The following is a 69,392-nucleotide window of genomic DNA, read 5'->3' as shown; positions in this document are numbered from 1 at the left end:
TCTGGTTACCACATCTCAAAAAAGATACTGTGGAATTAGAAAAGGTACAGAGAAGGGAGACCAAAATGATAAAAAGGATGAGGAAAGGCTAAAGAGCTCAGGGCTCATCAGCTTGGAGAACAGATGAGTGAGAGGGAATATGCTTGAGGTCTATAAAAAAAATGAGTGAATGGGTAAATGTGAATCAGTTGTTTACTCTTTCAAAAAGTACAAAGACTAGGGGACATTCAATGAAGTTACTAGGTGATACATTTAACACAAATAGGAGAAAATACTGTTTTACTCAACGCATAATTAAACTCTAGGATTCGTTGCCAGAGGATGTGGTAAAAACTTTTAGTGTAGCTTTTAGTGTAGCAGGGTTTAAAAAAGACTTGGACACATTTCTGGGAGAAAAGTCCATAAACAATTATTAAGGTGGACTTGGAGAAATCCACTGCTTGTCCCTGGGATAAGCAGCATAGGAATCCTGCCAGGCACTAGTGTATTGGCCACTGTTGTAAACAGGATTCTAGGCTTGATGGTCCTTTCGTCTGACCCAGCATGGCAAAACTTATGACCTTAAAGGCAAATTTTAAAAGCCATACGCTCGCTGAAGACGGGAGATATGTGCAGAAGTTGGAATGATGCACGCCACATGGATTTTAAAAAGTGCACGAGTATGTACATATCTCTCGGCACACACACAAACATTTATTTACAAAAAAGGGGCAGGGTGTGTGGGGTGTGGTCTGGGCAGGGCATGGGAATTCCTAGATTTCTCAAGGAAATCTGTGTGTAAGTATTTATGTGCACAAGCCCACGCCGGGATCCCCTACCATATAACTTTATTTCTGCTATGGCTGGTGTGTAACTAATAAAACAAACAAAAAAAAAGAGACAAGTTAGTGATGTTTTAAGGGTTGGGGGTAAAAGGGAGGCTTGTTAACTAGGGGGGGGGGGGTAGGAAGTCCTATCTTTTAACTGGGTGAACTGGGAGCAGACTGGGGAAACTGATAATTGTATTGGCATGTGTTTGTACCCAAATCCCCCCACTTATGCAGTAGAGGTGGCATTTGGGCACTTATGCTCATGTCCATACAAAATTGCACGCACATGTACACGTGTACAGCCTATTTTATATCATGCACGCATATAAGCGCATATGTTATAAAACGGCCGTGGTACAATCATAAATTGGAGTTTACAAATAAATCCTAATAACATTCATAGTTGTACCTATTTATAGGATTTATAACTATAAAATGGCCGCATCCATTAGCGTGAGCCAGCATATGTACGTACACGTGTACCCGTTGTGGCTGTCTAAAAGTTTCTGTCCCCTGTTCTTAATGTTGATCTCGTTATAGATGGAATCTCTGAAGTGCTATTTGTTTGTAATAAGGACTTGAGAGTTTGTCTTTTGTATTGTCCCCCTGGAATCCTTTCCTCAATTACTGTAACTGAATGTTTAATAGAAATGTGAGCTGTTCTTGCTGACTTTAATTTGTACTTTATGAATCCTCTCTTCCAACTGCTTGTGCTGACTTTTTGCCAGTTGTGTGGGCACTTGGCTGGGATCAATATGTATCCGGAGCAACACATCATTGTGGTCACATGCTTGATTTGATTTTCTTAAGCAAAAACAATTCACCTGAGTTGTTCCCCTAAAAAGTCAGATTTGGGAGGTTCCCTGGAGTGACCACAGGCTGGTAATGTTGGGGGCAGTTTGTTTTTTTCCTTTCAGAATCAATAGCTTCTAAAGTGAGTTCACATAGATCCTGATCTCCTTGGTGAGAACTGGCTTATTTGGCTGGATTAGTTGATTTAAATATCACTGAAGCCATGAATCTATGGATTTCATCATTATCTGACACTGTTGACTAAATTGCCTCATTGGGTTCTATTAAAGTTAAAAGAGGAAATAGAGTTCCTTGTTTCTCCGCTGAGATACAGTCTTCTAAAGATCAGGTTCACCAGTTGGACTGCAGCCAATGAGTCCTTGGCAGATAATGATGCCACCCTTAATCAATACAAACTGAAAGTTAACAAGGTCAAAAGGGTCTGCATTTATAAAAGGATTCAAGATGCAGGAAACAGTTCCTGTGTAGTTTCTCATCTGACAGGTTCCGTTGTTGTAGTTCCTAGATCCAGGGATCCTTCAGTATCACTGCACCCCTAATGCCTTTACTATTTTTTTTTAAGTTGCTGACATGGCTCTTAATTTAAAACCTACCCTCATTGTTGCAGCCCACAGAATGTTTCATGTGATGTTAGATAGGAGGAATCTGAACAGGTATCGAAGAAGGAAATCTTAGATTCTGTTAAAGTTTTTAACCCTGCTAATTGCTCATTGAATCTGTGTGATACCAACTTATTGAAATTCCTGATGCATAACTTTCCTCCCCTTTGGTCTTTCTGGTCAGTGCAACCTTATGGGAAGATTTTTTATTGAGTTGTTTAAAAAAGGTTTCACTCTGTCCACTTCTGAAAAAAAAAAACCTCAACTTGACTGTTCTGAACCAATAACTACTGGCTGATTTCATTCATCTCTTTTGTGGCCAAAGATAGACATGTCAGTGTTCAAACAACACTGGCACAAGAAAATTATTCAAGTGAGAAAAGGTAAATAACAAAATGAAAATTTTCACTCAGGAGTCAAAAATGAAGTGTATATTAAATATCATTCTATATAATCTTCATCATTTGGACTCAAGCCAAGTGTCTAAATGCTTTAATCATCAGTAATAGGAACCCGCATGTTATCTTAATTTTTAGAGACATGTATAAAAGCAAATAAAAACACTTATCTGTGAAAAGAAAATTATCTGTTGGTCTGCTGTAATGCTATATGTTCAGTCTGATGCTCTTGGGAAATTGAGGTTTTAAAGAACACCCAATAATCTTCTCAAAGAATAGAAGTTAAAGTCCTTTAAACATCTCCCAAGATTAAACCTCCAATCATGATTATACGTAATAGTTCAGCTGTGCTTTAAAACCAACGGGTGGTGTATGTAATACAATTCACATCATTAGAGCTCAAATAAAGATTAAGACCGGGCAAGCTCCTAAGAGATTCTTAGTTTGATGCAGTCAAGTCTTCAAACAACTCCATGATTTCTTAGAATAATTCAGCTTTTATCCCACATACAGCAGTGAATCTCTATTAATCTCTTCAATGTGGATTTGAAGGTAACATTGAATTTATTTTAGTCCTACTTGACATATCAGCAGCCTTCGATACTCTTGATCTCAACAGTCTTTTGATACGGGATTGGTGATATGATTTTAATGTGGTTTAGGTCATATTTATCCTACTGCTCTCAACAGGTATCGTACAACTCATTGACATCTGATTGGTTCCTGCTTTCTAATAGGGTGTCTTAGGGCTCAACACTTTCAGCTACCCTTTTTAATCTGCAGATTATTGACTGGTCTTGGCCTACAATATAGGATATATGCAGATATCTATTTTTTTTTTGTTTGTTTTTACCAATTTCTACTAACATAAGAACCACTTTAGGACTAATCTTGATCTACCTTTATGCCAACAAAGCCTGGTTAGTTATTAAGTAAATGAGATGTCTGTTCAAGATGGAGTTGGTCTTCACATAGGATAAGCTGTTACTGATGAGGCACCAAATGCTCTTCAGCCACTGTTACAAGCCCCGGAATCCAAGAAACCTAGCTGGGGAACGGCAAGGGACTATAAGGCAGACTCGGAGCAAGACAAGGGCTGGTCCTCTGCCTAGCCAACTCCCTCCCTTGCAGGTTGAGCCCTTGTGTTCTGGGAGCCAGTAGGTCTCTGTGGCAGCAGTACATCATAGTGGTGAATCCTCACAAGCAAGGCTTTGACAAGGCAGGCTGGAGACAAGCTTGGATGAAGGGAAGCAGGACAAGACCTGTCACTAGACAAGACAAAGGTGAGACAAGGCAAGGGCAGAACTCTAGTACAGGCAGGACTGGATACTGGAACAGACATGACAAGACCAAGAAGGCAGACTAGGGCAGGAGTTAGACAAAGCAGACAAGGGAAATGCCAAACAAAGAACACAGAAGCTGGAAGGCAGCAAGACATGAAACAGACAGATTAGGTCCAAAGGCCTCAAGGCAGGAGAGAATAGGCCAGATGCCTTAAGACAGGGAACAAGGCAAGACAGGCCCATAGGCCAAAAGGCAAGGCAAGGCAGAATGCCTCTAGGCCACAAGACAAGGCAAGGCAAGACAGAAAGCCTGTAGGCCACAAGGCAAGGCAAGAACAGGGCAGAAGATCCATAGGCCACAAGTAAGATGAGAACAAGGCAGAAAACCCGTAGGCCACAAGACAAAGCAAGAACAAGATTCAGGTCATAGAACCAGAAGTGACACCTTGAGAAATCAAGGAGCTTCTGGCAAGGCAGGGTTGCATAGGGCTGAGACTTGGGCATGGAAAGGGAAGTGAGGAAGAACTTGATAAGACTAATGATGAGGCACACAGAGGGCCTCTGCTGGTAGGGAGGTGTCATGAAGATAGGATAAAGCTGCATAGCAGGCGAAATCCTAACAGTCATTAGGTGTTTAATATTATTCTGTGATTCATGGAAGCCAGGACACAATTATTTTTCTGAATCAGTTTTTGTAAATTTTGACTCCATCACCTGAGAAGCTTGGAGTAGTGGCAGCAGCAGCAGTGGTGCTGGTAATTAAAAACAGAAACAATAGGAGGTCAACGCAGCAAGAAGAGTAGCTGAAAACCTTCCAAGGTGTATCACGAGAACTGAGAAGGGAGGAATAATGGCATCAAAAGCCCAAGGCACCAGAAGGGGCAAATTGATAACAGGAGTGGCATGAAGGGGCTGAAGAGAGGTGCAGCAAGTGTGCAAAGTAGCAGATGGTCAGGTGAAGACCTAGAGTTGGCAAGTACCATAGGAGAAAAGGATTTGGAAAGATTCTCAAAGACAGCCAGAGCAGAAGCAACCTATGACGGTAACTAATACTGGCGTGTGAGTGCACATGTATGCACGACTGCCAGCATGCATATGGATGCTTCTCTGTGTTTGACCGAGGTGAGGTATTCTGCTACCATATAATTTAACTGTATAGCAGTCTGATTTATTCTGTTTTCCTAAAAGAAAATATATTGATGTTCTAGGGCCTGGTGTAATATGTACAGTGTTACCTTTTCATAGAAAAGGTTGTTACTGTTTGAGTGCTGGCAGTTAGGGTTGTTTTGCTATGGGAGGTTTACTATATTGTAATGGTAATTCCGTTTATTCATGGCTTTCTGAGGGTCAAGCCCACACCCAGCATGCATTACAAAAAGTCTAATTCCATAGGTGTTCCAAGTGTCTTTTTTTGCAGGATTTTCGGGCTGGCACCACAGTAGTGCATATAAATATAGGGGCAGATTTAAAAAACCCTTTGTGCATAAATCCAGCTGGATTTACACCTGTAGGAGGTTACGCATGCCAAACCTATTTTGCATAGGCCCGACGATGCAAGCAAGCCCCGGGATGCGTGTATGTCCCAGGGCTTTGTAAAAGGGGTGGGGCAGGGGCGGGACTGAGGCCTTTGGCACAGTGGCTGTGTCGGGGGATCGCGCGCCGGCACTTGGCCGGCACAACTTATGGAGCAAAAGGTTAAGGGGGGGGGTTAGGTAGGGTTGGGGGGGGGGCAGAAATCGGAGCAGCCTCGGAGGGAAAGGAAAAGCCATCGGGGCTCCCCTAGGGCTTGGCGCGCGCAAGGGGGTAGATTTACAAACTCGGCGCGTTCGTGTACTTTTGTTGGCGCTCCAGGCGCAAACAAAAGTATGCGGGATTTTAGTAGATACGTGCGTAGCCGCGCGTATCCGCTAAAATCCGGGATCAGCGCGTGCAAGGCTATCGATTCCGTATAGCCGGCGCGCGCTGAGCCGCGCAGCCTACCTCCGTTCCCTCCCCTCACCTTCCCCTCCCTTCCCCTACCTAACCCACCCGCCCGGCCCTGTCTAAACCTCCCCCTTACCTTTGTTGGGGGATTTACGCCTCCCGGAGGGAGACGTAAATCCCCGCGCGCCAGCGGGCCGCTAGCGCGCCGGGACGTGACCTGGGGGCGGGTCCCGAGGGCGCAGCCATGCCCCCAGACCGCCCTGGGCCGTAACCACGCCCCCGGGCCCGCCCCCGAAACGCTACGGCCCGCCCCCTCGACACGCCCTCGACACGCCCCCCTCGGAAAACCCCGGGACTTACGCGAGACCCGGGGTCTGCGCGCGCCGGTAGGCCTATTGAACATAGGCGCACCGGCGCGCAGGGCCCTGCTCGCCTAAATCCGCCCGGATTTAGGCGGATTTAGGCGAGCAGGGCTCTGAAAATCCGCCCCAAGGTGCACAAGTGTGCGCGCTCATGTTATAAAATCGGACGTAGATTTGTGCGCGCCGATTTGCGCGCACAAATCTACGCCCGCGCATAGGTATTAAAATCCGGCCCATAATATGCATTTTGTAAGTGATACGTTTGCCTCAAGAGCCTGTACTTTTGAATGTTCTTTCATATATAAAATCTGTTATAAATGCATAATTGAATTGTGTGTGTGCGTCTGTAGAGGGTGTGAGTGTGTGTGCAAGGCTGTAAGGTTTGCTTAGGATACCTAACACCCTTCCCTTCACCATGGGTTCCGTTTGGGGGGGGGGGTCAGTTTTAAAAAGATATAGATTGCTGGAAGGAGATGGACTTGTTTTGATGGTCCTGGGACCGAGACTGAATGAATCGGAGGCGGGGGAGGGGGGGGGAGCAGCACAATAATTGTTCACACAGGGCAGCAAAAAACCTAGCACCATCCCCGCTTTAAGTGTAATACATTAAATGAAATAAAGTAATGCAACTCTTGCCTTCTATTAACAAACATTTAAGCGTGTTGCTAGACTGCAGTTAGGGACACCACATTGATTCTGCAGTCACCTTGGGACCCCTCTTTGCAACATACGCAGAACCGAACTGACTCACTCCTTGTACAAATCAGCAATGGGTCTTCGTCCATGCCGGACTGTGTGTGGACTCAAGCTGGACTCTCCCGCTGCTCCTCTGCACAAGCCTTGAGTTCATATTTGACTGAGAGTAAGATAAGCAAGCTTGCCGGTCTGACTGTATGCAACATGAGTGTCAGTGAGAGGGTAGGGGTGAAACTTTTGAGATAGCAAAAATAAATTTAAAAGTTTAAACTAAACTATAAAGTGTAGGAAAACAGAAGGGGTGTGTGTGTATATGCATTGTGTTTCTTATGACATATGTATGAGTACCTGAGACGGTGCAAGACTGTATGTCAATGTGTACATGATGATACCTGACAGTGTAAGGTTCTGTGTGTTTGTGACTTTTGGAAATATAATTAAATACAAATTTAGAGATCGTGGAAGTGAATGCTTGTGTATGTGTACTGGAAGATTTTCCTCTATTATTTCTCAGCAGTTCAAGATGAAATGATTGTTTACTGTAGACCTAACAGTAAAGCCAGATTGTGACAGTCATTGCTCAGTTTGTTTTTGGAAAGAAGAGTTTTTCTCTGGAAATGAGTCACAATTAAGAGAACAATTCATCAAATTAAAGGATTCATTTACTAAGCATTTTTCCCATACAGAATGAGAGAGAAAAGCTTTAGTAAATCAAGCCCTAAATCCCCTGCTTCCAAAACCAATGATGGAGACCATTTTCAGTCAGATAGCATCATAGACTTATGTGCAACGGCAAATCTCACATATTTTCATCATCTCCCCCACCTACTCCCAAGTCCCACCAGTTGTGTTAAGGTCAATAGATGGGGCAGTGCCCTTCTTAGCACTGAAAGCAGATCTTGTTCAGGGCATCCAGATAGCTCTGGCATTATGCAGACAGGCATTAGGTTGAACAGCTTGGGTTGCTTTCCTCTAATTGAAAACCTTATCCCTGTGTTGTAGCGCCAGTTGCTATAAACACTCAAGTCATTTGCATAAACATGTGACATTGTAAAAGTGCCTGAAAGATCTTATCAGCGCTGTGCTGGCAGGGAGCCCTATATTCATTCAGAGAGCAATACTAGGTAGAAAGGTGTGTGTGTGTATTAGTGTGTGTTTATTTTATTAAACTTCCTAATGCCTGTCAGAGTGGAAAAGGGGGGGGGGGGGGGGGGGGTGTGTGGTTAATAAAGCATTGATGAGTCTCCAGGCAAGTGAAGTGTACAGTTCTATTTCAGAACATTCCAGGCTGAGTAGTGGAAACACTTCATCAGTCAGGGCCCAGGGGTTTGGCAGTTGTGTTTCTAAGTGATGTCTAGTTAGTTTATTAAAAAAAACAAAAAAAAAAAAACAAATAAATGCCCATGCAGGTGGCATCTCTAGACAGAAGTATTTTGGGGTAGGGGACCCACAGAGGAGCGAGTTATTAATGGAAGAGGGGCCAAGTCAAAGTAACATTTCCACAGAGTGCATCCCACCCCTGCCTCTAAATTGCCTAGAAAAGAAATTACAAGGAAAAGTTCCAAATGCCTTTTATCTAATGTAAAAAAAAAACCTGGCCAGTATAAACCACCCAGGAAAGCTACATTTATAATTAATCAATAGTGTCATTCCACTAATTCTTCAATATAGGAGTAACTTCTGCAGGCTGTACAGGATGGGACAGAAGCTCAATGTAAACCCTGCACCTCCAGTTCTGTAACACATGCTCCGTATCTACAGAATTTTCTCCAACAACGGGTGCAAAGCAGAGCGACGACACTTCCCCTTACAATTAACAATACAAAAAATATATATATCTATTCAAATGTTGGTGTCACCACAGGGTCAGCAACAGAAACCCCATGCGCTGCCACTTTGTGAAGTAACACAAAACCTTCCAGAAAGGACAGTCCAGAAATAAAACCTATGTAGCAAATCTGCCATACCACAACGGCATTAATTCCTAGGACTCAAACAGCCACAGTCCTGCCTAGGAAAAGGCAGCAATGTAAATATTACACTGGGCCCTAAACACTTTTGGGAAAACAGACCAAACCAGAAATGTATAGATCCCTGCACAGAAACTAAACACCAGTAAACTACCTCACTTTGGTCAAACATGCAAAACATAACTTCTGTCTTTTATTTTAATTTATTTGGCTTCTCAACCCTTTTCATGTTATCTATCTATTTATTGATTTATTTTACACCTCCCTCGTGGTGCCTCTGTCACCCGGCCCCTTTAAGGGGTCGCAGGATGATTATGTCATCGCGCCAGGCCTCTGGGCCCAGCAGAAGCCTGTTCGCCACGATGGGAGCTTTCCACAGCTTCCCTGCCACTTGTTCCTGCTGCCTCACTGTTTATGGCCCACACAGCACTAAAGCAGCACAGGAGCCCTTCTTCATCTGCCAGCCTTGCTCTTCCCTGCTGCGGCGGAGCAGAGCCACAGCAGCAGCAGCAGCAGCAGCACCACTTGTTTCAGGCCACCTCCCTCCCTCTCACCCCCCCCCCGAGGATACTGATAGAGCTGCGGGAGGTAAAGGGAGATTCCCTGGCGACTGCCGGTACCTCCTTCCCTCTACCGCAGATGAGGGCAAGAGCAGTTATCTCCTCCTTTGACCATCCCTTCCCCCTCAGGGACCGAGGGAGGTAAAGGGAAACCCCCTCGTGGCAGCTAGACCCGATTCTCATCCTGGGAGCCCTGCCACTCTGCCAGGGGCATGAATGCCACCCCCCCCCCCCCCCCCCCAAGGTAAACTTTACTTTTTTAACCTATTCCTATATAGAGCTTTACACTATACATATTTTCGTGGCCTAGACAGGCCACGAAAACATAATTCTTTCCCTTACATTGTTAATAGCCTAGGTGTTTTTGTACAAAGTATAGCAAAAATGCCTTAGACACAGCTTGTGTCCATCCGTCTGTCTGTGACCTTGTGTCCATCCGTCTGTCTAGTGTCACAGGTGACACTACAGCAGCCACATCTTTGAAAGACTGAAACTATACAGTGTAGTAGTGCCAGATCCTGATTTTCAATGTCACCTTCCCATGTCTGACAAGCCGAAGCAGGAAGATGCAGAGTTAGTGGCAAATGACAGCAATAGGAGCCAGGATTGCACAGCAGAGAAGAGAGACCGGTGCTAGGACACCGCAGGAGGTGACATCACTGCGGCAGACACGCTGCCGTCCCGAGAAAGCGAGGTGCTGCTCTGATAACACCAATTAGGCATAAGGTACACTCACAGAGAAGTGTTGATAGCAGCAGAGGGATAGATGGTGTTCGCAGTCCTCATTTCAGATGGATAAAAATGCCAAAAGTACAAGAACATTTCTTGTTCATGATGAACTGGTATTACCCTCGCTCAAATTTCTGGTTCAGATTTCCAAGTTATCTGTCAAGTTACCTTTCTCCATCACTAACCCAGTTCAAATTGAAATCCCAATTTTTACAGCCAACCTGACTTGTTATATCCTATTTGATTCAAATCAGTCCATATTTTATGTGAATCAGCTTGCAATTTAATTCATTTTAATGAAAGATGGTTCAAATCTTCAAATCACACTGGCTCATATTCACCAAATATACGAGATAGGAGGTTGTGGATCCCCTACCTAACTTATATAGCTTTCATCTGTAAACGTATAACAGTTAGCCATGGAACAATTATCAAAATAACTTTCTATTCCTTTCACATGCTGAAGCCAGTGGCATAGTTAGAACTGATATTTTAGCAGGGCCCAAGGTTAACATAGATAGGCACTAGGCCTAGAGGTGTGAGCATGCTAGTTATATTGTTATCAACAAACTTCTCCCCCCACAACAGTCTCTGTCTCCATGTCCCCTTCTCCCTATGATATGAGAGACTGCTGCAGATGAGGAATTGGAAGAGAGACTGCTGGGGACATGTTGGGTTGATGAGATCAGAACCATTGCCGGCCAATTTGGCGCCCATGGACAAATGACAAACTGCGCCCTCACCCATTGCACACAACAGGACCCCACGAGTTGGGAGACTCTAGTAAATGTTTGTATAGCAATGTCCAAAGCCAGAGCAAGGGTATTTTGTGGCCTAGAGTAGCCCTTCAGTCTTGTGCCCCCACTCCCATTATGCTCTCCCCACACACAAAAATTATGCATTTATAATAGATTTTACATGAAAAAGTGTATTTAAAGTATAGACTTTGAGGGAAAAATATCATTTACAATAAGAATATTGTATTTATATGCACTGCTGGGGTGTCAACCAGAAAACCCTGCAAAAAAGGAAACACTTGGAACCCATATGGTATTATTCCTACTTTAATGTGTTCTAGGCGTGGGCTTGGCCCTCAGAAAGCCGCAAGAAACAGAGTCACAATACAATGAGAGCATAAGAACATAAGACTTGCCATACTGGGTTAACAAAAGGTCCTTCAAGTCCAGTATCCTGTTTCCAACAGTGGCCAATCCAGGTAAAAAAGTACCAAGGAATAGACAGATTCCAAGCTGCTTATTCCAAGAGTAAGCCATGGATTTCTGCAACTCTACCTTATTAATGGTTTTATGGACCTTTCCTCCAGAAAGGTCTCCTGGTTGCATTGCATCACCCTGGTGTAGCTGGAAGTGATCCTGTAGCAAGGACTTGCTCTCCTGGTGTCACTTCAGTAACAGCAACACAAACTTTCTCCACTGTCAGGCACATTGTGAAATAATACAAAACCATCACTCAGAACCTATAGAGCAAACCTACCATCAGCAGCACTAACTCCCAGAACTCACACAGCAAGGACCTAAGGCCAGTACTATCTATTTTGCTGACTGGTGCAAACTATTGCAAGGTTTGCCCCCCATCTTCAACTCTGGTTTGAAGCTTCTGAGTGTCTGGACAGTAAGGCTACCCGATTTCTGATGGTCAAATCTGGGGCATCTCTTTCCTTTAGTGACAGGGGTCAGCAAGCAGTTCATTTGGAGAGTGGAGACGGAGGAGAGAGTTGTACAGTGGACTGCTCCCCCCCACCCCAAGAAAAATTGCAGTAATCTACCCTCTAAATATGCTTAAAAACACATTCTTTCAATTTTGTTACCACAAAATATTTCAAACCAAAAACAAAGCATTAGACCTGGAGGGTATGCCCTGCACACAAAAGAAATAATGCTGTGGTGGAACTCTGATTGCCTAATCCTTGACAGCAAGACTAGTTAAAAGAGGACAGGAAAAACAAACCAGCTTTTGCACCAGCCATACTGGGGCACAGTACAAGAATGGTAACCAAGGCAAAAAGGTGTTGACAGCAACTCCACAGTGACTAGTTAGTTCACATGTATTCTACCACCAAACCTTTTGCCCAGGAATTTGGTGGATTATGTGCATAATAGTTTATATGTCTTTATAGGTATATCATCCATTGATTACACGCTTTGCAGGCACAAGAGCTGAATCAACAGTAGTTACTCTCATAGAAACCACAAAATAACACAGTATTTGTCCTAAGTCATTTAGCCTTTAATGTAAAAGTTCAGTTAGCTCTCATGTTACAGCTAAATAACACCAGCATTCAGTACTGTAACATATATCTAAATTGTTGTAATTATTGTGTTAAACACGAACTTGCCACCTACACATTCTTCCACATCCCTGTCTAAAGTTACCTAGTAAGTGCTGTATCCAGTTCCATGCTTAGCTCTATAATAGCTTACAATTCATACTTTACCAAGCAGAACTGGGAGGGAATGTGGTTTGGTGGTTAAAGCTTTGAACAAGCCAGAACGGAATCATGGATTATGAGTTCAAGAGACCCATCTGGCTTGGACTCTTGGCGCAAACTTAGGGAAGTCAACTTGATCACAACCTCATCTCCCCACCTCAGTTTGTGCTGGGTGGTAATAGAGTAGTAGCCATTCATGTGATTCCTAAGTTGGAAGACTTCCATCTTGTTATTGCTGCCTCTAGAAATATTTCGGACAGTGAAATGAATCTGGCAAGTTCTGTGATCCAGGAGCCTCAAAACTACTATATGCACATAATATAGATCATAGAGTCCACATTCATAAAAATCACATTAAAAATCTTGAAACAAATAAGAAAGGAGAACATAGTGACAGCAGCATTAGGTTCACAGAGAGCTCTCTGACCACTGCCTATGACTAGCCTGACAGTTGGAGACTTTAGCCAAAAGATGTATAGTTCTGGAGAATGCTCTCCTTGATCCTAGCTAGGCTCTTTATAGAACATGGTAAATTAACACCAGGGATGTGTGTGAAAATATTTCATTTCATGTCACTGCGCTTTTGCCATTTTGTTCGAGTCATTGTCTTCATGTTTGGTTTCCTGTCGTTTGTGTCATTGTCTCCCTCCCACCCACTACCATAAAGAAAATCCCCTGTCTGGTCTGGCCCAACAACCAATGTGTGTCGAGTAAACCTTAGGTTGAATTCAAACAGCTCAGGAAAGCACTTAAAAAAGGTAATCTTCATAGGGGTATCCAACTTCAGTCTTTGAGGGCCACACACCAGCCAGGTTTTCAAGATCCCCCTAATGAATATGCATGGATATATTTGCATACAGTGAAGGCAATGTATGTAAATATATCTCATGTGTATTCAGATTGATTTGTGGCCTTGAGAACTGGAGTTGGACACTCCTAGACCATAATAATGACGAAGACATTTTTTATAATTAAAAATATTAGAGTTTTAAAGATATGATTAATAATAAAGTATATGAGAACAAGAAAAGAGATGTAAGAGTTAGACAACTGAACTGCAGACAAGTAAATGTTTTGAACTATTCTGAAAGCTCTGCTTCTTTAAAAGAAAAGGCAATTTTAAAAAATTAGCTTAGTGGAGCAAGTACTAATTAGTGATGTGCCATTTTGTGCAGTCTTTCAGCATTTCCCTGTCAAGGCTTGATTGATGCCTTGCATTAATCATGTCTCGTTTTCCCTCCCTCCTCTAGAGTACAGCAAATCCATTCTTTAGCCCAGTTTCAGACAGGATTGGAGAAGAACCACAGAAAAAGGATTAACCAAGAAGAGCGCTCCCCACCACCAAGTGGGCGTTTGCAAGACGCAAGTGAAAATAAATGCCCATGCTTTGTTGTTGTTGCTGTAAATAGAAAAGTCGTTCTTAGAACAGGAGCTCACGCAACTGAACTGGAAGGGATAGCAGGGGCTGCTAAATTTAAGTTCTGTGGTGGAAATTCAGGTTGGTTTTGCTTTCTGCACACCGAGAACACATAAAATACAGATAAACTGCCACATATAGTGGACTCTGTTGTAGTAAATGTTCTACAGCAAATATTTCTTAAAGACCTAGGGTTTTTTGTTTTTTTTTAATAATGTCTGCTAAAGGCGAGATAACCCTTTTATAATGAACACTATGGGCAACACGGGTAATTTCAATGAATGCATTATTTTCACATGCATTCTCTCCTTTTACTATTCTTTATATGCATGAAGAGTTGCCATACCATAAGTCTTTATTTTTATATGCATTTTATAATATCTTAGAACATTTTCAATAAAGAAAATCAAGCTTGCATGACATGCATCAGGAAAACAAGCATCAATCCAAACAGAATAAAAAATGAACATGTAAGTTTCCTACAAAGCCCTCATCAAAGGAGGAAGAATAGCCAGGATAGAGCTCATTTACCAATATCAGTAAAACCGGAGAATTGAAGATAGAAACTGTGGAGAACCTTAGCTATGGCCACTGAACTGAGCCATTAACACCACTTAGAAACCAACCCCTTCCAGGCTACATCAAAACTGAAATAGCACTCGATATGTTAAGCCGCATTCTTAGCATCCAGGAAAGATCTTAAATGTTTGGTGTCATAAAAGTTGAATCTATTACCAAAGAGCAAGAAAGAAATTGAAGACAAAAATCACTAAAGACAAGTATTTCTCACAGTGTTGTCTCACAGGGGGCCAAGCCAAGTATGGAAGGATGGGAGGAGGGAGGACACACATCACGTCCTTCCTGCTATTAAATTGGCTATAAAAAAAAAAATTCCCAAGGTCCTTCTGTGCAATTAAAAACAAACAAAAAAAAACAAAAAACCACAGCCAGTTTCAACCACCCAGTAAAACAACCATTACAATGATTTCATAGCCTCATTCAACCAATTATTCTATATGGAGATGAGAGTGAAGTCTAAAGTCTATACAAGAAGGGACAGAATCTCTATATAAGTCCTTCATCTCCAGTTCTGTGACACAATCTGCATCCACAGAAAATCTTCCAACAATGAACCTAAGATGTTAACCCTCACAATGACTACTAGAGGTTTTCTGGAATATACAAAGTGTATTTTGGGCGGTTTTTGTGATTAACCCTTACAATTCATCATACAAAAAAACCCCAAAACCTTTCAAATTCAGTTGTCACCTCAGTAACAGGAGCACTAACACCTTCCACTGCCAGATACTTTGTGAATTAAGACAAAACTCTAGCAAAAAGAAACTTAGAACCTATATAGCAAACCTGTCATACCATAACAGGACTCAAGTAGTAATAACTCTACCTAGGAAGAGGCAGCACTGGAAATACAACACCCAGCCTTAAAAATACCCCAATACATCTATTAGGAAAACTGAAAAAAGTTAGGCTGCTATAGATTACTCCACAGAAACAGCAGACCATGAAATAATAACCAGAGACAGGCCACCCAGGTAAACCCAGTCCTTGGTTGAGTTCTCTCCAACTCCTCCCACCAAATTCTCAACCAGCCCTGTTGTACTAGATGAAATAGTCCTTCTATAGGGCTCTTCTCCTCATTCTTCGTAAAGGAAAACATGCCTCCATAGACCATTGCCCATTCTTTCACCATGACGGTGCAAATGCTTCATGTAAATTTACCAGAAGGGATGCCATCTAGTGGCCATCCAAGATACCACACCTTCCACAACAATTTAGCAGTACTTAACTGCTTCTGAAATCCTATAGTATGTCCACATTCTGTTTTCATTCCACCAATCTCTCAGATGCACCCAAGTAAAAGTTCAGCAGTCTCCCCCACCCAGAATCCTTTCCAAGAGTTTCTTTGTGATGAAAAAGGGCTCCTCGTTGAGATACCCATTGCATACATATTCACTCTGAAAGCATTCTCAAGAAGGTTATATTAAGGTCTGGCCAAACCAAGACAGATGCAGAGGAAACAGTGGGATTGACTCTCTCAGAATAACAGAAATGCTATAAACAATGAGTACTGGTGCCTAAACAATATTCCGAAATCGGGAGAAGGGTCTGGCGAATACGGAAACGTTAATGAGTGGAGAAACATTTGTCTGCAATGCATGCGTGCTTCAAAGTTATGATCCATGCCCATGAAAATGAGCATGATGGGCTAATTTAAAATTTCCTAAAAATATATTACAAGGACCTCTTCCTTGAAAGTACAGCTCGTACCTTCATGCAACATTTCTCAGCTCCTACAAACAGTTCACACGTCTGGGTGGGGTTTCAGTTTTCCATAGTCTGGTGATTAATCTCATTAATCCTGGTTGTTCTTGACATCAAATCGGTTTCAGACATCTATCTTGCTGTCACTAGTTAAGAGAAAAAAGGAGCATAAAGGTAAAGCAAGAATCAGGCTGCACCCCATTACTACAATGATATTATAATAATCTACCCGCAAAAGGCTGGCTTTGCAATATTTCCAGAGAATAACAGAATACATGTGGTGCTTATTCCTCTTTCACAGATGAATTTGCTCAGGTACCCAGGTTTCAGTGAGGCACACCAAGGACTGCCTGGGTAGTAAGACATATGACAAAACCACAGTGGAAGCCGTTTTTCTCAGCTGCAAGGTATGTTTGGCCAAGACACCTTCACAATCACAAGTTGAGTAATACTCAGAATAACCAGGGGAAACAATGTATTTTATATATCACCTACAGATTTCCCAGGTTCATATACTTTACTGTAGCCATGCTTCTGCCAGGCTGGTTTGAGGACTGACACAGTTGCATAAATCTGATGTTCTTCCTAGAGTCTAAAGCAAATTGGACATCTGGTGAAGAACCGTATAGCACTAACTAGAGTAATTAATGGCTGCTTCCCAAATGCTTGCTTTATTTTCATGGTAGAGACTAGAGAGGTGACAAACAATAGCATACATCATACTTCAAAAATATTATAGCAAATGCAAGAGTTTTCTCTTGCAACTTCAGAATAGTACTAGTGAACATTACTATGTATGTGGACATAATTATGTGCATAAAGCATGGGTTTATGTGCTTAAAGGGCTTGCTATAAAATTGCCAGGAGTTTGTGCACATAAAAGTATGCATGTAACCTGATTTCACATATATTTTTATGCATACAACAGACATGAATTCTGAGGGGTAAAGCCTGGGGCGGAGTTTGGATTTACATGTATTACCTTTGATTTAGAAAGTATGTGCATTAACTAACACATGCAAGGTGTAACTTACTGCGGGTAGGTTGGTGCACATTATTTTGGATCATTTTCAAAGCAAACTTATGCATGTAAGTCCACTGTGAAAGTTGGTACAATTTACATGCATTTTTGATGATTTCCTGATGTGGCCTGTTTGAAAATTACCCTCCTGTGTCCAGTTCAACTCCAATGCAGACAACAGAGAATAGTTTTACACTTCAGTTACCGCATTTGACTTAGATCAGTTTTCTCTCTTGCAGCTTCAACATTACAAACAAAAGTGCCAATAGGCCCCAAATCTATGAGTGCTTTAGCACCCCTAATCTTAAGTGGGGACAGCTTCTCTCCTCCCAATCCTCCCCCTCTGATCTCCTCCCTCATGAGGAGGATGAAAGCAATAGGTGCCTTGGGCAATATCCCACTCCTCTGTCTCTGAAAATTGTAGTCCTACTTTGAACTGTGGGGTCAAGTGGTTCAAAGTATGACATTCTGTCTTCAGTTGACAGAGGAGACAATATAGACTGAGGCACTACTGCTCTCCTCCTCCTTTTACTGCTTCTGAGAAGCGGCAGTTGAGAGGGGGGACAGTTGAGGGTGCAGAGGGAATAAAAGAGGAAATCCACTGTTAGGAGGTTGGTTGGGGGGAGAGAGAAAGTACCTTGGGGGATGCTAGAAGGGATCAGATGGGGAGGCATATGAGAGAAGTGCTGGAAGGGGTGAGAAAGAAGAGTGTGTATGTGTGTCTGTGTGTGTAAGTGAGAGAGATGGGATCAGCTCCAGTGGTGTGTGTGAAAGAGGGCAAGTAGAATAGGGTACATAAGAACATAAGAAGTGCTGTTCCCAGATGTAGGAGGTGGTGATCCCCGTGCCTGCCTAGCTAATGTGTTAGTGGACCTGAACCTCTAGAATTTATCCAAACCCAGCTATAATATTAAATTTTGAGCACATCCTCTGATGACAAATTCCAAAGCATAATTGTATGTTGCATGATAAAATACTTTCTTAAATCTGCTAGGTTAGTTTCAAAGAGTGTCCCTTAGTCTTTGTACTATTTGAAAGAGTAAATAATTGTTCCCTATTTATCCATTCCACACCACTCATGCTTTAATAAACCACTATCATATTTCTTCTCAGTTGTCTCTTCTCTAAGCTAAAGACCCCTAACCTTTTTAGCCTTTCTTTATAAGAGAGCTATTCCATCTTCTTTTATTTATTTATTTATTTATTTATTTATTTATTTATTTAACATTTTTCTATACCGACCTTCATGGTTAAATACCATATCAGGACGGTTTACATCGAACAGGGATAAAAATAATTAGGTAAAGGAAGAGACAAAGTTACATTAAACGAGGACCGTGAACTTGGAAGCTTAGGTAGCTGGAAGAAAAGAGATAAAGTTAAGTTAAAGAAAAGAGAAATAACAAATTCCGGACTAGAGATAGTTATCATTTTATCATTTTTTGCTGCCCTTCTTTATACATTTATATACTATAGCTTTTTTGAGATGGAGCCACCAGAGCTCCACACAGTCCTCAAGGTGTGGTTGTACCAGAGATCTTTACAGAGGCATTGTGAAATGCTCGGTTTTATTCTCCATTTCTTTCTGAATAATTTCTAACATTTTATTTGCTTTTTTAATCGCTGCCACACACTGAGCTGAGGATTTCAGCATATTGTCTATAATGACTCGAAGATCCTGCAAAAGGATAGGATAGTGAACTATCTGTAATCGGGTGGGTTGCTGGACGCAAGGCAGCATGAATACAGAAGGGAAGGTCCTGTCAGATAAATCTAATAGATTTTTTTGATTAGGTGACCAGAGAATTGGATTGAAGAAGAACGTTCAATGTGATCTACCTGGATTTCAGCAAAGCTTTTGATACAGTCCCACATAGGAGGCTTGTGAATAAAATGAGAAGCTTGGGAGTTAGCACCGAGGTGGTGGCGTGGATTACAAACTGATTTACTGATAGGACACAGCGTGCCCTGATAAATGGAACCTACTCTGAAGAGAGAACGGTGAAGTGGAATGCCATAGGGATCTGTTTTGCGACTGGTTCCGTTCAATATCTTTGTGAGCAACATTGCGGAATGAATAGAAGGCAAAGTTTGTCTGTTTGTGGATGACACTAAGATCTGCAACAGAGCGGACATATCTGAAGGAGTAGGGAAAATTAAAAGTGATTTAAGAAAGCTTGAAGAGTGGTCAAAGACTTGGCAACTGGGATTCAATGCGAAGAAGTTCAGAGTCATGCATCTGGGGTGCAGTAATCCAAAAGAGCTGTATGTGAAGGGGGTGGGGGTGGGTGAGAAACTAACGTGTACAGACTGGCAGAGGAACCTTGGGGTGATAGGGTCTGGCAATCTGAAGCAATGTGACAGGGCAATAGCTAAAGCCAGAAGAATGCTGGGCTGCATAGAGAGAGGATTAACCAATAAGAAAAAGGAGGTGATAATGCCCTTGTACAGGTCCTTAGTGAGGCCTCACCTAGAATACTGTACTCAGTTCTGGAGCCCGTACCTGGTCCAGAGAAGGGCAACCAAAATGGTGTGGGGTCTGTATCGGAAGACTTATGAGGAGAGGCTGAAGGAAGTGCAGGGGATACCTGACAGGTATTAATGATGTACAAACGTCAAACCTTTTCTTTTGGAAAGTGTGGACAGGTCCAAAAAAGAAATAGAAAAAAAAAAAAGAAGAAAATTCTTACCTGCTTTAAGACTGAATGTCAGTGCAAGAGAGTTATCCAGGGATCTGTTCAGTAAATTAGCAGGGTGGGGAGATAAGATTCCAGAGCAGAGAGGCTGCTATCATTTAAGAAAGTCTTTTAAGTTGAAAGTTCCCTTTGATCATAATTCCCTAGGATGCATTGGGGCATGCAATGGATTCAGGGATGGCCCAGTGAAAAGGCAAGTGAGAGACTGCTGGGAGAGACAAGGGAGACATGGAAAACCCGCAATGGAGTAGCTCCTGAAAAAGTATCTCAGGCAGGAGTGGTAATGGGCTGCTCTGCATATGTCCCCTAATTTTTGTCAGGGTGGTTTTGTATGGTTTTTGGTGTCCAGAAAAGTCCCTGAGATAGCACTCCAGATTTGACAGGGATTCAGTCCTGGTTTTGCCCTATAAAGCACTGTGATCAATTACAGCCTTTCCAAACAGCACAGGCTTTCCTTGTGGTCTTTGGGATGTGAGAAATTTGGTGGAGGGTTACCATTCAGGAGGATTTCTGGGCAGCACTGTTATTTTGAAAAGCAATGTGATTTTAATACAGGTGGCTGGCGCCTGTGCCATGCTATGGGGAAGCTGGACAGTGATAACACTGAACAGTGTTCAGTCTGAGACTCTGCTATGATGTCAGAGGTGTGTTGATCTCTCTAGAAAGAAAAAAAAAAAGAGATCCTCGTGGACAGATTTCTGATGCAGAGACGTGTTGTGCTGCTGGCTAGAGAGCAGCTGTTTGTTAGGTGCAGTTTGCAGCCACAGAGTAATCATTTTGGGACCTTGGTATGTGTTTAATGAGAGCATGAAGAAAATGTTTTAAAAATATGGAATAAGGTAAAGTGAAAACTAAAGTTAAAACATTTAAGAGTGACAGTTAAAAGTATAAGAACTGCTGGGAATGCGGCTTTTTACACCCAGCATAGCCAAGCACAGGAGGAAAACTGTATATAAACGTCTACGAACTATAGAGTTGGAAATGAGAATCAGTCTGACAATTTTTTGCCTGAAAGAGATTAATCAGTTTGCTGATCTGTATTACCAGTATCAAGTGAATGAGTGAGGGGTTACCAGCCCGTAGATTGAGAACAAGTAAAGTGAATCCTTGCTACCCAGCACTCTGAATTGATGAATTTATTAATTGTGTAAGCAAGGCTGCAGCTCTGGTACTGAGAGACCTGTGGTAATGTCCATGATATTGAACCTGGATCTGAAGGAACAAGACACTGTGATTTTTCTTCCAAGATCCTTATTGATCCAGTTTTGTTGATGCCTCTGCATCAAGTAGATAGGGCTTGCTCCAATTATATTGGATTTTTTCCCTAAGATAAGCAAGTTCAATTAATCAGCGAATACACACACCAAGCAAGATATTGGGGAAAAACTGGGGTGATAGTGTAGCCAATTACCTACCCTCTGTTATTTTATTTAAGGCATAAGGAAGAATTTTTGCAGAAGAGGAACATTGTCTGAGGACCGGATACTCCAAAGCTAATGAATACTGGAGAAAGCGAACGGCTGAGGAGCCAAAAGGTTGTCAACGGAGCCAGCTTAGCTGCATCAGCTTCAACTGCTAGCCAATGGCATTCAAGTCACCAAAAGGACAGGACCCTGCTTCTGTCTGTAACAGGTAAGTGGGTGCACTCACTGTGACACAAAAACACAAAGCATAAAGAAAGAGAGGAAAAGGACAGACATTAACAGAGAAGGCAAATAAGCAAACCACAGAAAGAAAGAAGGACAGAGAACACATTACTTACTGTTTCTTGCTAATAGCAGGGAGTACTTTCTTTTCATCGGATGAACCTTGATAACACTAATTTCATCTGGAGGCAACTGAGAAGGAAAATACCAAAGTGGCAAATCCTGATCTGATAGTTCATATACGCTTACAAATACTGCAGTGAACTGTAAGGGATGGGTATTCAATGAATACTATAGATATTAGATACTTACCTGAGAGAGTGTATTGCACTGTTCTTTTTGATGAGAAGTGAAGATCCTGAGATTTCATGTATAACCTGTACAATATCTAGAAACTTGTACAATTAGTATTGACAGAATTGTTACTGGAAAATTGTTTTCTTTGTTTAACCTCATTTTCTTTTATTCTAAACAATAAATCTTGTTATTCACCAGCAAAAGCTATCCAACTATTTTATACTTCCTGCTTCCCTTCCCAACCTCCAGGAGCATCACTGGCTGGGTGGGGTTTTCCAAACCCGGGAAGAGGTCAACTTTTAGAACCCCTCTGGGTTGCAACCTTGACTCCAGCACCATCTGCCTACCCCGAAACACTCAGAACACTTTAGCCACTGTAGCGGAGAGAAGTCATCATTACACCAGTTGCCTTTGGGAGGTGCTACAAAAGCAAACAGTAGATCTAGGGGGTCATGGTCTGAAACTCCAGATGGGACGACCCAGAACCAACATCAGGTAATATTTCTTCATGGAGAGGATGATGGATGCCTGGAATTCCCTGTCGGAAGAAGTGGTGACGATGAAAGCAGCAAATACATTTAAAAAGGCATGGGATAAACACTGTGGATCCCTAAAGGCTGGAGATGAAACAAAGAAAAGGATGCATGGGAGTAACCCGCAGCTACTATCCCTAACAGAACGCATAGGGATTACCGCCCTTAACCAATTAGCTTAACCAATTAGCTTACATGTAGCGGTTTACAATGAACTATGTTCATTGTAAACCGCTAACTTGAAGCGATAGTTACTGTTCATTGTAAACCGGGGTGATATGTATATTATACAGGAACCTCCGGTATATAAATTCTTAAATAAATAAATAAATAAAAATGATTTCGATGCAACAGCAACATCGCTCTCCGCTTTGACTGAGAAGGGAGGGAGGGCAATTGGATTCATAAGACAACCAAAGTTGGACCTTGACTTTTATGGACCTGGGTACAGATAAACAGACATTAGGGAAAAGGTGCAGGACTGCTTCTACGGCCAAGTCCAAAAGCAAAGCACGTTCAAGCAGCATTGTCTGAATTATCAAGAAGGCTGCTCATCCTGTAACAATGCTGCTAGCCGTAATGTTGTTATGAGTTTGATTGTTAATATTACCACCCTTAACATAAGACTTGCGGGTAACCCACATGGAGTGGCAATTACTATCCTTAAGAAAAACATGGGGTAATCTGCATGGAGTGGCAGTTGCTACCATAAGAAACTTGCTGGGCAGACAGGATGGATCAGTTGGTCTTCTTCTGCCCGTATTACATTTTATTTGCCATTTACCTTCTATATAGTTGTTAATTGGTTTCCCCTGTTCTATTGTAAACCGGTACGATAAGACTGCGTCTTGAGTATCGGTATAGTAAAATAATTTAAATAAATAAATAAATAAATAAATGTAGATGCCCAGTCCCAGAGTCTGGTAAGTCCCCTCTGCAGTTCCTCAATCTGTTTGTTTTTTTAACTACTTTTAATAATTTTGTGTCCTCTGCAGGTTTGATCAGTTCATTCATTGCTCCTTTTCATGATTGTTAATGAAGTAAGCACTGATCCCGGTACAGATCCATGAGGCATTCCACTATTTACCATTGGTCAAACTGCATATGTAATCCTACGCTCTGTTTCCTATCGTTTAACCAGTTTCCAGGCCAGAGGAAGATATTGCCTCCTAGTCTATGACTTTTTAATCTCCTAAGGAGTCTCTCATGTGGGACTTTATCAAATACCTTCTGATCAACCAAGTACTCTATATTCACTGTCTCACCTTTATCCATATGCTTATGCACATCCAAACATTCTATAAGTGTTCCTGTATACACTGAAAAAGTGACAAAGTCTGATGGATTTACAATAACACAGACCATTCATATGCATATGAATTTTATTTACAATATATAAATCAACAAGTTCCAGTTAGAGATAATATGTACACATTCTCTGATGATTTCTTTTCAGAAAGGGAATGTGTTTCAATGATGGTCTTCCTCTTATTCATTTGATTATAGATTGTGTGCATTAGGTGGATTATTGAAATTTTTTTTTCTGGGTTTGCACATCTTTTTACCTGTGCGGTTCTTTGTTATTTTGTCCTTTCCTTTGGGACATTGAAATAGTAGCGGTTGGTAGAACAGCTCCTACCTCATTGCATTAGCCATTTGCCTGTAGATTTTCCCTGGTCTTTCTCTGATGAACATGAGCCTAAACTGAAGACCTGGTAATACCCAGCAAATGCTTCCAAATGTAAGAATGGGCAAAACTGGTATGAAAAAGTGCAAGCCCCTCTCCCACCACAAGACACTTTGCACAAGTTTGCATTGGTCTTTCTTTGGTCGGGAGGCTTTAATTTCCAGGAAGGTGCTTCACGTCGCAGGTAAAGAAAAGGATGCTCCTCGTAATAAATCTGGAATCCAATTGCTCTTCCAATGTTGAGCATGCCTAAAAGGAAAAAAAGCACCCATTCTACAAGTGCATCCTATTTATTTGCCGCTGTAAAAGAAGCATCCTTTCCTGCCACGTTTAAGGTAAAAGTGCGGCTTTTCAGCAAGGTATTACAATTAAATGCATCATTTTGAAAGCCCGCTGATTTTGCCAACCAACACAGGATCTCTCTGTCCCCGCAAGGTTTGTATTGACACAGCACAAGGGTCAGAGGAGAACATCGTCAACGTTTTATTTGCTTTCTTCTTTCTTTCCTTCTTAATCTTCAGAGCTGCTCACTCCATCGTTTGTGTCTGAGATGCAGAGCCCTAACAATCAAGCATTGTCTTTTTCCCCAGAGAGATTGTCAAGAGACACAGAATAAATATTATTTGGCCAGGAGGGGAAATAGATCATAAAAGCTGACAAGTATATGCTTAAAAAATGCTGTTAAATGTTTATGATGTCATGGGCCACTCCTCCCCCTCCGTTTTCTTTAGTATAACTACTTTACAATGGAACTAGCTGTATTTAAGGTGAAACCTCATTTAAACATTATCCAGTTGTAGTTATAACATAGTAAATGATAGCACGTAAAGACCCAAATGGTCCATCCGGTCAGCTTAGCAAGTTGATTGGTTGATAACTGCCACTCTGTACAAGTTACCCCCCGTGACTAATGTTAAGGTTATTAACTGCTACTCCATGCAGATAACCCCTAGGGTCTTCTGTTAGTGGTAGTAACTGACTGCTACTCTGTGCAGGTTACCCCTCCATGCCTTCTGTTAAGGGTAGTAACTGCTGCTCCAAGTTTTCTTCCTCCCTTCCAGCCATCTCCACTGTCCCTGACAGCATCTCATCCTTATCGCTGTCGCCACACCTCTACCTCTCTTCTACATGTAATGACCCTTTTGGATTCATTATGAAAGTGCCCTAGTTCTAAGACCTTTTGAGCTAGGAGTGTAGAGCTTAGATAGCAGAGGGAGGGGTGCATCATTTTGGAGCAGCTCCTCCACAGAGGTTGCTGGAATGGCCAGCTCCCTGCTGCTCATGCAAAGTGTGGCTTGCTGAGTTAGAGAGTGAAGGAAGTAGGAATGATTTTTCTTCAGTTAGAGTTTGCCCCCCTGCTCATAGCACTAGGCCCCAAGGCCAGAATACCTCCAGGAGTAGGAAGGAGAGCAGTACTTTTGGGTGCTATAAATTTGGTTGCTGATTTTTGGACATCTTTTTTGAGGTTTCTTTCTCAAAGGTTCCTTCTCCTGGCTGGAGGATTTCAGGGAGTCCAATAGCTAGTTATGTCAGGAAGTAAGGTAGATTCCACTGCTCTCCATCCCACAAAGAATGGTTGGAATCAGGGGTGACTCATTGCAGACAGATTCTTTTTCTATTTTTGTGATGAGTTTTGCCTTGAGTTGCGGGGAGGAAGTTTGTTGCCACCGTTCCTTCCCTGAAGAGGGCACATCTGAGAGAGCTGTTGTGTTCCCTGCTATCTGGACCTTTCCTAAGAAAGACCCTATTTTGTCATCAGAAGAGGAGAACTGTGAGTAAAACCTTTTAACACATTTGAGGACTTCCTCCTGGAGTCTTCACCTTGGGAGAGAGAGGTACCTTTGGGAGAGTGAGGCCTTAGTTTCTTATTGGTAGTATCTATGATAACACTATCTACCTGAGAAGCCTTGCTTTTCCATGTCCTGGAGGGAAAGTTTTCCTGCCCTGCATACCAAGAGACCCTAGAGAAAGCAGTGGAGATCTGTGATTTCCATCTCTTGTGCCAAGAATCAATGTGATCTGTGCCAATTTGCCATTTAAGAACTTTTTGCAGTAAAGAATTATTGTGAATACTCAAACTGAGCATCAGAGAATTTTGTTGGCACTCACATCCCTAAATGATGAAAGTGAACTGATACCTCCTCAGGACAGCAAACTTGAGAGTCACTCCGGCCACCTTGGGCCTTGAAGGATTTATGCCACCACCACCCACACACATACTGGAAGAGAACCTTGCCCAGGGCCCTAGACTGAATTGGAGTGGAAGAAAGATTGAAATGGCCCCAGGATGCTCATGTGCCTTGTCTTCTAAGACAACCACCAAGAAGGAGTTACGTATGTATTCTCCTGCTCCTTTTTCTACTTTCAGCTGAGGATATATCAATCCCCAATCCTGGCCATCCAGGGAAACGTTCATCCCATTGGTGCATATCAAACTGTTATCCCTCCAATCTTAACATGATTTTCCCTCCCTCTTTTCTTCCTTTCTCATGCTCCTATGGAATGTTCACTCTATTTCCAAGAAGTGTGTCTATATTTATGTCCTCTTTATCTCATATTCTTCATCTCCTTGCCTTGACTGAGACCTGGCTTTCTCCTGAGGACTCCGCTTCAGCTGCTGCTCTCTGTCATGGAGGTTATCTTTTCTTCCATATACCTCATGCAGTTGGACAATCCCACTTTTTTCTTCCTTTAAGACCCACTCCATCTGCCTATTCACCCCACTATCTCTCTGGGTATCTGTCATTTATTGACCCCGTGATAAATCTCCCTCCTCCTTTCTCACCGACTTTGATTCCTACCTTTCCGTCTTCCTTAACCCATCTTCCCCTTCCCTTTTTCTTGGAGACTTTAACTTTTATGTTGATGACCTCTCTGACTCTTATGCCTCAAAACTTTCCTTAACCACCTCTGCTCTCCCTCTCCTACTCACAAGCATGGCCTAACCTAGTCTTTTCTTCCAACTCTCAGACTTCTCCACCTCAATTCTTCTTATGTCAGTTGATCATCTAATAACTTTCACATCAGACCATCCTCCCCCACAGCCTTGTTCAGTCACCATCACCAAGCGGTTGACCCTTGATTCCCCTCCACTAGTGTTTCATCTGTCCTTTCCTCCACTACAAGTCAGTTGATGAAGCAGTTTTTTCTTACAACACAATACTCTCCTCTGCTTCAGACACTCTTGCTCCTCTCTTTACCCATCATGTAAGGTGGACCAAACCCTAGCCTTGGCTCTCCCCTAGAATTTGCTTCCTACATTCCTGTGCCTGCTCTGCAGAACATTTCTGGCTAAAATCCCATGCCCAATGAGACTTCATACATTTCAAATTCATGCTGCCCTCATTCCAGTCTGCTATTGTACTTATCAAGCAAAACTACTATGTCCTTCTGACAAACTCTCTTGCATCCAAACCTCGCCACCTACAATTCCATCCTCAAACTTTCTTTGTTTTCCTCCCCTCCTCTAAATCTTCACTCTCTGCCCAGATGATGACTGACTACTTCCATTACAAAAGTCACAAAATTAGTCTCTCAACCAGGTCACCTCTACCTTCTTTTATCCTACATCTTTCCTCTACCTTTTCCTTGGCCTCCGATACTCTCTCTTCCTTTTCTGAAGTCACAATGGAGGAAACTGCCCATCTTCTCTCTTCTTCCAAAATTGCTACTTGTTCCTCTCACCCTATTCCCACTCATTTCCTCAGCTCTCTCTCCATTGTAATCATCCTTTCCATTTGTCATATCCTCAGTATCACTTTCCACTGCTATTGTTCCTGCTGCCCTCAATCATGCTGTGATCATACCCTCACTAGACCATACCTGCCCTGCTAATTATCATTCCTTCTCTATTTTGCTTCCAATCTACTTGAACATGCTCTTCACTGCCTCTTTCATCTCAAGCCATTCTTGATCTACCCCAGTCTGGTTTTTACCATCTACATTTCACAGAAACAGTCCCTGCCAAATTCTCCAATGACCTGTTTATGGCTAAAACCAAAGGCTTTTACTCAGTATTTATCCTCCTTGACATCTCTGCTGCTTTTGACACTGTTGATCACCACCTACTCCTTTATAATCACTTGGAGTTTGAGACTCTGTCCTGTCTTGATTCTCTTCTTACCTCTTCCATCACACGTTTAATGTTTCCATTGGCACATCTTTCTCTCCTGCCATCCCACTAGCAATCAGTGTGCCTCAGGGTTTTACCCTGGGCCCTTTTCTATGCTCTCTGTATACTAATTCCCTTGGTAATCTGACTTCCTCTCATGGCTTTCAATACCATCTCTATCTTGATGATTCCCAGATTTATCTCTCTACACCTAAAATTTCATGAGGAATCCAATCTCAGATCTCAGCTTGCTTACCTGACAATGCTGTCTGGATGTCCCAGTGCCACCTTGAACTCAATATGGCCAAGATAGAGCTCCTTATTTTTCCCTGCAAGCCCACTTTCCCTCTTCCTTCTTTCTCTCTTTCTGTGGATGACACTGTAATTCTCCCAGTCCCCTCAGCCCATAACCTAGGAGTCTCTTTCAACTCCTCTCTCTCCTTCTCTACACATATCTAACACTGCTAAAATGTGCCATTACTGATTCAATATCACCAAAATCCATCCCTTCCTTGTGGAGCACACTACTAGAGCCATTATCTACTCTCTCATTACCTCTTGCTTAGACTATTGAAATCTGCTCCTCACATCTCCCAGTGACCACCTTTCTCTACAATGTATCCAAAATTCAGCTGTGTGACTTATATTTCACCAAAGTTGCTACAGCTGTATAACCCTCTTCTCAAGTCACCACATTAGCTCCCTATCCATTACAGAATACAGTTCAAGCTCCTCTTAGCTACAGTCTGCTGCTCCTCATTATCTCTCCTTACTTATCTCTCTCCACATCCCTCCTCCTGCACTCTGCTTATCAGCAAGTCATACCTATCTATGCCTTTCTCCTCTACCATCAAATCCTGACTTCATGTTTTTCACCTGGTTGCACCATATACTTGGAATAGATTTCTTGAGCTGGTACATCATGCTCCTTCTCTTGCCTTATTTAAATTCCATTTAAAAATCCACCTTTTGTAGTCTCTTTTTAAGTCTTAACCCTGATTATCCTGCTTATAGCCTCATTAATTTTTAACCATTGTCTTAATAAATGAAATTCCCCAAGACTCTTTTGCCATGAATGTTTTTTCCTGATTAGATTGTAAGCTCTACAGAACAGGCACTGTCTCTTACATGTTTTTGTTCAGCACTGCATACGTCGAGTAGCGCTATAGAAGTGTTAAGTAGTAGTAGTAGTAGTAGTAGTAATAGAAGCAATGCATGCAAATATATCTAATGCGTATTCATTACAGATAATCTGAAAACCAGACTCGTTTCACTTTAGTGTCTGCTAATTTTCCACTGATAAGCATCTTTCTTTAATTATTGAACTATCATATAGAGCTTCCAGGAGTTCCATTTTTTCTGCCACCTTTTTTGCTATATACACAAATCAAGTATTAGGCTAACGTCCTGTAGCAGAGAGAGTAGGATTCAGCATGCTCAAGAGGTGCTTCCAATTTTTTCCTTTGTCTAAGGCAGGGGTAGCCAACTCCGGTCCTTGAGAGCCACCCACAGGCCAGGTTTTCAGGATTTTCTCAATGAATATCCATGAATGGATTTGCATACAATGGAGTCAGTTCATGCAAATCTATCTCATGCATATTCATTATGAATATCTTGAAAAATAGGACCTGTTTGTGGCTCTTGAGGACTGGAGCTGGCCACCCCTGATTTAAGATGACCATTTAAGTTCCATGTCCAAAGGGACAAGCTGAACCAGCCCTGGTTTCATTTCATTGCATGCATGGAGATATAGTTTTATTTTCCCTATTGAGTTCTCCAAGAAAATCAGAACTAAAATTCCATCCTACAGATAACAAGATTTAACTTAATTTTGGATTTCTATTCCACCTTTCATGACTAAAAAGTCATTTCACGCTGGATTATGATCAGATTTTAAAGGCAGATTACAATAATGTAGCAGGTTTGCTTTGCAATAAGTATATGTTAATATAATACAACAAGCAGATCAGAAATGTTCAGTGAACTGCTTTGCTATTGAGTGGCTCAGGATAGGAGCTGGGGTTCTATGCTTTAAAGCCTGGAGTAGCATGAATTGACACCACTTCATTACTGGCAGTGCTATTTAGCTTGTGGGCAAGAGCGAGGGTTGGGAACTGAACATCAGGTCGCCAAGCACTGTCAGCATTTATCCGATCATTTAAAAAAAAAAATTCCAGATCCTTAGCTCATGGTATAACTGCCTTGTGTTAGGCTTCAGGTCTCAATTAACTTGTCTGTTTATGCTGCTACCTTATGTGAGAATTTGGCACGCTTAGTACCTAGTCAGAATTACTTACCTTTTCCACGCCAGTCTATTTTATTATCACTATTAATGGAAACCTCCCACTGGCAATAAGTAAATAAGAAACGCTGAGATAATACATGACACACACCCCACCTAAAACTGGCAAAGATATTGGCCTATTTATTTCTCGTGTCACTGGAAAAAATTAAATCATTCCAGCTTGAAGCCTCTCTGTTAAAATTCAGCCTCTGGGCTGCATCTGTTCCCCTGACTTCTTTCTCGGGCTCTTTCCCCTCCCCCATCACAGTGTGGGCAGACAAAGCCACTATCAGATTGAGCTAGTATCAGCACACCACCGCATTCACCTTCTGGATAAAGCAAACTTACAGTGGCAAAGTCTACAGGCGTTTCATGGACTATCAAGATTCATGTCATCCTTTTGGTGTGCTCCAGCATTAAGAGATACATTTCAAAAGGCATATATGTGGGTAAGGCACATATTTCAATGTAATGCCCTCTTGTAAAATTCCCCACCACTATACATGGAAATATATATGCATGCAAAGTTCACACGCCTATTTTTTCCTGCATGCCGGAAATACATTCCAGGAGGAATCTGTGAGGGAATTGGACTTATGCACATATTTAAGAATTGTAAAATAGTATGTGCATAAATTCCACCAGGGAAACTATCTGCACACATTAGCAGGCATAAAATGTGTGCAAGTAGTTTTCCTGGGATAGTTTCCAAAGCAAAAGTATATGTGCATTTTCGCTTGGAAAACTGAGTAAAAAGTACCCACAGTCTTGCTGAAATTACTCCCTAAAAGGTGAATTTTCAGACCCGTAAGTGGGCGTCCATGTGTTCTCGGTTCCCAGCGTGCGCACATGGATGTCCAATTTTATAACATGCGTGCGCTGACGTGCGAATGTTATAAAATCCATTATCTGTGTGCCAGTGCCGACTCTCACAAGCGAGGGGGGGGGAGGATTTTGCTACATGCATGCGGCGATGCAATAAGGCCCTCCCAGTCCGCTCCAATAAATAAGCAGACTGGGAGAGAACTTCCTTAACCCCCTACCTACCCTGCCTGCCTTTTCCCCTATCCTCCCCAACCCCTAAAAATCCTCTCACTGGGGGGGGGGGGGCTTCCTTTATTCACCTGCTGTCCCAAGCAGCAGTAAATTGCATAGGCCGGCCGGATGCCAGCGCGTGTTTCACCAGGACAGTGCCTGGCCCTTTCAAAAAGCCCGCGGCACGCACGCAGCCCAGCCACATGCGTATCTCCCTTTTTTTTAACACGTCGGTGTTTTAAAACTTACCCGTAAGTGAATACTTTATCCATTTGCCCATTATGAAATGTGTCATGCATACTCGGAGTCCCTAAGGAAAAAAATCAAGAGATGTTATTCTTGGGTAATGCGTGATCTGCAGTGTCTCAATGTTACTATAACAAAATAGGTTTATTTTATTTAAATTAAAAGTTTGCTCCTTACGCAGTCAGTATGCTGAACAGGGAAGGCTGAGGGCCTTTTCTGAACAACACCTCTTATAGACCTCCTTGTTGCTCCTTCTTACACCTGTCTCTTTCCTCTTTCTAGCACACAAGGACTGAGTATGGCACAGCCAAACAACAATGAGTAGCAGCATCCATTACCGATAATAATTACATCACAGAGTCAGTGTGTTGTAATGTTTTGGCAAAAAGAATGCTCTGGAAAGTAAAAGGAAAATTGCATGAGTGTTTGCATCCTACAAACAGAAGTTTGTATGAACTCTCAACATACCAAAACTATGGTGTTCACCCTACAATATTTTAATGAAAATAATTTAGTTTATATAGATGTGATGCAAATTTCCTTTTCATTTTTCCATACCCCAGACTAGATTATTATTTGGCATTAGATTCTCTAGGTGTGGCACTGGCACTGGGCAAGACAGCCAAGGGTCTTTGAGTTTAGTCTCCTGTACCACAGCTACAGATCTGACCACAAGTAAGAGGAAATTCTTGTTTGTAAGGCTGTCTCCATTGAGTATGATCATGGATTTGAGTAAATCAATGGCTGTCAACAAGACAACCCTACTGTTATCTTGTGCTCCTCCAATTCATTTTGTAAATTTTTAATTGGTCAAAGACACACTAAAAGCAAAGTTTACTACTGATCAAAATGTACACACACACACACACACACAGTTTCCAAGCTGGCTTTTACCCTCTCAATTTTAAATGCAGAGGTTTACCACAGGATCAAGCCTAGAGCTCGTACAGTGTCTTCTTAAGTTAGGTAAGAAGACAATAAGTGAAAACAAAAAAAGTGTGTGGTTGCTATGAAGTGAACAAACAATAACAAAAAAATACTCTGGCAACAAAAGACTGAGTACTAAGCAATCAGCCCAGAGGGACAGGGCTACTTAAGAGAGCTCCAAAGCCAGTTTCGGGAGAGCTCTTCCAAGTTTCAGCCACAGACATTGGCTACCATTGTTCTCAGTGAGCCTAATTATTTTCCTAGGCTTCATTGTATTAGAACCATATTCAGAATGTTTTCTTTACCAGCCTTGTTTTTCTATTGAACTTTAGCTATCCACTGATCTTATTGCTAAGTGAATTCTGCAATAAATAATTAGATAGGCATCATCATGCATACAGAAAATCAGAGCTGAAAACATGTCAGTAACCTACTGTATAATTGTTGGAAAACTTTACTTAGGTGGAACAATCAGATCTCATGCAGAGTAAGGATTCTGGGAAAGGTAAGAGTCATTAGGAGCAATTTTTATTACATAGCTATGCTTACTTATAGTATTGCCCGTTGCTGGGATCCAAGATCCTTAATGAGCAATAGAAACTATCAGCTTAGCTTCCTTGCTTTCTGGTTTAGTTTTATTCCCTGGTCTCCTTTCTTTATTGCTATAATATATTTCACTTTGTCTATTTTAGCAATTTTTTGGACTGAGTGTATGGGAATTAATTTTATTATAGTCGCACCTCCTATTTTTGGACAGCTTCAATTTGGAGTCTACCATTACATGTATTGGTGTGATGCCTGCATGAAGTTCAGATGAGGACCATTCTACTTCCCCAGTTCACTTAAATTATTCCTAATTGTGAGTATGAGTATGGTAATATGGATATGGCTTTCAAAAACTACTTAATTCTCCTCAAAAATGAAATGAAACTCAAAACGATAAAGGGGGAACCTCAATGATTGAGTAACAGTCAGCTGAATTATTGTTATAACGTTGTTACTGGATTTGTTTAATTTTTTTTATAAATCCTACTACTTTAAAATTTAGAGACATAGACAAGGGTAAATTTTAAAACATGTGCGCGCACGTCCATGTGTGTGCGGTTCCCAGCGCGCACACCCGGACGTGCCAATTTTATAACGTGCAAGTTGCCGCGCGCATGATACGAAACGATACCCATTGCACATGCGCGCCCAATTTTAATATCAGCGCGCACATGGGGGGAAATTTTTTTAAGTACGTGCAGCAACACGATTGGGCCTTTGCCCAGTTCCCTAACCCCCTAACTAACCTTCCTCCCTTTTCCCCTCTCCACCCAACCCCTAAACCCCACCTGACTACTCTATTTCTTTTATTTCAAAACTTTCCTGCTCCTTTGAGCAGAAGTAAGTTGCGTGCGCCGGCTGGCTGCACTTCCCCGGGACAGGGCCTAATGGTCCCCACCCCATCCAGACCCCACCCCCGGCCTGCCCCTTTCAAGGAGCCCGGCACTTCGGCATGTATCGGGAGATATGCACGTGGCCGGGCCGTTTTTAAAATGCACTCGGTGTGCTCATGGCCCGGCCACGTCCATATCCTCCGGTTTTTGCCCACACCAGGCTTTGAAAATTTGGGCTTTAGTATCCAGACTATTAAATTATGGTTGTCTTTTTCCTGATGTTGCCCGACCTACCCAGGCAAGGAGAAAGTATTTTCTATCCTTAAAACATCGAGTAGTAGGAATTGGAGCAACATTTTTCCTCAAATTCCCTTGTGTTTGTCAAATAACATACCAAGGGAAGAAATTTAGATTTGTGGACCCGACCCATCTTGAGACTTTCCTGTCAGATAAGTCACAGGTATAATTAATTAGAGATAGAGGTGTATTAAAAAGAAGTCAAATTCTCCTTCCTTTTATGTTTTCGCTAATGAAATCCTAATCCTAGAATTATTGGGATTGGTTTATTATTAGCAAATGATATATAAACCTTGTATTTGTATATATAATAGTTGCCTTTCCCCCAATTATGTGAAATGTAAAACAATTATTGTTTGCGTGTATTGATTATAAGTATTTAATTATGGTTGTGGAACATATTTCCTGTTTTCCTTTTCATGATATTGTCATTGAAGAAACTTAATAAAGTATAAATAAAAAAAAAAAAAAAAAAAATTATGGTTGTCACCTTTAGGCTTCCAGCTCAGTTCAGACTGACTCCTATGGAGGCTTCAGTGCCATGAGCCTTCATATGCAATGACTAGGATTTTTTCTCCATTTTCTTTTTTGACTTCTGGTTTCCTCCTGCTCTTTGAGCTTTCAGCTCAACTGGAACCATGGTTGGGATCTGAATCCATGACCTTTCATTTGCAGCTGCCCAGGGATTTTTTTCTTCTGTTTTGTAACTCCCTCCAATTTACTTTACTCCAGTCATTGCAGTGATGGTCCTTGGCCAGGGGGCAAGCATCAGGGCTCCTACTGGAACCTTGCAACCTAAATCCTAAATCTGGTCACCTAATATCACCATTGCATAATGACTGGGATTCCCTTCCCCAGGGGCAGCCTCTGTGCCACGTCCAGCCTTAGCTGACTTGGGGAGAAAAATCTGAGGCAGGTATCAAACCCAAATCTTTCTGCACGCAAGTGCACTGCACTGGGTCTGCCCTTTTCCTCCATTTTTAACCCTCTTCCCTTTTCCATCTAGCCCAGCCATTGCAGTGACAGTTCTCAGCTCAAGGCCTAGCCTATGGCTCCCTCTCTTCAATTACAATTTGATTCTGCACAAGAATTCACCATAATTCTGAATTTTCTCCATTTGATCCAGACGCTATACCAGTGTTTCCTATCCAGTGTGACCAAGGTGAAGTATTCTGCTAGCATGTAGTTTCTATGGAGGAATCTCTAGCAGCTTGATTTTTTCTGTTTTTCTAATAGATGAAATGGTGTTATAGGGCCTGGTGTTATATTTCCAGTGCTGCCTTTTCATAGGTAGGGTGGTTACTGAGTCTTTAGAGTTGGTGCTTTTACATTATGACAGGATTACTGAATAGATTCTAAGTTTCTTTTTGTTAGAGTTTTGTGTTACTTCACAAAGGGGGGGATTTTCAAAGGATTATGCACATATATTACGCGCGTAACCCCAAAAACCTACTCCTGCGTGTGCCAAGCCTATGCAAAATAGGCTCGGCAACGTGCACAAGCCCCGGGATGCGCGTATGTTCCAGGGCTCAAAAAAGGGGCGGGTCATGGGCGTGGCCAGAGGCCTCCAAAGGCCTGCTAGGCCGGGGGATCGCGCGCCAGCCAACCTACGCCTGCCCAGAGGCAGGCGCAATTTAAATAATAAATGTGTGGGGGGGGGGGGATTTAGGTAGGGCTGGGGGGTGGGCAAAAGGAAAGTTCCCTCCGAGGGCACTCTGATTTTGGAGCGGCCTTGGAGGGAACAGAAAAGCCATCGGGGCTCCCCTAGGGCTCGGCGCGCATGTTATAAAATCGGGCATAGATTTGTGCGTGCCGGGTTAAGCACACAAATCTATGCCTGCGCATAGGTTAGAAAATCTGGCCCAAAGTGTCTAGCAGTGGAAGGTGTTTGTGCTGCTTTTACTCAAGTGACAGCAGATTTTGATAGTGTTTTTGTTTTTTGTATGGTGAATTATAAGGTCAACATCCTAGGTTCATTGTTGCAGGGACTTTCTTTAGATGCAGATTTTGTTACAGAACTGGAGATGCAGGATTTGTATTGAGATTCTGTCCACGCTCATATCCAGACAGAATAATTGGTTGAATTAGGCTACCAAATAATTTTAATGATTATTTTACTGGGAGGTTGAAACTGGCCAGGATTTTTTTTTAATTGTACAGAAAGACCTTGGGACTTTATAGCCAATTTAATGTTGGGAGGGGGCATGATGTGTATAAATGTCACTTTGGCTTGGCCTCCCCATACTTGGCTTACTCCCCTGTCATCAACGTAAGTACTTCTGCCAAGAAATGTTACTGCACACATTATAGGCAGCAGCACCTCCGCTTTGAAGGGTAATGGGTATGTGAGCCCTTTGTGCTGCAGTGTGGTTGATGCAGGCTCGAGGGTGCGCCTGTGAGGCTTATGCCAGCAGCTGGCAAATGCGCCCTGTAGTGAGTTAATCTGGAACTTCATCTTTACCAGCTATCTCCCCTGCAGATTGAGCCCTTGGGTTCTGGAAGCCAGTAAGACTTTGGCAGGTCCCTAGGGTGGATAAGGTAGCTACTACCCAAAGGCACGCTGGGGTCAGGGCAGATAGAAGACTAACAGTGCCTAGAACAGGCCAAGGTCAGGACAGGCAGCTAACAAGAGTGATCAAGTCAAAGCAAGGGGTCAGGTCCAGGTAGTAGGCAATCATGGTCAGGTCAAAGCAAGAGGTCAAGAGCTAGAGAGTCAGACCAGGAATGGACATAGACACAGAGGAGACAGTGGGTGAGCCAGGCTGGGCAAGGAAGGCTAGATAAGAAAAGGCTGGATGTTGAGGCAAGGCAACACGCACTGCAAGGTAGAAAACCCGTTGCTCAGATGTTGGTGGCTCCTCCGCAGGAGCCTTAAGTACAGGAAAGCTGGTGATGTTATCAGAAGTACTGCAGCTCCCACCAAGGGCCTTTTAAAGGTAGTGCCAAAGGGAGACGTTGGGGAGTAGCATCATGGCAGCGTCCTAGCTGTGTTCAGCACCAGTGGCATCAGGGGTAAGTGAGGTAGCTTGCGGGAAGCCCTACAGCACTTTGTAACATACTTCTTCCCCCCTCATAAGCCTCTTCCTTTGAGTCCTTCCAGCCTCTGTCTTATCCCCAGGCTGAATGAGATAAGGAGAGTGTGCAGTGAGCATTGCACACTCTGCTGCTACTCCCAGCGTTCTGGGAGTAGCAGCAGAAAAACTCTAGCAGACAAATGTGTCAACCAAGGTAACTAACCAAACAGCTGCTTGCACTGTATAAATCTCTCCTTTTTCTCTTGGCAAACTGGGGAGGCAGTAAATACATGAAATAAGTAAAGAGAAAGAGTTGAAGTCTAGGAGTGGAAGGCCTGTTCATGGCTAGGAACTGAGGGGATGGAAGAAAGAAAGGAACAAACCATGCATGGTGAGGAGCTGAGGTAGGAAAGGAGCAGGAGTCTGCAGGCTGTAGAGAGCAGAGGGAGGAGACTTGGAGATGAAGCCAGTGGGCAGTGTGCCCATGTTAAAAGGCAGCTGAGAATGAAGACGAGAGCAGCAGAATGAGAGAGGAACGGGTTTGATGGCGAGACTCTTCTGTACACAGATACAGGGCCAAATTGTGGCTGAATCCCAAGGAAGTATTACTGAAGAATGGACTGAAGCTGTGGGTAACCCACAAATGCAACCTGTACTTCATTCTTTAGTGCCAGAGAAACCATGAAGATGGCAGGGGAAACGTATGGATATGGCCTGGAGGAACTGAACCAACCACAGTTATCTGCAAGCTGTGTGCACACGTATCTGTCTCCTTTTATGTATTCATGTACATGTCTATATGTAACCCTATCCACTTAAAGCTGGTAGTTTGAAGGAGACACCGGAGCCTCCTGCTGTAGCTCAGGCAGATTGGTTAATTTCAAAAGATACCAGGACACTTCTCCATTGCGACAGTTTTATGTTGGTCTCTGCTTCCTTTATTTTAAAATTTGAAAGAGAGACTGGTGGGGCTTTCAGGGGCTTCCCTAGCTCGTGTTTTGGCCATATGATGCCTGTCTATGTCCACACTGCCTGCTCCATGAAGGATAGGGTGCCACACAACATTATTGTTAATGCAGTGTGCTCTGAGCTTCAAATGGTTGGGAAACACCGCGCTCTGCCAAGGGGTTTTTGCCTCTTCATGAAAACTTCCCCCCGCTTTTACAATAGGCTTAACAGATTTTGCATTAAATCATATGGCAAAACTATCTGAAGAAAGGAATACACAGAAGCAAATTGTCATGAAAGCGATCACAATAAACTTTTCCAACATACACAATAGCAAAGTGAGGAATAGGGATTTGTGACTTATGAGACTGTATGTAGACGTTTCCAGGATGTAGTATGATACAAACAGAAAATGATATGACATTTGTTACTGATAATTATGATTAATTATTGGACATGGCCTTACTTGTTATGCAGTAATTTTTTGTACAATTTTAATTAATGATTTAATTATCAACTGTGGTGGCATTTCATCATGTAATTATACATAGATACTACATATGGATTAAATTAATTATTATGTCATTGTAAAGTCTGATTTGTGTGCTTATTTTAAGGTAATGGTGATTATATCAAAAAGGCATAAATAACATTTGTGTAGAGAGCAGTAATCAAAGCCGTTTCCAATGGGCTTCTGGAAATTGCTCATGCATACAGGTAAAAGTATGTGCATTGTTCCACGACTCACGTACTGCTCCCCACATACTGCTGAGGCGCTCCCGGGGGCAGGGATAGGTTGGAGGAGGCAATAATGCATGTAGTTTTGGGTTTCCAAAACTACATGCGTTGTTTTGCCTGGAAAAATATACCCACAGAAAAAGCAGGCACAAATCTCAGCAGGAACTTTTTCCCATGGCAATAATCAAAGCAAACCTACTCACATAATTTTGCTTTGCTTGCTGAGTCAATAGGACTAGAGAAAGAGTATGTGTGTGCTGAGTGAGTTGTGGTTGAAAAGATACAGTGCAGGGATGGCGAACTCCGGTCCTCGAGTGCCACAAACAGGCCAGGTTTTCAGGATATGTAAATGAATATGCATGAGAAAAGATTTGCATGCACTGCCTCCATTATATGCAAATCTATCTCATGCATATTCATTGTAGATATGCTGAAAACCTGGCCTGTTTGTGGCAGTCGAGAATTGGAGTTTGCCATCACTGATATAGTTTGTATGCTAAGCAGGTGGAAGCTGGAGAAGGGGAGTATGTGCGCTGAGTGGGAGGTAGGTTGAGAAGATGCTGAGCAGTTGGCAAAGTAGAGAAGAAGGAGCTGGACAGAAAGAATGCTGGCACTACAGAAGGAAGGCAAAGAGATTGAGATGATGCTGGTATACTCAATATGGAGAGGAGGGAAGAGAAAAATGCTGTGGTGAGAAGAAGAAATGGAGGAAGGGGGAAGAGAAAGGATGCTGAGCAGAGGATAAGGGAAGAGACTGAGGGAGGGGGTGTTGTGCCAGAACCAATACTGCCAAAAAAAGGGAGCATTGTGCCAGAGATGCCGCCATCAGTAGAAAGGAGCACCGATTTGGAGCTGCCACCAGTAGGTAAGTTGGAGGGGGAAGACCAAACGTTCGCTTAGTGTACTTAATTCCCTTGCACTGGCCCTGAACATCACATGGGTTCAAACCTACAGATCAGCAGAATACTACATTTGAAAATGCATATTCATAGTGGATAACCTGAAAACCCAACGTGTGGGGACCACTGGAATATGGACAGAAGACGTTTCCTGAAATGTAAGAAGAAAATGCTACCAGCACATCTTTAGAGGGTGATTTCCAAATAGTCCTCATCGTTGCTGATTAAATGAATGCTTTTAATGCAGAACTTTATAGCAAACTTTCTGATAAATTACCTGAGTTGTGCATGTGAAAAGCTCCCGGGTACTTTGCACCTGCTATTTGTGGGGGCAGCTTGGGAGGAGATGGCACACATGCTTTTGAAAATCCCATGTACTCTCACTATGATACTCCCAAGAATGCCTTTTCTATGTCTAAACCTTATCCCACTAGTGTATAGTGGCTTTCTAGCTTATGTTGGCTAAGGTGGCAATTATGTGTAATGGGGTTTCTGATGTTACAGTAGAGTTATTGAGTATCCCAGAGTGGGAGCCAGAGAAAGGAATTCTCTTTTCTGCTGGGTATCTTGAAAGAAAATGGGGCCTGAAACCCACCCAGCCAGTCCCCCAGGGATAAAGGGGGAAGGCAGAACCCAGAAATAGAAATAAGGTAAGATTAGTAGATTACCATGTTTAAAACTCAAAATCAAAACTTTGAGATGTATTTTCAAATCAAACAATGTTATACAGTTAAATAATTGTAAGCAGAATACCTAAAAAAATGATGACAAACAAATACTTCAAAACTGTTTGGTTCTTTTTAGAGAATATTGAGTATCAAGTGTCAAGAAATCAAATATCAGATATCAAGGATCAAGTGTCAGAACCAGTTCTGCAAAAACAGTGAATATCAGATAAGTATGCTTTAAAACCTTACAATTGTTAATGGCATGAAATGTACTGATGCCAAAAGTTTGCACTTTTAAAGAATTTGACTCATTGTTGAAACTACTTTTTCAGAGATGTTACTGTTCACTGATAAGAATCGTAGGTAAGTATAAATTATTGTTCTGTTGAGGTATGTCTCGGTATTTATTTCCTTTATTCTGTATCTCTTTCCTTTACTTTGTTTTATCTGTCCCAGTGCATATCAGTCTTCTCTTGAGGTACTGTGTGTGATGGTGTTGCTCTGGCATAGTTGACGCAGTCTCGTAGGCGAACCTATGAGGCCTACACCAACAGTTGGCATATGTGCCCTGTAGCAGGACAGGCTGGAGCTTCACTTATACCAGCCACCTCCCCCACAGGTTGAGCCCTTGAGTTTTGGCAGCTGGCAGGGCTTGGGCAGGGTCCCTAGGGTGGTCTAATAAGCAACAGTCCCTGTTGCTGAGAGAGTGTAGGGTAAATGTGGTGGTTCAAGGGGCCATACTGTGAGCTGCCCGTTGTACCCTCTCCAAAGCCCCCTCCCCAGTCTTCTGTGCTTGGGCTTATTGGGAAACCTCTTGTGGAAATCTTAGTAATTGTGGGGCTCGTAGATGAATAGATGATTCCAAAGAATTCTCTTCAGGCTTGAACCCTTTCCAGAAAATCAAGTACTAGGTTTGATCTCAAGCTCTCTGAGAATCTAAGATTTCCTGGACTTCATAGTGGGTGTCCTCCTCAGTTGAGACTTCCATAGGCTGGAGAGGTGATCTGGCTGGTCACGAAATTATTGCAAGTTTTAGCAGAGTTACATGAAAGACATCATGGATATGCAGAGATGGAGGTAATTTGAGCTTGTAGGCTACTGGACCAAGTTGTTGCTCAATGGAGAAATTTCAATGAAGGCATCTTCAATTCCAGTTTCTTAATGCTGAGGCAAACCAAGCTTCCTGAGCAAGGTTGGAGTGTTGGGCGACGTTTTTTTCTGCTTGTTTTTTAAACATGCTCTATCACTTACTCTATTAGGCAGTGTGTCTTCTGTCAAAGTTCCTGAAATTCATGCTCCAGTGCCACCAGAGTAGTTTCATGGAACGTGACTGAAGTTGGAACAGGCTTAAGTGTATAGGGATGGCACCCAAACACTACGTAGCAGGGCGATGACCTAATGGAACCGCTCATAAGGTTCAGTCTCTGTGCTTGTGCCAGGTGTTCTAGGCTAGGGGTGTGCATTCGTTTCCAATATATTGGTAATCCGCAACGTAAAGGGCCATATTCATTGTATTCATGGGGAAGCGAAATGTATCACGATTCCCCACGAATACAATGAATCTTCACTGAATTAGTTGGCCATCTAGAGGAGCAAATTTAAACAAACCCCCCACCCTCTTAACCCCTCCAAGGCTTACCAAAACTCCCTGGTGGTCCAGCGGGGGTCCGAGAGCGATCTCCTTCACTCGGGCTGTCGGCTGCCAGTAATCAAAATGGCGCCGATAGCCTTTGCCCTCACTATGTCACAGGGGCCGACCAATGGCACTGGTAGCCCTGTGACATAGTAAGGTCAAAGGCTATCGGTGCCATTTTGAATACCGGCAGCCAACGGCATGATTGCAGGAGATGGCTCCCGGACCCCTTGCTGGACCACCAGGGAGTTTTGGTAAGTCTTGGGGGGGTCAGGAGGGTGGGGGGGTTGTAGTTAATTCAATTTTAGCTGGGAAACAAATAGCTAGGAATAGATCCTGGAGTTTCTGGACTTAATTGGACAGTGACTTCTGAAGTGCCTGGATGTGGCACAGTATAAGCATAGGTTAAGGTTACAGTGCCTCTGCTTCTCCTCTGTTGACAAAGGGAAAACACTGGCATACAGATTAAAGTCACCAATCACCAACATGTTACTGAGGTCAGCTTTGGCCAAAAGAAGTTGTTAAAAAAAAGGGGAGAGATTTGCTTGTAACAGTTTGGGCAGACTCACTTCTGGCAGGACTTTAAAAATCTGAGATCTTCAAGGTCCATCAAGGTGTCACGGGGCTGCAGGCTGGAGTCAGGGTGCACCCCTGCAGAAGTGGTTCAGGACAGGGCTGGGCTGGTGCTCATTTTCTGCCTAGCCAGCCCTCTCCCCCACAGGTTGAGCCTTGAGATCTGGGGGCCAGTAGGACTTCTCCTGCTGAATATCACGGCATAGGCTGGGAGCTGACGTAAAGCACTGATTGGGAGCTGGGTCCAGGTTCTGGCTGGAAGCTGGGTCCAGAGTACAGGTAGGGGCTGGATCCAGAGCATAGGCTGGGGGCTGGAGCTGAGGCAAAGGACAAGGGCAAGGCCAGGAAACAGATGAGAGAGTGCAGCTGGGCAGGACAAGGACTAGACAAGACCTAGATAGGACAAGACAATACAGAAAACACAGAAGGCCCGGAGACTACTAAGCAGAAGGCCCGGAAGTGGCTAGGCAAGGCAGAAGGCCCGGAGGCCACAAGGCTAGGCAAGGCAGAAGGCCCGGAGGCCACAAGGCTAGGCAAGCCACAAGGCACGGAGACCACAAGGCTGGCCAGGTCAGAGAGCCGAAGTGACTCTATGAAGAGGCACTGAGATACTGGCAGGCTGGATTAAGTAGGGATGAGGCTTGGGTGTTGTGTAATCAGCAAAGAGGTGACTGGCAAGACAGTGAGGCTCACTGAGGATCTTGGTGGTAGGAAGACTGCGCAGCAGGCTGAACCTTGGCATGGGGAAATTGCACAGCAGGCAAAACAATGACACAAGGCAAGTTAGTTTTACACAGGGGGCACATTTTCTGCTTTACTCACAGAAATGGCACCTTAGAAAATTGTATGGCCATCCGATACGATTGTAAAATTATGCTCATATACCCTGAAACTGCATACATTACTTTTATTTTATGAGCACAGGAGAGAGGTGCTCCGGGGGTGAGTTGGTCGGGATTGAGACTTATGTGCATACTTTTTGATTTTAGAAAGCATGCGAGTTAATTCTCTCTGCAAAAATACATGCATCAAATAGCAGATGTATTTATGTGAGCGTTGTTTGGCTGGGATCATTTTCAAAGCGGACTTATGCATGTGAACCCATTTTGCAACTTTGTGTAATTTATGCACATATGTGCTGGCTAACTTATAGGCAGCATTACAATATTACTCCCTATGGGGGCAATAATGAAACCGCTCGCATTGGTGCAAACACTGTGAGTAGTTTTTACGCACAGGATTTATATCAATAATTATTCTCTCTGCACCTCCCACGTGCTGAGCACACATACTCTCTCTCCCTCTCCCCAACCCCATTCACTCAGCAAATATACTCTCTGCACCCCCACTGGCTCAGCACATTCTCTCAATCTCTTCCCCCTCACTCAGCACTCTCTTGCCACCCCACTAGTACAATATACTCTCTTACTCCCCTACACCCATTCAGTATCTTGTCTCTCTCTCTCTCTCTCTCTCTCTCTCTCTCTCTCCATCCCTACCTCCCCAATACCCTCTCTCTCTTCTCCCCCCCAGATTCCCAGTATTCATTTCCCTCTCTCTTTTCCTTCCTATTTTGACAGTTCTGGTTTCTTTCCATTCTTCAGCCATTGGCAGGATAGGATCCCTCAGCAACCCTTGGCCTCACACTGGTGGGATTTTGCTACCCCCCCCCCCCCCCCCCCCCCAATTTTGCTGCACTAGGTGACTACCCAGTTCACCTAATGGAAGCACCAGCCCTGGCAGTATTGATTTACAGGGTTTGGAAGTTTTATTTAAATAGCAGCCTGTGAGAAATAGCACTCAAGCTCAGCTCTGTTAACATTGGCTCTATTCATTGCAGAGGAATTATCCCCAAGGCAGACTGCTGAGCTTAAACATCAGTGATGTCTTGTCTGCAATCAGTCTCCTCACATCAGAATAAAAAGGAAAAGATCTGCCATTACCTGTTTTTGAGTCAAGCCAAAAACTGAGGCAAAATAACGGACACTATTGATACAAAGGACTACATGATAAAACAAGGGGGTTTATTTTTGTTTAATGAATTGGAAGCACAATTATTTTACAAAAATACTTGGCATATGATTATAAATGTGGTGGTAATTGTCAAAGTGAACAGTTTTACCTTTAGAGCTATATATGATACAGACAAAAATATATATATTTTTTTCTAAATAATTTAAGTGAATTGCATTGTTTGATAACTATAATGTGAAATATTTTTTCCTCTGGTTTGTTAAATATATCAATGATCTTTGTCTTAGGAATGTAAACAAAGAAAAAAAAAGAGACCGTTATGGTTTTCTAAAGAAATGCTGAAAAGGTTAGCATTCATAATCTACAAGAGATCACAGAAAGAGGAAGACAGGCAACAATATCTGTAACAATTAAGAGAACCCAGGAAAGTAGTCAGGAATGCAAAAATTCAAATAGAAAAAAAATAGCAAATACTATAAAATGTGGGAACAAGACGTTTTTTTTATAGATATATTAGTGATAGAAGGAAGTACAATTGAGAAATTGTGAGACTCAAAGGTGAAAGAGAGGAATATGTAGTGGCTATTGAGGAAAACGCAAAATTGCTTAACAAATGTTTCTGTTCAGTGTTCACTGTGGAAGGGCCTGGAGCAGGACTACATAAAAGAAACACAAATAAGATTGGAAGAGAGGTAAACCTCAATTGATTTTTCAGAACAGTGTGTTCATGAGGAGTTAACTAAACTTAGATAAGATGATGGGGCTGGTTGGGATACATCCGAGGATGCTAAGGAAACTTAGAGATGTCCTGGCAGCTCCTCTGGCTGACCTTTTCAATACTTCTTTAGTGTGGAGTAGTTCCAGAGGACTGGAAAAGAGCAGATGTGGTTCCTATTCATAAAAGTGGAAGTAAGGAGGAGGCTGGGAACTACAGGTCAATTAGTCTGACCTCTGTAGTGAGCAAACTAATGGAATCACTGATAAACAGAGGATAGTGCATTTTTTGTTTTATACCAGAGGTAAATCTTGTCAAACGAATCTGATCAATTTCTTTGATTGGGTGACCAGATAGTTGGATCATCGGAGAACACTAGATGTAGTGTACTTGGATTTCAGCAAGGCCTTTGACACAGCTCTACACAGAAGACTTATAAATCAATTGTGGACCCCTGGTATGACTCCTAGAGTGACTGACTGGGGTTAGAAACTGGCTGAGTGGGAGGCGATAAAGGGTAGTAGTAAATGGAGTTTTCTCTGAGGAAGGGCTTACTAGCGGTGTGCTTCTGGGATCGGTCCTTGGACTGGTTCTTTTCAACATTTTTGTGAGCAACAATACAGAAGAGTTGTTGGGAAAGGTTTGTCTTTTTGCCAATAATAACAAAATCTGTAACAGGGTGGATAGCCAGGAAGGAACATGAGGTGGGATCTAGCAAAGCTCGAGGAATGGTCTGACAGCTAAGATTTAATGCTAAAAAATGAAGAGTAATGCATTTAGGATGCACAACCCAAAGGAAAAGTATTGGAGGTGAAATTCTTCTAGGCACAAAGGAGGCGTAGGATCTGTGAATAATTGTATCTGATGATTTTAAGGTGACCAAACAGGTGGATAAAGTGATGGTAAAAGTCAGAAAGATGCTTGGCTGCATAGGGAGAGGAATGGTCAGTAGAAAAAGGGAGGTGATATTGCCCCACATAGGTCCCTGGTGAAACCTCACTTAGCATACTGTGTATAATTCTGGAGACCACACCTTCAAAAGAATATAAACAGGATGGAGTCAGTATAGAGGGTGGCTACTAAGATGGTCAGTGGTCTTCATTCTAGACTTAAAGATCTGAACATGTATAACCTAGAGGAAAGGTGAGATAGAGGAGATATAATAGAGACATTCAAATATTGAAAAGGTTTCCATGCACAGGAGGTGAGCCTTTCAATGGAAAGGATTCTCTAGAATGAGAGTCATGAGATTAGGTTAAAAGTGGGTAGATGCAGAGAAAGTGGTGGATGTGTGGAATAGTCTCCCAGTAGAAGTGGTAGAGACAAAAACAGTATCTAAATTCAAGAAAGCATGGGATAATGTTATAGTTAGTGAGGTTTGGGTGGACCCTTGGACACTGGGGCAACTGACCACGCCCACGGGGGAAGTCCCATGAGGGGCCACAGGTCAGGCTCAGCTCTGGACACACAAACACAGATATTTATTTAGACAGTTTGAGAAACCACCAGAGGTGGCAGTAGTGAGTAGAAGATGTAGCCCGGCTGGGCTAGTATTCCCCAGGGTGCTGGAACAGCGGTTCCTCCGGTAGCAGTGCTGTAGTGGAGAGAACTGAGAGAATGAGTACAATAGAAGATTCACAGAGTCCCAAATATGGAGAAGTCCTGAGATAGGGAGAGCTGGCCCTCGAGGAGCGAGTACCAGATCCCTGGGAGCAGAGAGACTCGTTGGAAAGGTACTCAACCAGCGGTTCCATGTAGGAGATAGCACTGGTGCTGGAACGGAGGCAGGCTCTCGAGGAGCGAGTACCTGGTTCCAGGAAGACAGCTCTGAGGAGTAGATGATAGTAGTACTCACTGATGGTGTCTGTAGCAAATTCTTCCAAGTAGAAGATGCAATCCCAAGAACTTATTTATTTATTTATTTATTGTTTTTGTTATACCGAGTTTCATGACATGCATCACATCAACCCGGTTTACAATTAACAACAATTAACAACAATTAACTTGTTGTTGAAGATAGAGCAATGCTGTTTATTCAACTTTCTACCCCTTCAGAAAGAGACTTAATCTTGAGAACATTTTTTCGAAATCAAACTTTAAAATTCTATGGATATCCGATAAAAATCTTTCCAGATTTCACCAAGAACACTCAAATTAAGAGGAAAAAATTCCTTGAGATGAGGGAGGAAGCAAGGGTGAAGGGAGCTAAGTATTCTTTACGTTTTCCATGTATATGTGTGGTTGTATTTAACAATGCTAGATATATATTTAGAGAACCAGATCAACTACGTGTATTTCTAGACTCCCACTCACAAGAACCTACAGGGGGGGGGGGGGCTGGCGTAAGTAGAAATAAGCCCAGTTAACTCCAAGGCTTTAATAAATCTTGTGTTTAATTTCCTGTATATTCTGCTTAAATAACATCTTGTCCCCCCAGATTGCCTGTATTAACATCCAGATAAGGGTTTATATAATTATATTTCCTGATTACAATAGGTGTTATGTTTTGAAATTGCCTAATATATAAACCTATACTGATTGTATTTTATTTGAACCTAACAGTTCTGTATATCCTTTGTTATTGTTGAAATTAATAAAAATTATAAATTAAAAAAAAAAAAGAAGATGCAGACAGCGGGTCAGGGAACATGGGCCCTCGAGGAGCGAGTACCGGTTACCTGATAGTGACCTGAAAGAAATGAGAGAGGCCCCCGAGAAGCGGGTACCCCGTTAGCAGAAAGAGTCCAATGGAAATTGGAGAGGCAGAGTAGCTGGGTACAGAGAGCGAATCCCATCCATAAGAATCACCCTTGCTAACTCAACGACTAGCAATAAACTGTAGGCTTAAATATCCGGGAAGTGTGACGTCATCACAGGGGGACGCCCCTGAGGAATGCACCAATGAGGAAATAAGAATGAGGGCCGCGCAGCGCGCGTGCCCTAAGGTACCTGTAGAACATGGCGGGAAGCAGCGCCCAAGCCAGTCCGGGGACGCCGGAGAGGACGGCAGGCGGATGCCGCGGTAGCCAGGCGTCCATGAAGAGCAGGAGGAGCTGCAAACAAGGAAAGGTAGGTGGAGTGAAGCCGTCGGGAAGCGATGGTCACAACAGATAAATACAGGGGATCTCTAAGGAAGTGATGAGAATTATAATGCTAAATTAATTGGATCGATGAGCAGACTGGATGGGCCATATTGTCTTTTTCTGCCGTCATGTTCCTATATCTCTTTATGGGATCAAGGGTGTTTAAAGGAACCTGTAGCATCAGGTATTCAGACAGGATTGTTATGTAGCAGGACTATTTTTCAAGCTGGCCTTAAGTGTGAATTCTGGATGATAGCAATTAATGTGATAGACCAGGCAGTATTGCTAGGGAAAAAAAACAGGCAATGGGGGCAATGTCATATGTGGAAAGTCTTTTCCAACCTAATAAGGAAAAAGCAGATGGAAGCTGTGAAACTTTTAGGGGTGGGCTTGTCAGAAGCTGCTTACAATCTTAACATTAAAATTAAAAAATATATATATATACAAAAAGAAAAGAAGACACATAGAGCAAATCTTATTGCCAAACTTTTAAAAGAAAGAAATATTTTGATTAATAAACGGAGGTTGGGAGGTGAGTTAATGATTAAACAGGTGAGTGCCTAAAGATAAATATATGAAACCATCACCCTACCTCACAACAAATTTACTAGCGTGTAATGAAGTGTAAAGTATGGCAATAACATTTGATTGAAAGGGTATATGCACCAGGAAGAAAGTGGGGTACAATCTAACAGAGTCATTTTTTCAAAATGCAATGGGCCATTATCGCGTGTGTTAGGGCCTTATCGCATGTAGTAACATCCTAACGCACATGATAATGACTCCATCACGATGATAAAATGTAAATGAGGGAAAGGGGAGGGGTTTGGGTGGGATTTAAAAAATGTTGGGCCTGGTTGCGCTGTGGGCGATAATGTTTTTCACATTATCTTCAGCAGTAGCACTGGAAATAACTACACCTTTGGCAAGGGCGCTATAGGGGTAATAGTGTGCGCTGTGGCCACAATTGCGGTGTACAAAAACTCACCGCCACGATGCGGCCGGGTGCACACTATTGCGCCAACAGCCCTTTTCTGGCCAGGGCTCTTCATTTCGCTATATTTATAGCGGAACCCTGGTTTCCCTAGTTCATAGCCCACCACTCTTAACCACTAGGCAAATATAACAGTTGTTTCTACAGTATGGAATGGTATTTTCCATAGAAAATAAAAATCTGAGACAATTTGAACATGTGCAGCATCAGATTTTGTTGTAAAGCTGGGGTGTGTTGGCATCCCACACACCAGTTTCCTTTATTATCCCAGACAATAGTCAGAGAAATTAAATAGCTTGTTTAAGGATGGCCTTAAGTCATCTTCATTACCTTGGGCATCTCTAATTTTGAATGTGAAAAAGTCCAGTGGAGATGTGAGGCTATGTGTTGACTATTGGAGACTTAATTCGTAGACATACAGGATAGTTACCCACTTCTCAACATAGCAGTCATCTAGAATAAGATGGCAGAAACAAAGTACTTCAACAATTTTGATTTGGTCTCTGGATACCATCAGATTATAGTAGTATCTGGAATAAGGAGAAAACTGCCTTTATGACTCCTTATGGGCTTTTCTAATTCTATAGAATGCCTTTTGGCTGGTCAGTGCTCCAGGGACCTTTCAAAGAGTAGTAAATGATCTTACACAAGCCTTAAAAAATGATGGCATCCTTATGTACCTTGATGACTTTATCTGTGTCTAGAAAACCTGGTCAGAGAAAAAGAAAGGATTCTAAAACTGTTTAAGGATTCAGGATTTAACTTCTGGGCACAAGTGTCAGTTTACAAAAAACCAAATCAGTTTCTTGGGGCATTTAGTCAATGAGGAGGAGTTGAAACCTTAATCACAGAAACTGAAAGCAATAAAGAATTGGAAGATTCTCACAAACCTGGAAGAGATTCAACAATATGTAGGCCTATGTGGATTTTACACATTTGTACCAAATTTTGCAGAGTTGGCAGCACCTTTATACCAACTGTAAAGGGATTTTTTTGCTTGGACTACTGACCATCAAACAGCATTTGAATCCTTGAAGGAGGGGATTCTGAGCTCCTTAAATTACATATTCCTTCTTTTCCATTTGTAATAACTTGCAATGCCTCTAGATTATCTGTCAAATCTGTACTGGAACAAATTGATGAACTTGGGAATCATAAGCCAGTGACTTTTGCTAGTCACAAACTAAGGCCTAGATTTATCATTCTGTTATATTTATAGGAGAATGATGAGCCACGCGAAAAAAAGGGGAGGGGGCAAAATTGTGCAGTCAGTTGCATTGCAGCATTGCGTTTTTGCCCACTGCAGTTGCAGCCGGGCTGCACAGTTTTGCACCCATAGTGCCACGGGAAAAGGTGTAGTTATTTCCCGTGGTGCTGCCAGTGATAATGTAGAAACATTATTGCCCGCAACATTGCTGGGATATAACTCCACTCAAACCCCGCCCACACTCCTCCCCTTCCCCTAATTTGCATTGTACTGCTGCAATGTGGCCGGTATCACAGTTTGATGAATGATCCGACAAATGAGTGAGAGACCAAGAATTCAGATATAAGAATTGGAATGCCTGGCTATTTTGGAGACACTCAAAGTCTACTATCTATACTTGCACAGCACTGAATTCACAGTTTGCACCGTGATCACAGTGCACTACAGTGGCTTCTTATCAAATACTGTGTAACCCTGAAGGATGCTTGTGGAGATGTATTAACAAGCTATCAGAGTATGTGTTTACCATTCGCCATAAGCCAGGCAAGCAAAATGTGGTGGCTGATGCACTCAGCTAGATATATGCACTGAGAATAGACTCAGAGTGGTCAGCAGAAGACATGTCTTCAGTGCAGTCTGCAGATCCAGAGCTATGTCTATTCTCCAACAGCTCTATTGTAAAAGACCCAGAATGGGGTGATTCAGGCATATTTGGGACTGGTTATTTCTTGACCTAGGTACTGATTTGTTGGTTTTTGACAGCAATTGGATTGTCCTACTAGCCAGTTTGAAGAGAACAGTGTTGGCATGCCTCCATGATAATGAAATAGCAGGATATCTGGGCTACAATAAGATTATTTGCAAAGTATTAGACCAGTTCTTTTGGTTAGATCTGGCAACAGATGTTCATAACTGGATGGCAGTCATGTCTTACTTGTCAGGAAAGAAAAACACCAGCAAGAAAACAGAATACTCCCCTGGGAGAATTGCCTTTACTCAGCAAGCCCTAGGAGTTCATACAGATTGATTTAAAAGGATCAATGCCAGAAACGCCCTGGATTCATTGATATATTCTGGTTGTATATGACATTCTTTCAAAGTATCTTTTGGCTCAGCCCTTGAAAGAAAAATGGACTGAAACAGTTAGAGAAGCACTAATGACCCATGTAGTGTTACGGTTTGGGCTCCCAGACTGCATTTGCATTGATCAAGGAATGGAATTTGAATCACAGTTATTTCTGAAGTGTGTTGGCAACTCCCAATTGCCAAAGTACAAACCAGTGTTTGTCAAGTAATGGGAGTGTGGAGAAAGGGAACTGTACTATTGTCTCCATGCTCAGGGTGTTAAGTCAGTGAGAATCATCTGGATTGGGATGTAAAAAACCCATTTGTTGTCTTTGTGCATAATAACAGCCAATTATCCATTACAGGCCCTAGGAAATTTACACTGGTGACTTCTTGGATAAAGCAGTTTGGAAGTAAACCTAAACTGAGTTCATTTTGGAGAGGACCTTAAAAACTGGATAATAATCTCCCCAGCTGGTAAAGAAAGGCCAGGCTTGATCCTTCAGCTCGCATCACTTACTCGTGTACCAATTTGTGGAAAGGCCAGATGACAGAGACAAGGCTGATTAACCAGCAGTCCGTGAGGCCTTCTCAGCATTTTCCTGAAATTGGAGACGGGGGACCACTCATAGAAGAAGAACCTTTCATAGAGTCCGCAAGACCAAACACATGGCAGCCTATACAGGGACGCTGCCCATCTCAGCTCTGTCAAGTAGGGAGGACAGTAATAGTCTTCAGCAGGTTCCAGTCCATTTCCATATGATGCCTTGTCAACAGCATATCAGACTCAAGGGGGCCTGGCACCTCAGAGACCAATGTGGATGACAGGCAGTCTGGACTCTTACAACATATGCATCAGTTGCAATGTTTACAAGCTGAAGACAGGAAAGTTGTTAGGTTATTGCGGTTATGCCTCTCACCAGAATGCAAGGTCTGTAGTCCAGCAGGGAGCAATTGCTCTCTTAGAAAAGTTGGAGTGGGGGATTCAAATTCTGTGGTGTACATGTATTCTAGTTTTGTATAATTGCAATGAATTCTGAACAAAACCTTTTCTTAAACCAAAGGTTTACAATATATCCCGTCAATTACAAGGCCTAAATGACTAATATGTGGAAAGAATGGAATATCACTATCTGTAATCTGCTTAATATGTCACCAAATTGTCTTCCAAAAGCTCAAAATGATAGGGCGATGCCACCACATGTACAGTATATGTAAGTCCCTTCCTCTCCAAAATTATTCCAACATAAGACATTTGCAGGGGCCGGGCCAGTGGCAGTGCTGGGCAGTGCCATGTAGACAGCCTTCTGGGACTGGGGATGCTGCAGAGGCAGCATTCACAACCCTGGGGAGGAGAGAGATGTTATTGACATTTAGTGGTTGAATTTAGAAAGCACAATACAGGGTTCTGGAGGGAGCTCTTGTGCCTTAACTTCCAAGACCATTGTTGCAAGGAGCAGACTAAGAACAGGGGGAGGGAGGATTGTTTTTAAAATAGGGGAAAAATCCCAGGGTAGTTGCGAATGAGGGTTCATGGTGTCAGAATCCAAGCACTGTTTCTGATTGAGCTGGAAGAAAAAGAAAGGAGGAACTACTGAACCAAAATAAAGAAAAAGCTTGCACTGACTTTCATACCATGCAATTTTATATTTATCGATTTCTTATATGTTTGAATACCAGCTCATTAACATTTTCTGAAAATGCATACAAACAAATGAAACAATTTTCCATATTAATCCAAATCTTCCTTGCTTGTGAACCCAACATTTTTTTTTTACCTAGCAGCATCTACCTTTAATGAATTTAAGGCGGAATTATTTTTGAAGTTGCACTACCTTTTTATTGCATCAGAATGGAAATTGCAGGACGACGTTGTACATTAGCTTTCATGACCAGACTGGTCCCTGAATAGGGGCCACGTTAGAAGAAAGGACAAAAGTGGTCTGGAAAGCTTACAGAACCCTTTACTTCCCACCTGTGAGGTTAAGGCTGAACCTTAAAACTTGAAAAGCAAAAAAAAAAAAAAAAGACAAAATAAAAATTAAATTCACTACCTTATATTTTTACATGTATCTGAAGAAAACGAAAAATGTAAAGGGGCATGTGGGAAAGCTCTCGTGATTCACCACAGCGTCATCAGAAATGGCTGTGTAAATTGATGGTCTTTAGTTGTGGGTGTGAAACTGGCTACCTGCCACAATAATACAACTGTTACATTTCAAGCAGGCTTTGCCTGGATTTTTTGCAGGTTGTGATTCCTTTTACTGAAACCATTTCACAGTAATCCAAAGATGTTTGCCAAACAAGTTTTCAAGGCCATGGAGGTCAGTCCCATCTTCAGACAGCAGTCTTTATGTAAAGAATCCTTAATCCCAAACTGTCAGAATAAATTGCTCGAGAGGCTGAGCAGAGAACTTGTGTTGGTATTTCATCCTCTTCAGAGCAATTCAAATAGGAAACCTCTTAGCAGCAACATTATTTTCTACATAATTAGCATTTAGTTCTTTTCTAGAGCAGCAAATGGCCCATTGGTATTTTAATGACCTGTAAGGGAAGAAGAGATGATCCTGCTGTATCACAGATTCCCTAAAACAGACACAGTGCTTTACTACCAAGTAATGTTAATCATTCTAAGGTGCATAACGGCAAAAGAAAGTACTTGGACCGGTGCTTTTTAATATATTTATAAACAATCTGGAAAGGGGTACGAAGAGTGAGGTGATCAAATTTGTGGATGACACAAAATTATGCAGAGTAGTTAAATCTCAAGAGGATTGTGATGAATTGTAGGAGGACCTTGCGAGACTGGAAGATTGGGCTTCCAAATGGAAGATGAAGTTTAACGTGGACAAGTGCAAAGTGATGCATATAGAGAAAAATAACCCTTGCTGTAGTTACACAATGTTAGGTTCTAACTTAGGAGTTACCACCCAGGAAAAAGATCTAGGCGTCGTAGTTGATAATATATTGAAATTGTTGGCCCAGTGTGCTGTGGCGATCAAAAAAGCAAACAGAATGTTAGGAATTATTAAGAAGGGAATGGAAAATAAAATAAAGGATATCATAATGCCTCTGTATCGCTCCATGGTGAGACTGCACCTTGTCACCGCATCTCAAAAAAGATATAGTTGCACAGGAGAACGTGCAGAGAAGGGCGACCAAAATGATAAGGGACATGAAACATCTCCCCTTGAAGAATGGCTAAGGAAGTTAGGACTGTTCAGTTTGAAGAAGAGATGACTAAGGGGGGATATGACAGAGGTCTACAAAATCATGAAAGGACTTGAAAAAGTTAATGTAAATCGGTTATTTACTCTCTCAAATAATAGAAGGACTAGGCGGCACTCCATTAAGTTAGCAAGTAGCTCATTTAAAACAAATAGAAAAAACTTCTTTTCCACTCAGCGCATAGTTAAGCTCTGGATTTCATTGCCAGAGGATGCGGTTACAGCAGTTAGAGGTACTTTGATCCATATTATTGGTTCATAACAGCTGAAAGCAGGACAATCTGGCAGCAAGACAGCGGAGAAGTGGAAAGAAGAGCCAGTCTGGAGAACTGGAGTTACTTTGAGGGTGTGTATGGGCTGAGAAGTTGAGAGAGGTGTTGAGAGGCCTGTTCATTCAAATATTTGAAGCCAAAAAAGAGAGTTTTAAATTTTATCCCACTTTCTACAGGGAGCTAGCAAAGTTGGTATAGCATGTAGTTGATGAAGCTTGTAAGAATATTTTACCTTGTTAATAATCATGTGAATTATTTGTAAGTGTTTTTATGAGTGTATTATGATTATGATTGCATTGGACATATTTTTGGAATTGTGGAATATGACTGAATACTTGTTAATAATCATGTGAATTGTTTGTAAGTGTTTTTATGAGTGTATTATGATTATGATTGCATTGGACATATTTTTGGAATTGCGGAATATGACTGACAAAATAAATAAATAAATAAATAGAATAGGCTTTATATTATCAGTTTCTTTTGTACCTACAAAAATTCTTGCAGCAGTACTCTGTAGGAGCTAGAAGCACTTCAAGCTCTATTGTGAGATGCTGTTATATAATGGCAGTAATTGATTCTGCTGCTGATTAGCATATAGATCACAGCAGCAAGATTGTCTTTATTAAGGAAAATGCATAGCTGGTGCAGCTGATGCAGATACAGGAAGGAGACCTTGCAACATTTGAACTGTAGGGTTCCATTTTGAGGTTTTAGTTGAGTGTAAACCCCTAGGCTTTGTACTGATTCCTTAGATGTAAGGTGGTACCTTCCAGTGAAGGAAGTGATTGTAGGGAGTGAGCTTGGTGGCTAAGCCAGAGTAATTCTGATTCGGATAGGTTTGTGTCCCCGAAGCAGTTTAAAACCCAGCACAGATCTTTTGTTGGTCGAAGTTCAGTGAGCTATTTTTGTATTAGCCTGGGAAGGTTTTACATGTCATGTGCTCTTCTTTGCTTTTGTGATGTATATCAGTTGCTCATAGTTATTCTTTTATCTGTATTCTGTGGTTTAAATAAAAACAGCACAGATCCTGACATGGACCACTTTTTATAATTAGAAAGTAGAGGTATATAAACAGATGAAACTCAATTTAATGATGTATTACATTTTATTATTTATTATTAGTATACAAAATGTGAATTCTTTAAAGAGCCATACTATAATGTAATATAAATTATTTCAAATATAATCATATGCTTACTAAAAACAATAATTACATTTATTAAATGACTCAATTACACTGACATTCATATTCACCATTCACCCACATTAACAATTAAAATACCATGGAAATCCCTATTTAACAAAAGGTCATTCATCAAAATGCATTATGGCGTTAACACACGTGTTAATGCCATAACATGTGATAATGCTATCGCTCGGTGCGAATGCAAATTTTTGGAAGGGGTGGGATCAGGGAGAAGTTTGGGTGGGATTTAGGAAAAAGAGGGGCACACGGTTTCCCTGGTGTTAGGCTTTGCAATACGCCTGAAATGGCCGTAATTGCATTTTGCCCATTTCTGGGCTTGGGAAGGGTGTGGAGGAGGAGAGGGAGAGAGAGAGAGTGAGAGAGAGAACCTCTGGGGAGACCTGCACAGTGTGCAACTATTTATATCTCTATAGAAGGCCCATCTAATAGCTCGAGGTGAGGTGTTGGTGGTGGTTTAGGGTTTATGGACCAGTTTCTCATGTACAGTGAGATGTACGAACAGCACAGTACACTTCGGAGAAGATTTGATGTCTTGGAGTGAGGAAAGTCTCACAATGATGAAATTTTGTACTATGTTATCTCACCCCAGCTTGATGGTACCCTGTTATAGAGTCCATAACTACAATAAAATAGCATTAATCATCAGAATAGGTGCAGAACAGAGCTAGGCCAATTCACATTATAACCAACATGAAAAAAAAAATTTACATTTCTGGTGTTACCTCAGCAAAAAAATCCTTCCACTGCTATTTTGTGAAATAACCCAACTCCTGTAAAGAAAGAGACGTCTAGAACATTGCCATACCATAGAGTCACAGCACTATCTCTCAGGACTCAAATAACAGCAACCTTATAAAAAAGCAGCAATGCAAATACTACACTAGGCCCTAGAGCATTAATACATCACCTACTAGAGTAAAGAACAAGTTGGACTGCTACAGAGAAACTACATGCTAGCTAGCTGAAATAATGCACTTCAGGCAAAACAGAGACCAACTACAAATTAGAAACAGAAACAAGCAGACCAAACCGAAATAGAAAGCTTGAGAAACTAGACTCTGAACAGTAGAATACTGAAGAGAGAGCAAAATACAAAAATATTAAAAAATGCACATTCCCAAAGATGGCATATTCAAATTGCTAAAATCTCAAAATATTATTTTTTACATTTGTTGTCTGATCTGTGTATTTTTCTAATCAGTTGGTCCCAGTCTCTTTTTTTCCCAATTTTCCCTTGTCGGTCATTTCATAATTCCTTTTCAGGGTCTCGCTTCTCCTACTGTCTTCTTCCCTCCTCCCTCACACACACACACACACACACGCTTTCTCTCACAGACTCCCTTCACACATACAAGCTCTCACTCTCATATGCTCTTCCCACACACACACATACACACAAGCACACATTCTCTACACATACAAGCTCTCACTCTCTCACACCCACCACCCAGACTTCCGTTATACACACACAGACGCACACTCAGGCTACCATTTTTACCTACACCTGCTCCCATTCTTATTCACATGCTCAGGCTCCCATTCTCACCCCCCTATACACACACCCACAGGCTCTCATGTGTACCCCCAAACACACGCACACACATCCAGGCTCCCATTCTCACCCCTCCCCACACACACTCCCTCAGACTCCCATTCTAATCCACACATACACCCAGGCTCCCATTCTCACATACACACTCAAGCTATCATTCTAATCCACACACACATATACACACCCAGGCTCCCATTCTCATCCACACACACATCTTTAAGCTCCCTGTGAGGCCCTTGGAGCAGCCTGGGACTGGGGTAAGCCGGAGAACAGACTAAGCTGGACTCTGGCAGCTTTTCACCAGTTTATTTACAGATTTATATAACAGAACAGAAGAAAATGGCTGCTTACCTCAGCAGACTGACAAGCAAAAGAAAACTTCCAAAACAGACACAGCACTTAATTACAGCTTTCTTCTTCTTCCTGGGGCCTTCTCTTCTCTCTCAGGGCCTCACTTCTTATCCCCTACCTTAGGGAAATGCCCCACTCGAAGATCCCCTTCCTGTCTGTCTTAAGGTGGACCGGGCCAGATAGCTGGAGTCAGTCCCTTAAGGCAGTCTGAGGCTTTCTGTCATATACTCTATCACACTCCCATTCTTACCCACACACATGCAGGACCTTTCCATTAGACACAGACAAACTCCTACTTCCGCCACTGCCTGGGGAATGGGATCCTGCGACAGCATTGTAGCTCCAGCCCTCCTCTTCGCCACTGTAGGATGAGATCCTATGTTGGCCTTGCTTCCAAGGCCCTCCTCTTCGCCATCATGGGGATGGGATCCCGTGACGGCCTTGCTTTCTCTGATGCCCTCCTCTTCGCCATCGTGGGGATGGGATCCCACAACAACATTACTCCAACAGATCTGGTGGCTAGGCCTGAGCCCAAAGTGGGTGGACCATGGTCTTTTTCAGTTTGGCGTGTCCATTTCTCCATATCTCTAGTGTGAAATGTTGATGGATGGAACTGTAAACATGAAGGCATTTCATTACACAGTTATTTCCACAAAAAAATGCAGTGAGGAGAAATATGGGGAGAAGTAACAGGTAAGACAAAGAATGTCAGCTGGAGGGAGAGAGAAGGATCTGGAAAAAAGAGAAAAGTCATGGAAGGAAAAGTATAATGGAAAGAAAACAGGGAAAATATATGAGAAACTAGAAGATGAGAAGAAAGAGAACATGACGATGTAGTGAAAATAGGGACGGTAAATTATTTTTCAATTTAAATTTCTGATTATGTGACTTCAGAGTTTTAATTTACTGTATCATTTATTTTTTCTTAATTCCAGCTTTTCTAATGTGAATTATAGAGATTCTCCTCAGGGCTGGCACACCCCAAGTGAGAAGCTGCAAGAGGTAGCAGAATCATCCTCTGCTGCTGCATCCCTCAGTACTTTATGCTCAGATGCTACAGCAGTTCCACGCCGTCACCCTCTTCTTTATTGCACTATAATGATGGTCAGCCAGGAAGCAGGCTGTGGGCTGCGGCATACTCACAATGCCTGCACTACACTGACAACCCCCCCAAATCTGGCCACACTTCCCAAGTAAGGGGGAAAGGCAAGGCCACATGACAGCACACTATTCCTGCCCAGAGTTCATTTGTGGGGCTGAGCAGATGTGTTAGCGATGGTGAAGGCCCAAGTGGTGGTGAGAGTGGGGTGTTTTCAGCAGCAGTAGAGGAATCTCAGCAGAAAGAAAATATGAGCAGTGTAGTATGGAGCGATGCTGGGCACCATGAGCAGAAGGGTGGGAACGAGGCATAAGCAGCAGTGGTATTGCTAAGGATGCAGTGGAGGGGGCAGAATTTTGAAGTCACACAGGGCAGCCAGAAACCTTGCACTGGCTCTGTTTGTAGACTTGTGCTGCTTCTAAGAGTGGGAAATACTAAAGACTACAACTCAAGTGTAGAAAATTGTAAACATGAAGACGTATTAAGAGTTCTTTCTATTAAAAAAAAAAAACAAAACAGGAGGAAAGGAAAGTGTTTCCTAAAAGTATTAAGAAGACTTAAAAGGTATCAAAATATCTCTGAAGCTCAAACTGTCAAAATTACAATTACCAAATTACATGTTTTTCATGGCATTGCTTAACAGTCAACAAAATTAAGCCTAAAAAAGGCATAATAATATTTGAAAAATTAAACTTGTTTGTAGGACAGATATGTCAGACCTGTAATTTCCTACTAATTGCATAATTACCTGCTTCTGTGGTAAGACCAGTGGTGGTGAAATATGACAGCCTTAGATATACTTCTAGCAGAATTTGAAAGCATAATGACTGGAATATAAAGGCGCATATTATCACTAAGTAAAAGGGCATTGCTAATTCCATGCACACATGTTTCAAATAACTGTGTGTACACAACGCAAGTTCCAATTAAGTGTGTGTACACAATGTGTGTACTCTGGGTGAATATTTTCTCATAATCTATTATAAAATAGTGAAGTGATTCAATTAATAGAGCATTATAGGTAAATACAGGTAGTTGCACTAAATTAAAAAATAGGCTGTTCAAGATTTCCCACACTATTATTTCCTTACTAGGGATTGCTCTCCTGCTTGCTTCACTCGCCAAGCCTGCCAGGACACTACATTTTTGCCTTGGTGGGATGACTGACGATGACATACTGACAGGATGCTTGCTGACCTAATGAAAGGAAATGTGGGGAGAAAGGTATAGAATAATTCCTAGCCCTGACCCTCCTTTTTTTTCCCAATTGAGCATGCATGTGCATTAAGGGAAACCCCCCAAAAGAGCAACTTTAAAGAGCATGCTTTATGACTCATGACCTGCATGTATGTTACAGAAGCTCCAGGTGTGTGCATTTGATGTAGTTGCTCTGTGGGGATGGGGGAATAGGGTGGAGGTGTTATGGTGTGTAGAGTTCAGTAGTAAAGGTATGATGGAATGTGGGTTGATAGGCTTGCAGGGATGTGTAGGAGGGTAGATAGGGGACACTCTTTCCCCCTTGCAGTGTTCATTGTGGTGTTCCCCTCTCCTTTGCAGTCTTCACTGTGTCCCTCCCCTCTCCGATTGTGTGGGGATGGTAGTAGTGTAGGTAAGGTTGTGGGTGCATAGATATATGTTTATGTGGTCTATGTATATGTGTCAGAGTGTGTGAGTTTGCATGTGCTAGAGGTGGTGGTGACTGAGGTGAAGGGTGGGGATATGAGTGATGGTGATGCGGCAAGGTAGGGATGTATATGGTGGGATAGGAGTATGATGGGGAAGTTGGTGTAGGGCGGTGTGGAAGGAGTTGGTATAGAAATTGTGTGGGGTCCTTGAGCGTAGAGGAAGGGGGAAGAGTATGGTGGAGTGGGGTAGGTTGGGGTGTGGAAGGTGGTAGAGTAGGCATGTGTATATGTGTAGGGGTGGGAGCAGGAGTGAGGTATATTATACATACATTGACAGAAGTGTGGCAACGAAGTGCATCTAGCAGATATTGAAAGATAAAACGAATCTCATAGATGGGAAAACATTTTAATGCTTTTCTCTGATAGCAGGAAAATTAAGAAATGTATGTAAGCTCTACTAAGTGCCGGTACAGAATAAGTATGTATTTAGCAGGCCTGAAGGCTTTCCTACCATCAGATGTCATTTCCAATGTCACATGTAGTACTTAACTTTATTGAAAATTACTCCTAGTACCCTATGTCCTATTTCCTGAATGACAAAGAGAAGTACTGGTGGTGCAAGCTATCAGTTCAATATATCTAGAACTATCTGTGAGGACAGTGAAAGAGAACAGGAATAGAGCAAGTCAAGATATCTCAAAAATAGCAACCGAGCACATAAACCCTCAATAAAATGGCTTGGCCAAAGAACACCCTGCACACTGATGGAGACCAGAAGGAATCTGCAGCAGGAACTCCTGGCACATTCAGCTCGAATTATCTAAGAACTTGCTGTTCATGCTGCATGAAATGTAACAGGAAAAAACCCCTCATGCCTGCACCTGGATAGGAGGTCTCCAGGGTTGGAGAAAGAGCGCTAAGGTGTTTGCTTTAGTCTGTGTAGCCCACAGTCATGTCAGGATACCTATTTTGCTTTTGTACAGTGGTACTTTGCATGGAGTGATTACAGTATACCACTGTTTGTATATGTCCTGCTATCCTGTATCTTCAGAAAAAAAAAGTCCTATTAGCATGCAAAATGGAAAGCCAAACAATGAGGTTTCCTCAGTGGCCAATGCTATTAATCAAGTTGACTTAGAGAAAAGCCACTGCTATTAATTGCATCAGTAGCATGGGATCTTCTTAGTGTTTGAGTACTTGCCAGGTACTTCTAGCCTGAATTGGCCTCTGTTGGAAACAGGATGCTGGGCTTGATGGATTCTTGGTCTGACCCAGTATTGCAAGTCTTATGTTCTTTTGATAATACTACATACCATGTGCAGAACAATCCTGCTGCTATAGGCAAAATAATTTTCTGAACTTCCAATAATGACAGGTCACAGTTTAAATCTGGGTCAAAACTAATGGAGTTCGGTTCTACTGGGTTAGAGCTAGGGGATGCAGGAGTAGATAATCTTGAGCACCCAGGGACATGGCTGTTTTATAATGCGTGCGCGTATATGCGTGCAGATTATATAATAGCCTGGCTGTGCGCAATTGTGTGCAAAATTTTAAGTGGGCGTGTACAAATGCCATTTCTACCACATAAATCGGAAGCTTTTAAAATGGTGCATGCTGATGCCATTTCCAGTTTTACCAGTTTGTTCCCAGTTCACACAATTCAGAGCTAAATCTTCCAAACCTCCATGGTTTAATAGCCTTCACTCCCTCCCCAGTTATCCCCGACCCTTAAAACCCACTGATCTGCCTATTTATTTTATAACTTACACTGCATACATAACGGAAGTAAAGTTACGCAGCAGGGGGGTATTGGCATGCATTGGAGCATTACGCGCACATCTCTGCTTCATGGCCCGAAACGCCCATACACAAACCAGACCATGCCCGGATGCCCCACCCCTTTTTGAAAATTTCCAAGATGTGCGTGCTGTGGCTTTTACTTGTGTATGTCGGCAGCTTTTAAAATCTGCTCGGTGCACGTGAGCCCAACATATTCGCGCATCCCCTAATTAATGTGCACATTATGGTTTTAAAATTCACCTTTTAGTATAACAATGTGAGCAGTCTTGATTGGATTGTAAATTCCATGGAGTAAGGACTGTCTATTATTTGTATCTGTATAGCACTACCTACTGTACATCTGATAGCTTTATAGAAATGATAAGCAGTAGGAAAGTGTTATAAATTTAAGCCCTTGCAGAAGTCAACTGGGGACATAGATTCTTGAATTAACTCAGACGTCTCATTGCTAAAGAACAGAAGAAAACATCAAAAATATTAACCTCTCATTCTATTTAGTTTTTACTTAATTACTTTAAAAATGCAGAGACTAGTTGGAAAGTGATATCACCTATAGGGACCCTTTTTCTCCTTGTTGCCCACAGGGACATCAAGAGATCAAACACTCATTAATCCTTTTGCTTTAGTCAATTACTCTACAACAATCCTATGCCATAAATTTGAGAATTTAATTAAATTCTCCTTGCAGCTTTCTTGTGGTTATACAGTATGCAGAAGTAAAATTAATAGTACATGGGGAGAAGAGAAGTAGCTTTGAATAACAAAACACTTGTCCATTTCTCTGTGCTCTTGACAAACCCACTCAAGCTCATTTTAACAGGATCCTTTATGTAAACAAATATAGTTGAAGGATTAGAGAAGCAGAGAGCCCTGCCCATCTATGTAAAATTCCATGAAAATTCCATGATAAATCTGGAACAATTCCTAATGAAGCCTGAGGAAATTAAAGATGTGCACAAAAAAACCAAACATTTTTGTTTCATGTCATTATGTCATTTTTTTGTTGTATTTATGTTGTTTCATTTGTGTTGTGTTGAACCGTCTGGCATTTGTTTTGCTTTATGTCATTTCATTTCCTATTTAAGAAAATGCCCCAGGATCTGTGCTTTTTATTATATATATAAATAGTCTGGAAAAGGGAGGAATGAGTGAAGTTATCAAATTTGCAGATGACACAAAATTATTCAACGTAAAACAATTTTAGGTATTATAAAGAAAGGAATGGAAAATATCATAATGCCTCTCTATCAATTCATGATATGTCCGCACCTTGAGTATCATGTGCAGATCTTATTGTCCTAATGATATAGCAGAACTAGGGAAGGTACAGAGAATGGTGACCAAAATGATAAAGGGAATAGAATGGCTCCCCTATGAAGAGAGGCTAAACAGATTAAGGCCCTTTGGCCTGAAAAAGAGATGGATGAGAGGAGATATGGTAGAGGTCTACAAAGTCATGAGTAGGTAAAATGGGTAAATAGGAAATGGTTATTTACCCATTCCAAGAGTAGTGGGACTAGAGGACACCTCATTAAGCTAATACATTGTGGGCCAGATTTTAAAACTTAGGCGTGGGCGTGTTATAAAATCCGGGGTTGGCGCGCGCAAGGGGGTGTACACTTGTGCACCTTGCACGCGCTGAGCCCTAGGGAAGCCCCGATGGCTTTCTCTGTTCCCTCCGAGGCCCCCCCACCTTCCCCTCCCTTCCCCTACCTAACCCATCCCCCAGCCCTATCTAAAACCCCCCTTACCTTTGTTTGCGAAGTTGTGCCTGCCTCCAGGCAGGCGTAGATTGCGCGCGCCGGCAACGGCCGGCCCGCGATCCCAGGCACAGCGGCAAATGGCCGCTATGCATGGAGGCTCCGGCCCTGCCCCTGGACTTCCCCGCCCCCTTTTTCGAGCCACGAGACATATGCGCATCCTGGGGCTTGTGCACGTCGCTGAGCCTATGCAAAATAGGCTCGGCGTGCACAGGAGCGGGTTTTCGGTGTTATGCGCGTAACCCTTTGAAAATCCGCCCCATGTTTTCGCTCGGTACACAATTAAACTGTGGAATTTGTTGCTAGAGGATGTGGTAAAAGCAGTGATCATAGATGGGTTTAAAAATGATTTGGACAAGCTCCTGGAGGAAAAGTCCATAAACCACTATTAGCCATGAAGATTTGGGAAAATCATTGTTTATCCCTGGTTATGAGTAAGAAGGATTGGAAGTATTCTTTGGGATCCTACAAGGAGTTTGCAACCTAGATTGACCACTGGGACAGACAGGATGCTAGGTTTGATGGATCTTTTGTCTGACCTAGTATGGCATTTCTTACGCTTTTTATATTTCTTAAAATTGGGTTGTTCCAGGCTCTCCCTTTCCTTTAGTAAAAATATATGGCAAGTTCCAGGCCCTTCTGCTCGTTCCTTGCCTTTAAAAAAAAATCAGTTGGGCCTTCCGGCCACCACCCCACCCCCTATCATTGTAAAACAAGATGGTTCTGGGCACCTGGGCACTCCCCACCCCCTTCCAATCCCTCAGAAACTCCTATACAAAGCTGTAAGCAAAACGTCCCCCTAACTGCTTCCTGCTCAGCATCTAGTGTTATACTGATCTGACAACACTACACTAGCTATAATGCTGGATATTCAGCCCTGCAGAAAATCTAAGCTAAACAATATTACAGCTGGACACAGGGTGGCAGTACAATAAGGGAAACATACTGTGAAGACAGGCTCACAAAAACAGTACAGTAGACAGCACAGTAGGAGTAGTAAACAAACAAAACCTCCTCCTTAAATAGTTAATTTGCTGGCAAAATTGGTACAATTTATATCAATAGCGATCTACCATTGTGATGATAATATCAAAGATGAGGCTTTCCATGATTACATTCTCCTGGTAAATGTTTCCATGATTCCCTCAGGGGCTTTATCAAGAAGCTAGGCCAAATGCCTAGAAACCAATGATTAAAATCTCTTCCTCCATGAAGTATTTATTTGAGTTATATTCTCTTTTTCAGCACTTTAAAGTGGAAAATATCCAGGGACTCTAGGTATTTTTGTATCCCCAGAGGGTTTACTATCTAAGGGAGTTAATTACTAAGGCTTTTCTTCCATTCTGTGTCTATGGGAAAAATGCTTAGTAAATCAGGCCTTAAGTTTGTACCTGAGGCAATGGAGGGTAGTTGCATGAAAGGCCTGTTTCTGGTCTGTGCCTTCTTCAACCTCTCCTAAAAGAGAATCAACTCCCCCTAGTTGTATCACTCTATATACACATCAGCAGAGATGACATCACCAACTCTTAAGGGCACAACTTCCAACTCACATTTACATGTTCACTCACAAAACAGAATCCAGTGGTCAAAGTAGGTAGAGATTAAGGGGCAGATTTTCAAAGACCTACGCTTGTAAATCCAGGAGGATTTATGCGCGTAGGGGGGTTACACGGGCTGGGCCTATTTTCAAAAGACCCAGCAGCACGTGTAAAGTCCCGGGACGCGTGTATGTCCCGGGGCTTTTCTGAATGGGGAGGCAGGGGGCGGGACGGGGTGGGGGCAGACTGTCCGGGGGCGGGGTGGTCCGAGGCATGGCTGAGCGGTCATGGGGGGCTCCGGGAGGCATGGCTGAGGACTCCGAAACAGCGGCCATCTCGGGGGATCATGCGCCGGCAGTTGGCCGGCACACGTAACTTCCGAAACAAAGGTACGGGGGTGGGTTTCTTTAGGGCTGGGCAACGGTACAGGGAGGGGAAAGGAAGGGAAGGTGGGGGGAGGAGGGGAAGGTGGGGGGAGGGAACGGGGAAAGCCAGTGGGGCTCCCCGAGGGCTCGGCGTGCGCAATTTGCACTAGTGTGCACCCCCTTGCGCGCGCTGACCCCTGATTTTATAACATGCGTGTGGATGTGCGCGGATGTTATAAAATCGGGTGTACATTTGTGCGCACCAGGTTGCGTGCACAAATGTACACCCGTGCATATGTTTTAAAATCTGCCTCTAAGTGTCAGCCAGGCAGAGTTTAAGGTTTGACAATTTGGGACCAGTGTCACACTTGTTAGCTTTATCCTAATATTCTGAGAACTTTTTTGTATTTTTGAATGATAAGCGCCATCATAGCTCGATTGTTTTACCATCTTTATTTCTTTGATTGTCATGATATATCATTTTCAACCAACCCAATATTTATGATGGCGTAGTGAAATATCAGAAGATATTGGTTGCTTTTTCAATAGAGGGGTGCTGGGTGTGAACTAAATAGGGGTTCTTGTATACTCATCTACCCAAGATGGTGGCGTGCAAAGGAAGAAGACAACAAAGGCAGTCTCGGATAAGGAGTGATATTTTACAATCAGTCACACTTTATGGCTGGCACTAGGATATATTCTTAGCAGAATAGACAAGAAAAACGGAGCAGGCTGGATGAGTCAGCTGGGTGTTGGTCTCCACAGGTGGAAGTCTCTGAAAGAAATGGAGCAGACAAACAGACCACGAGAGCCAAAAACTGGTGTTATTTGTATTGTATTGTGAAATATATATATATATATATATATATATATATATATATATATATATATATATACTGCACATATATACAAAATACATTGTTCTACAAACAACTTCCCCAAACAAGAATTATAAAAACCTAGAGGTCCCTATTCAGTAGGCCAGTTAATGGACCAGTTATCCTGCTAAAGTTAACCAGATTACTTATTCCATATAGTCAATGAGACAAACGTCCTGCTGAATATACCAGCCTAAATTTATGCAGTTACATATAACTAGATAACAAAAAATCTAACCGGCTATGTTTGAATATAGCCAGGCAAGTTTTTTAGCTATCTGGCCTTGGTTTGTTTTTTTTTAACATAATTTTTATTGAAGTGAACACAGGTACAGCAGGTAACAAAACACCATAGTGTGAGAAACAGCAGAGATAACAAGTACAGAGAAGGCTATTGTTTACTAACGCTATAATTCACTTCCATTCACATTTATTTTCACCCCCTCTCCCCTTTTACAGTATCCCAGTGCTCCATGAAAGTACCCACCCAGCAGGGAATCCCAATCCCCAGAACCACATACACACACACATGCATCCCCATACATACCACATATTATAAACACAAATATGGAATTGCCATGTCCCAAGTTGATTATCACAGTCACCAGAACTGCTGAACACCTAACCAGTCTGCCATTTTAAAATGTTTACCAAAGTGTGAAATAACCCCGCAGAGATAATGCATTGCATACATTGCTCAACGTTTTCTTCCGCAACCGTTCCAGCATAGCATTACGAATCATGGCTTGTCACCAGTCCCTAAATGCAGGGATCATATCATTATACCAGCAGAATAAGATCATCTTTTTTACCAGAGTCAAAAAGACCACAAACAAACTTTGATACCCCCCCCCCCCCCCCTCCAGGTAGCTGATGAGCCTTGTCAAACAAATGTAAATAAAGAAAGCCACCATTCCAAGTAATGGAGCTGTCCAGCATTCTTTCTATAGTTCCACACATCTTTTGCCAAAAAGGTTGCAATTTAAAGTAGTCCGTAAATATGTGACAAAAATCCCCCCTAAGATGTGAGCACTTCAAATATTCATCAGATTCCCAAAGCCACATACAAGCCCTTTTATCTCTAGATAAATGTTTAATAGTAGACTCATCAAGCTCCTCGCAAATCCTCACTCCATTGTTTGGCCAGGTCATCGAAGCGCATAGTTGTCCTTTGCTCTGAAAGAAAACAAACCCAGATGCCAATCTTATTAAAGTGGGAATAGTTTCTAAAAAAGATAGAGGCTGATTCCTGGATGTAACACAAAAGACAAACAACATTATATAAGCATAGGTTTGGTACGGCTAATCCCCCGCTCCTTTCCTCTTGCATTAAAACATCCAATCGAATTCTAGGCTTCTTTCCACACCATAGAAAAGTAGAAACCATAGACCTAAATTTCATTACATCAGATTATTTAAGCCACAAAGGAAGCATTTGAATAGGATAAAGTAGTTTGGGAAGAATAACCATCTTTATCACAGCACAATGCCCCAACAGGGACAGTGGAAAATATTGCCATCATTCAAGCAGGGCTTGAAACTTCCCCAATATGGCTCCAACATTCTGCAAGTACAAACCTCGGATGTATGAGCAAATGTATTCTGAAATACTTCATGCCCCCCACACTCCATTTAAGAGGGAAAACACCTCTCCATCTACTGGGCAGATCGATATCTAGAGGAAATGAGGAGAACTTTTCATCAGCCAAGCAAACCTACAAGTGATAAGAGAGTGGTCGGAAAAAAGGAACATC

The 69,392-nt window shown here is 42.3% G+C and overlaps 1 long non-coding RNA gene across 1 annotated transcript; it reads right to left on the bottom strand.

The window, feature by feature from the left end:
* Positions 1 to 14,353: 14,353 nt before the first annotated feature.
* Positions 14,354 to 58,689, bottom strand: LOC115074492. Its single transcript, XR_003852253.1, has 5 exons — positions 58,574 to 58,689; positions 31,851 to 31,911; positions 21,967 to 22,042; positions 21,771 to 21,846; positions 14,354 to 16,437 (listed from the first exon to the last, which is right to left on the bottom strand). It is a non-coding gene; the product is annotated as an uncharacterized LOC115074492 (long non-coding RNA).
* Between the last annotated feature and the right edge of the window lie 10,703 nt (positions 58,690 to 69,392).

The sequence above is a fragment of the Rhinatrema bivittatum genome, chromosome 12, assembly GCF_901001135.1.
Source record: "Rhinatrema bivittatum chromosome 12, aRhiBiv1.1, whole genome shotgun sequence".
Lineage (NCBI taxonomy): Eukaryota > Metazoa > Chordata > Amphibia > Gymnophiona > Rhinatrematidae > Rhinatrema > Rhinatrema bivittatum.
Note: the sequence above shows the minus strand (reverse complement) of the source record. Positions and strands in the feature narration are given on the sequence as shown.